Genomic DNA, 72,089 nt, shown 5'->3' with positions numbered 1-72,089 from the left:
TGCAGCAAGGAAAGTACCTTTTCAATTTCCGCAAAGCTTCAGATACACATTTGTACTACATGTACTATACTGTTACAGAAATCTCTTGAATTTTTTAGCATACAAATTTGACGCTGCGTACATAATAAATTTACAGAAGAAGAAGATTGAGTAAACTGCAATTCCATGAACATAAGCCAATCAAAATCTGCTATATTAAAGTAAAGAATAATGAAAAAAAATATATTTTTGGGATACTTTCACATTAATTCATCTTCTCTTGAGAAATTATTGTGGAAAAACCCTGAATTAATCTTTTTTTTTTTTACTGGACAATACCGGTAATTAAACCTAAACTTAATAAGCTCTAAAATGTACCTTCTCCTTCAGTAATTTTTCAGCAGCATATTCCATGGAGGGTATCGTTTTTGTGTGTGAATCAGGAAGCTAGATCATTTGCACCTGAACTTTTAACATTTGTCATTTTTCTTTCTATTTAATTCCTTTTTTATGACAGCCAGTTGTAGCAGCAGCTCCAGTGACAGTTAAGATTGAACCAGTAGAGGAGATAACTCCAACAGCCAGCCGTGAGGACAGCCCTGCACCTTCAGAATGTATGGATAAAATTCCTGTGTTTAAAAATAAAAACTTTGTGGTAAGTTACTCATTTAGAAGAAAATTATTTAAGTTATGGAACTTTCAGTAGAAGAATTATGAAGAATGCCCTGGACTCAGCAATGCAGTTATATTGTTGGTTGGATAAATGAAAAGAAATAGTCAATAGATTGTTAATGTATTCACACATCTAGAGCTATGATTCAAAAATTGTCTTGAAAGGATTGATTTCCAGGTGTCAGCCTCGGCAGTGTCAACCATTGTTAAGTTTTGTTCGATATGGACTTCTTATGATAGATCAATGATATTTTGATGTAGTTGCATTGCTATCAGTACATATAAGTTTGACCACTATTTTTAGGCCATTTAAATTAGTGGGCAATTTTCAATGATAAGTTTTCTACTTAAGTTACATTTTTGTGTAGTTTGATATGAACTACTTGCGATGAATCAATAATATTTTCTATAAAGTTGCTTTCTATCAGTACATATCAGTTTGATAACTATTTCGAAACCCTGCTCCCTTGGTCATGGCCACGAAACATTGTTCAAAGGAGAAAGCAAAACAATTTGTAAGTAAATGCATCACATAAATGCATTTGATATAATATGCCAATTTAAAGTTGAGACAGCAGTGCTTAATAAATTATTATCAAAATCATTATAAACAGTAACACAAACTATTATATTGAAGTCACTATTCAATATACATAGCCATTGTTGGCATACATTCTACTGTCAGAATCGTGAATGGACCATTAAATCAATTCTTTTCAATTGTAAAGAAATATGTTTAACAACTTGTTTCAGCATTCTTGTGTAGGTAATAGTGGAACAAAAAAAACAAGAGTTTGGAAAAATCTGAAGCAAATCATTGCAACAGAGAAAACACAACCATGGAGACCAGATGATGTCACATGTGAGTTATCTCCCATTAATTAATAGAATACAGAATATTTTTCACACAAATAGAATTACTTCCCTTTCATTGCAATTAACAATTTGTTCAGAAGAATTAGTTTTATGGAACTTTAGTTATATCTGTTATTGAGTGATATTGTATACTGGAAAAATATTAAATCAATCATAAATTATTTCTTTTTTATTAGAATAAATTCATCTTTATTCCCAGTCCTAGCAATCCCTGGTATGATAATGACACAGTATCATAAACATCTTATTTATTGAGTTTTTAAGCCACAGAACATCTATTTTCATTGTAACCATCATTTTTATGGACTGAATGATATTAAACAAAAACAAGTTATGTAAAAAGAGTAAGGTCTCATTTAAAAATTGTACATTTTCATTATATCAAAACATTTTTGATTAATGAGGATACTCATAAGAGGTTTGTTAGGATATCATATGATGGTAAGGCAGTCATTAATAAGCTAAGATCTTTGTCATGGTCAAATATTCTTTATAGCCGCTATGAATTGAAAAGTTTATCTGCAACTGAGATCAAAGTCATTGGCTTCATTTGATACATGTTAATTTATAGATAATTAATTTATAGATAATTGTATAGATACTCCCCCATTTTTTTCATGCATACAATTTTACAGATAACTCCATAGATGCCCCGCCATCTTTCAAACCAGCTAAGAAATACTCAGATCTCTCAGGACTAGCTGTAAGTATTAATTAAATACTTGTAATGATATACAAATCAGGAGATGTGATATGATTGCCAATGAGGCAACTATCCACACAAAAATTAAAAAAAATAGGTAGTAGATGATAAAGGCTACAGTAGTATACCAGTGTTCAAAAATCATAAATTGATTGAGAGAAAACAATAATGTCTGCTCTTGTTTTCTGCTTAAGTGATAAGTGACTATCCTTCTTTTTGTCTGCTTAGTGATATATATGCTCTGTATCATTTTCCCCTGCCCCATCAGTGGTTTGTTCATTTTTCATTTGATAAATTTTGTTTGCTTTAGAGTACGGTACCCTTGATATAGCAGTGATCAGTGTGTCCATCCTTCTTGTATCCGATAGATAATATCTTCTCTGTATAATATGTTTAGTATCCTTTTGAGTTGATAAATGATGTTGGTAGAATTATTTTTTCCAACATATATGAATTTTAAATTTGATTTTAAATGTCAAAGTTACAAACTGGATTAAAATTGCTGTGCCTCTATCCATATTGATAAATTATGTTCACTATCCCTCAAAAAAATATTTAAATGTTTAGCTTTTAGTACTGACTGGAATGGGCACACATACAAAAAAAAGGTTTGTTTAATAAGAAAGTATTGATCTAATGTCTTTAGAAAGAATCTGAAATATATTTTAAGCATTGCTCTATGAATTTAATTGATAGAAGTTATGTATATTTGGATGATCAAAGAATGGAATTATCCAAACTTTGAAATATGTCACTGAGGTCTATGGACTGACTAGTTTCTCAAATTGGATAAACAGCAACAACTATGCAAAAATTAAGATCCCTTCAATAATTTGAACTTAATTGAGCTAATTGCTGATAAAATATGTAAACAACATAACAAAATTTACAAAAATAACACAGTTCCTAAATTTGTATTCTTCTTTGGAGAGAAGAAAATTTTGCCAAAACAAATAAATATACACAATAGAAAGAAGGTTCTTCAAAGAAAAGTAGTTAAACTTGAATTTATTTTCTTTAAAATGTAAATCTTTGAATAAGAAATTTCAAAACAAAGTTGATGCATGATTACCTGAACAAAGTTAAGAGAAAATTAAGATATCTTCTAAATATCTGATAAAAATATGCAAATGAATTGTATAAATAGCATGTGACATAATTAGGATAAGCATCAATGACACAGTGCTCCAACAACATACTTTATTTAGACATCTTACCTTTGAGAAACCCCTTTGAACCTCTTTTGACAAATTGTGTAAACAATATAGCCTTAAGGTATAGAAACACTCGTTCAAGCCTGTTCAGAAAGAACATACTAGAAAGTACTACATATTTTAAACAAAAAAGTTGACATAGAGTTAGTGATCCGACTAACCCTGCAGCGGCGGCCATGGTGTCAGTGTTAGCTTACTTCTTAAAAGCTTTATATATTGTAGATGGTGGAAGACCTGGATGCTTCATGCTTTGTATAAAGATGCCTCATGTTACAAAGTTTCCGTCAGTCACATGTCCAATGTCCTTGACCTCATTTTCATGGTTCAGTGACTACTTGAAAAAAAAGTTAAGATTTTTTGTAATCATGGTAATGTTACATTCTCTCTTATAAGTAATAGAATAACTATGTTTGATATGTGCGTACCTTGAAAGGTCCTCATGTCCATCCAACCGTTTTCATTTGACCTCGACCTCATTTCATGGATCAGTGAACAAGGTTAAGTTTTGGTGGTCAAGTCCATATCTCAGATACTATACGTCAGTCATGCAGGTTTTATTTGACCTTGACCTCATTTTCACGGTTCCATGCTCAGTGTTTAGTTTTTGTGTTATGGTCTGTTTTTCTTAAACTAAGCAGTAGGTCAACTGTATTTGTTGTATGGAAGAATTGTTAGCTGTACATGCCTGTCTGGCATGGTTTAGCTGACCTTGACCTCATTTTTATGGTTAATTGGTCATTGTTTAGTTTTCTTGGTTAATGTTAAGATTATGTGATAGTTGTAATAAAGCTTTATATTTAGGACTATCAACATAATATCAATAATTAGTAAAGAAGGCAAGACATTTCAGCGTGTGCACTCTTGTTATGTTTTGGTCTGTTTTTCTTAAACTATAAGCAATAGGTCAACTATATTTGTTGTATCGAAGAATTGTTAGCTGTACATGTCTGCATAGTTCATCTGACCTTGACCTCATTTTCATGTTTCATTGGTCAATGTTTAGTTTTCTATGTTAATGTTAAGTGTATGTGACAGTTGTAATAAAGCTTTATACTTAGGACTATCAACATAATATCAATGATTAGTAAAGAAGTCTAGACATTTCAGTGTGTGCACTCTTGTGTGAGATTCTTTTGATAATAAAAAAGTATACACAATTATAAAAGAACAGCACATTTGTCCTGTTGTTTAGATGAGAAGTACCTGACATTTGTCTGGTGGAATGAGAGTGTAGATAGTTGAGGGTAGTTGACCAAGCTTTAACCTTCTCTTCTTATGATGGATAATTCTTTCCACAAAGCTTTTACCTTTTAGATTCTTATGATGCATTTTTCACACCACAAAGCTTTAACCTTCTCGTCTTTGGAAGGATAGTTTATACCACATGTTTTTGGCTCATTGATTAATACTTCTTCATACCACATTTTCTTTATTTTGTGATTTTCTGTTTTTATACCACCCCCTGAAACATATCCTTTCTTTGACAGCAGTTTATTAGTCAATTTTATATTTATTTTGTCTTATGTTTTCAGGCAAGCTACACAGATCCACAAACAAAACTGAGATATGCTACTGCTGAAGAATATTCTAGAATAAGCATGATGCCCAGTGATCTAGTTAGTGGTTGCCTTGCTTTAAGGAAAGCTAATGCCCCTGTGCCTTGAATTATAAACTTCGTATGGTACAATGTGGAAAAACAAATCGGATATTGTGGTGAACAGCTGTAGTACGTTATTGTGAAGACCAACCATGACAATGTATAAAAAGTAATAAAATGTGTACTGCTGTAAACATTCTGTGCAAAAACTAAATATGAATGTATCTTCATAGTTCAGTAAATGGCCAAACAAATATTGATCTTGTTTATTTACTGCATCATACTTTTTTTGTAATTTTCCTACATTTGTTTACCATTGATGTATTTGTTGTTACCATCAGAAACACATTTTCCTTAATTTAACTCAAAGGATACCTTTATATTTCTGTTGCAGTGACTATTTTACTTCTCCAGTTCATTGATCATGGATTCCTCTTGTCATTTTAAAGTTTTATGACCTAATTTTTTAGCACTGTTTGAATTGTTAAGTTGACCTCAATTTTTTGGCTCAATGGTCATTGCTATGCTTCAAGAACCTTCTTTACTGGCTCAATGACCATAGGTAAGTCAGAAGACCTTTCTTTTTTATTTTGCTCAATGCTCTTTAAAGGACATCACTTTCCTTGCATCAAAAACGTTGTCATGACTTCATGAAATAAAAACTATGACAGTAGTTTTTTTTTTCTTCTCATCAAAGTCCAGGATCCAAATGTTTTTCGTAACACGTTGCAAACCATTGGATATTTAATAGGGTATTTTAAGGCTCAAAATTTCGAATTCTTCAGTCAATCTTGAAAAAGATATTATACCCCAACATGTACAGCATTCACGAAAGAGAGGATCGTATTTCTGCTATGTACCTTCCTGTACAAAGTTAATAAGGCAGCAACCATTTGATTTTCTGGGGGGGCTATGGTTTTTTTTTCTGTACAAACTTTTTTTTTCGCCTGTGGCGAAAAACAATCTATTTTTTTCGCGACAAGTCGAAAACAATTTTTTTCTTTCAATTTTAGCATTACATATAGTGGCAGCTGAGAGTGAAACAAACAATTTTTTTTTTCTCAGAATCAAAAACAAATTATTTTTTCTCCAAAAACTGGAAACAAACTTTTTTTTCCAAAAAAAACCATAGCCCCCCCAGAAAATCAAATGGTTGCTGCCTAATATGACAGGTTATTTTCATTTGTTTGATGTGTTTAAACTTTTGATTTTGCCATCTGAAAAGGGACTTTCCGATTTAAATTTGGCTTGGAGTTCAGTATTTTTGTTATTTTACTTATTTTCGTATCAACAAAGGAAGACTTATGTAAATCTCCAATTGTTTTATTGAATACTAAACCACAGATACATCCTTATAAAGGACTATGTACATATAACGACGAGTAGTCAAGACACTTGACCATGCAGAATTATCGTATCTAAAGTTTTAGCCACCATTCTTTCTACGGTAAAGAATTACTTTCAGAAATATTGTTATTTTAATGGCTTTGAACTCACTGTCAGTGACATATAAATAAGATTTGGTATGAGTGCCATTGATAATAAAAAATAAAAAGATGTTGATGGGTGCCATTGAGACAATTCTCCATCAAAGTCACTTTGTGACGGTATGTATAAAATTAAACAATTATAGGCCAAACTACGGCTTTCAACACGGAGCCTTGTCTCACATCAAACATCAAGCTGTAAAAGGCTCCACAATGACTATCACTTGTAAAACAATTCATACAGGAAAAGCTACATATTCACCCTAAGCTGAGCAGGGACTTTCTTTACTAAGTATAGTATAGAAAGTCCCTGACCTAAGACAGTGGTGCACCATTACGCTATTAGAAGAGGGTGGTAAAGGGTTATTTTCGTGCAACGTGATCGCCGCTTTTTATTTCGCGTTCAACATGTTTTTATTTTTTTATTTGACGTTCAGTCGTGCAAGACGGGTGCCTCGTTCAACGTGTTCTGCTTATTTAATTTTACGTGCATCGTGATTTTCAGTCTTATTTTGTGTGCTGGGTATTTTTCAAATAAAATTCAAACACTAGACAGGGATCGTCAAGAAATACTTTTTTAAAAGCCGTAAACCAATTATATCATAAATGTGTATACTAAATCGGGAATATCAAGTAAAACAAAATACAAGAAGGGCAGTACCTCAGTCACAAAAGGTTCAAATTAAAGTATTTATTTTTCGTGCAACGTTCATTACAGAAATTATTTCACGTTCAACGTGAAATTATATCTTATTTCACGTTTATTTCGTGCAAGCACCCCCCCCCCCCCCCCCCCCCCCCCTTTACCACCCTCTTAGAAGATACACTATAAAATATCAAATATTGAAATGATTCAAATCGATCAAAAAGACATTTAAACAAAAACGACTGAATGAATAAGTCTACTTAGTGTTTTGGGGATACGATTGCTTACAAGCAATCTTTAGACTGATACCATTGGCTCAGGGCCATGCCCTCACGTCAACCGTTTTATTCTAAACATTAAGGAACATCTCAGATTCTTATGATTGTCTTGCTTTAAAAGGTAAAAACAAACAAAGGGATTGAACTTAAAGAACTTTCCTATAGTGTTCGTTTCATAATCTTCATGTTTGATATTTCCCTTGACTTATACGAGTGTTTTCTTTCTCTCTTAGTGTTTTTATAAATTTAGAAACACGTCAGAGGGAATTCCACAGTTTTAATAAAAATGCGAGAGTTGTTTGAATTCCGATAAATCGATTTCTGTCATATAAGAACTGAAGTGGAGTTTTTCTTATATGTCACCGTTATGAAACTGATATTTTATATTGTACTTTCATAAAGAAATAGAGAACCATCTAGGTCGTTTAATTATCATTTAATATACGTTCTTGCTCCAGGGTTTGTTTAGGTAATTATGCGCATGCGTATAGTTTTCTTGACTTCAAGGGGTATTAGATTGAAATGTTGCCCTGGATTCCCCTCTCAATTGATTAATTTAAAACGCATGGGATCCTTTCTATGTATGTCTGCTATTGAGGGTTATTGTTGTTGCATAATTTTAAATCATATGCATCATTTAAATTAAAATAAATGTAGTTCACATCGTAAAAATGTAACTACAACACCCCTTCAGGCGAAATGGAGTCTTCCATATTATCGTCTCGAGTTGTCGCCCTTCTGGAAGTAACTTTCGTCAATAGTCTGAATCTAAATACGATACAACACGTCGAGAGAAGTTTACTCGTTCTGTCGATAAACGTCGTATTATATTAAAAACGATCGCAATTTCAACCGAGGAATGTGTGCGGAAAGGAGTCATGACCACTGACCCAAAGGAAATTAGATATCCTTTAAAGTCGGGAATGGGGTTCCTCTTAGAGTTAACGTAGGAAAATAGGTGATAAGATACGAAGTGAAATACATGTAACTGATCTCACTCTGAGTCTCAGTGACTTCTGTGGAAAGTAAACTTGGAATTGATAGTACAAAAATGAAACACAATAAGTACGTTGTTCATACACTTGTACTCGGAATTGCCTATTTTGTAACTATTCAGATTACGTAAATTACATTTTACATGTGCAGTTGAATTAGTTTTGAAAATAATATTATCCAGCTACATGTATACATGTGTCAATGAAAACAATGGCAATCGTATCCCTCAGAGCAATCTGCTCTTTCATTATGTTGTAGGGATGTATAAGTACCACGCCACTTCCATTCTGCGTTTGTGTTACTTGTTATTTTGCTTTCACGGTATTTATCTGATGCGTAAAGATCTATTCGTCTGATTTTTATAGTTTGTTCATATGTTGTACTGCTACACCACCGTCCCACATTATTGATTCAGATAGACGACTTCAAAATGTCAACTCTCCAATTCACATCCGTTTTATGCGGTGCAATGTCGTCTACCCAATCTTATGGCATTAACGTATGTCAATTGATGTGTTGTGCTAGTCCATTTTCACACAAAACGGACTTCTTTAAAAGGTAATGCTCCTGACACAAAAATTGCCTCAGGAGCGAAACTAACAATTGATAAAACACATGCACTTTCAAGTAAGTACAGCCGGAAAATATGGTAAAGTAAGTTGTCCTGGATACCATTAGTAACAGAGAAGCACTTAAATGCAAAATAAGCACAGTGAAATAAAATGTAAGCTTTTAATGTTTCTACGCACAGTGAAATAAAATGATAGCTTTTCTTTTTCTATGTACAGTGTACATACAGGACAGTCACATTCCGAGCCATTTTATGACTGTGTAAGACTCTTGAACTGAGAAAACTGTTCTCCGTCCTGACATGGTCCAAGGGACTGTTCCATAATGAGTGTATAGGAGGATCTAGATGAGATTCATATAATAGAGAATAATGGACGAATTATTAATGACTTTTGAGAAAAATTACCAAAGAACTTAAGAATAGAGAATAATAAGGTGCAAAAGTATAAAGAATAACTGTGGATAATAAAAGAATTGCATGGCTAATATTGTATACTGATTACAGAAATAAACGATATACAGAAGCAAGAAAGCATATAATTGCAGAAAAAAACTGAGACAAATCGTATTCATGAAAATTTTACAGAATAAGCATTTTTTTTTTGTTAAGATAAAAAAAAAATGCCTCAATGATTATTAATACTGACATTATATTAATACTGTCTTAAATCATAAAAGCCTGAAGTAAACCATCATGGCACAAATTGAACAAGAAACAAAACTATAAGAATCCCATTGTTGATATTAGCATGGAAGTATTATATTGACAGGAACTACTACGACCCGACTTCAAACGTTTCATCTGCGATTCCGCGCGCAATTTAATGACATGTTTATTAGCTTGAAACATGGCACGTTATTTACACACCAGCGTGTGGTGCCCTACGATATTGTCATTCTCGGTTGCTTTCGGGATTACGGAAATAAACGAAGAAATCGAAAGTTGTGATAAATTCTTAGGAAACAGCAATCGGCAAACCTCGACAGATTCCGTTACCTTACATCTGCATATGTGTGCCGATGGATTGAGTGATTGATGGATTAATGCGAGTCATCATTAATTCTATAGAAAAACACATTGACGATGGAGATTTGACCAAATTTATTGAATAAATGCCCCATTTTTATTGATTTATTTTTCGGTAGAAATTGGACTATATGTAATATATATCGCAAGTTGTGATTATATAATAACTACTGTTTACTCCACTGAGTGGCACACATATCCTGCATTTTTAAGACGATTGTAAATGATCGTTCTGATAAAATCAAAAGATCAAAGAGATTTTAGACAAATGTAGGAATTATTAAGCTTCGCTCTAAATCCAGGGTAAGATCATTGGTTGGTATATACGAATGTTCAGCTGAACCCCGATGTGTTGAATTTTTTTTTAGTACTGTGACTCACGGATTTGTATAGTGACATTATACAAATTCTTGTGCGACTGTTCAATAATATTTACCAGTATCATTTGGTCGGATAGTGATAACATATTTTACAGGACAAAAATATACAGCTATATATATAACGTAGTTAGATCTCTATTTTCTTCTGCTGTATTTTGTTGATTGGTACTTGCTCGATTAATTTTCGTATTATAAACTGGAAATTTCTACTTTCCAGGATTATCCAGTAACTTAACCATATATATCACTCTAAACTTCACAGTTTTAATATTTATCAAATATATTTATTGTTAACCGGCGGTAACCGGAACAGACCTTAATCGCGATTTAAACTTCACCCACAAACTAATAAAATAATGTAACTCACTATTTCAAATCGTTGTAGAATAATTAATTCTGGGCCGATTTTCATTTTTTATGCATCAGTCGATTTGTTTAAATAAGTTGTTCACGAATAAAGGTCTACCGACGCGATTGAAATAAGTAAAGGTGTTTTCCGACAGGTAATATTGTTAAGATGTCTCGATTAAAACCACGTGATTGATAAGAAGTATCTCTGGTCAATTTATGACCGCGGCATCGCAGATAGTCACAAAGGAAATTAACGACAGCGTACTAATTAGACAGTTTCCATATATTTTCTACAGGGCTACCCGGGTTATAAATAAATGCTAATTAATCGTTGTAGTTCCTGTCAATATAATACTTCCATGATATTAGTAAACGTCCTCATTTTCCCGACTTAATGTTGAAAAATATAAAATGCTGTTCTCAAATCTAAAAGCTGTTAAAGTTACGAAAAATGTTCTTCATGGAGTTGTTACAGGTCTGCAAGCCTGCAAAGTATCAAAATGATTGGTCAAATTCCAAAGAATATCTGTCGGTTTGAATATTTATCCTGGATTTATGAAATGAAAAAACAACAGAACTCGGTAAAGCTTTGTGCATGATAGCGATGTCTACAAAACCAAAGAGATGAAACAAACCCAAACAAATGCTACCTGAAAGCAAGCCACTTAACAATAAAGATAAATCTCTAAAAAATGTACTTCAATCGAAAAACATGAACGAGTACAGTATACAGTTATATATGATCATATATTTAATCCCGCCTTTGGATTAACGATTTTTTTTTATTCTTAAAATAACTGAATAAATTCACGGTTTGGACATTTTTGCATGAAAAGTTGTTATCTAGGAAATTTTAAGACTTGCTTTCAATGGGGCAAGTAATTGCATGGTATTCCATGTGCCTTTGATTATTTAAATTTACAATTAATCTCTCCATACTAACATGCAGTATAATTTTTCCAATATTTCATTGTTGATGCCAGAATGTGTGATGAATTTGGAAGGTCTGCAAGCACTTGACTTTAACATTGTTTCTAACACAGGCCACACTTCAGCTGTCTGTTTATATTTAAAGTAGTTTTTAGTGAAAACAAGGGAGGTAGGGATTGTTTTTGTTTGATCTGAAAAGGAACAATCTCGTACAGGTGTGTTGCTGAAGGCTGATGCTTTACAACACACGTTATAAGTTTCATGTTCCGTGTACCAAATAGAAATAATGAAGATTGTTTCGTAAATATATGTGAAAAATTTTCTTAAAAGTGTGTGTATACAAGGGAATGAAGGTTGTTTGTCCAGAAACTACTTCACGAGAAATCTATTCAAAGTATAAATAAGGCTGGGCATATATTAGACAACAGCCTAATTTGGCTACTGAAATTCAAAATTATATTTAACAATTTTGATAAGCTAAACATATTACTATAGCAAAGTAGCAAGACAATATCAACTACACGCACATAAAACCAAATTAAACTCTTGGCTAGTAGTTAAATTATCTTCTGATTTCTTCTAGTATAATGTCTTTATAGCTTGGATGAAAATCTTATTCATGTCTTTGGTTACATTTACAAAAAAAGTTATTAAAAATGTCTGCAACATTTGATTGATCATTTATTTTGCCATTATCATTTTGACACAAGAAATGATCAAGAAAATGTTGCAGAGATCATTTGCACAATACACTGAAAAGTGTTGTCAAAATGACTACCTTTGTTCAACCGCCAGAGCAACGCTCTATAAATTAGTTTCTTATAAGACTGACGTTTAAGTTTGGTTAAAATGTTTCGTTGTTGGCGATATGTCTGCCAGTGTTTCTTTGATCGTATAGGTAATTTTTGTGTGTGGAAATTGTCTCTTGTATTATGGATTGCCTCTTTAAGTGTATATTCATAAATGGTGCTGTTTTGTATACAGTTATTCTATTTTCACTGGTATGTGGTTGTCAACTATATACTCATCAATCAACGGCTTAGTAATTTGCAAAACAATAAACGAAAAATATATATGACTAATTTGACAGAAAACAACTGAAAACCTTAAAACTAAATACAGAAAAAAGGTCTCAGTTGAAAAGAAAGTGATTTATATTAATAGCGTAACTGTCGTGGTAGCCTAGTTGAACTTCGGTGAATCCTTCCAATTAAATTCAGTGGTTTTCAACACAAATACGAATACGTTACTGTGACTGGTGTGTGTTAATTTTAACGGTTCCAATGAATCCCCCCGTTCAACCACAGATTGGTGTTGCTTTCGTGTGGTAACTCTGTAACGGTTCAAATGAATCGAATAGTTTAGTATTTATATAATAATGATTCCCTGCCAAACTTACAATATATGACCTTCATGTACAACATAATGGAATGCTAATCCTTCAATCATTAATTGTATTCATAAATTACTTCATTTCATCGATCTCTGTACGTGATATTCTAAAATAAATTACGACTACAAGAAAATTTAACTTTAAACATGTAACCGTATATCGTCTTTCTGTTTTTCTAGCTGACCGGAAGAATGGTCGTCTGCATACATGCATCAAAACGTCGCATTCAATATTATTTCCAAATGATAAATGAAGTTTATAAGTGAACCATTACCATCTTAAAATTCCGGAGGACGGTAGGGAAACCACAGAATACCAAGGTGACCAGGTCAAATAGAGAAGATGATTGAAGATCTGTCAATGCGGGGTGTTGTTTATGTATTTCAAAGACGCTTGACGTATGTGATATAGATCGGTCATCTTAATCAATTATAAAGAGGTTTACCATAAGTTTGAGAAAAAGATCCACGAAGATATTATCATGCATAAATTAGAAAATCTATTTTAAATCGACTTATTACTATAATTTACTTTGGCTTTATATAAATTAAACCAGAAAACCATTATTCAAGATGCGAATTTTTAATCTATATCGAAATTGAAAAAAATATCATTTTCAATACTTTTAATGTCGAGTCTGCAATCGTTGTCATTGTCGGTGGCGTGAACTTTAAGGCATTAGGATACAAGTTTGGGTTAAAGTTTTTTGAAAGGTTATATGAAAGTTTGACAGAAGCTTATTCTGGGTCTAGAAATAGTATCTAAAGATTTTATCATGTTTATGGAAAAATAGACTAAGCTCTCGGCGGTCAACACCACAATTTTACACTAATAGCATCAATCGGCGGCTAGATACTGGGTTCCGTGGAACCCTTTATGAATGTTTTTATTTTTATTTTCTAGCAAATTAATACCACATCTTCTTTTTTTTTATAATAAACGCAATGCGTTTTCCTTACGTTAGAAAGTTCACCATAAAACAAGAGGAAAACATCAGATGTGAATCTCTGAATTTATATTGACCATTAACTAATTTATAAACGAATTATCGAAGTCTTTAAAGTATATTCAAGAAGTGATATTATTTACCAAAGTTTTACAAAACAAGCTTTTATAATTATGCACGAGACTTGCACGTGTGATGTGAATTCCCGTTTATTAACAGAAGAGATTAGAAACGCCTTCAACGTAAGATCCTTCAAAGACGTTTACAGATCCATCCAAAGACCAATTAACACGTTTCTTTTGAATAAATAATAACATATGATTCAGAAATAAATCGTGTTATTCCACGAGAACACAAAATCAAATATGAACTTCATTTTCAAAGAAATAGATTTACACCTTTTTAATATGACTGATGTTTATTTATGATGTTCATTATTTTAATAATACTGAAAGAATTTACTAAAATGACTTTCACTTTTGATTATTTCAAAGTAATAGAAGTGTTTATACGTAATGGTTCCTAATTAAACACCTGCCGCTGTATGTTTTCATCTTTTATTTGTTTTAGGCAAAATAAATATGGAATCGTTTGTTCGTCTGCACTTGCTGAAATTTTCAATGTTGGCACTTACAAATTCTTAAATGTGAATACTTGTATAATTATTTTGGAACTGTTTTATAAGAAAAGATATTAGTGCTCCTAATTGGTGCTGCCTTTTGTAATTTTCATTTGAGATTTAGACGCAGTGTCCCTTTTTTCTATCATATATTTGTATAAAATAACACCGAATAATTGAATATCTAGCATAGATGGACCTGAGATATGTACGCCCAGGTCAATATTCATGTCTCTGGACCTTTAATATTTGATGCAAATATATGATTTCAGTCAGATGTGCTTATCTAAGAGGATTTTTTTTAATACTTCTAAATTTTCCATTATTTTTCGTAAGTGAAGATTTATTTCTAGGATTCCACATAAAAAATCTCAAATGGCAAATTAATGTAAAGGGTTGCAGGGAAGAGGTGTGGCGCTGTGCTCTAAAATTGACACCCACATCCTGTGAATGTTTGTCTGAAGTTGTCATAATCCTAGGATCATCAATAACCCCTAGGGAGTACTACTGTCAATAAAGGCGGACGTCGGGGTTATAATATATTTGCATTAATTATTTTGATAAAATTGATACCTTCGCGCTAATGATAGCGTGCAGATTTACTTTGATTGAAATTTTATGACATGTTCAAATCAAAGAAACTTTTACCTATGATATTCCGCAGACCCCATGTAAAGAACAGTTTTATTAAGGCTGAGACTACTATGTGTTATAGCAGTCTCAGATAACGGGTAGAATTAGGATTGATCTGCTTATTAAAATTCTTGGAAATATGATAAATTAAAATAACACTAATTAAATTTCGTGATTCCAAAGCGTTTTATATTTATCTTCCGCAGGACGCTCAAAGTCGTTTTTAACATCCGAAGCGTAAAACAAGTGTTTTCTAAGATTTTGGCTTTTTGATAATCGTCCTTCAATGGTCTTATAACTGTGAATGACCAATATGAACTTCAGAAAAAAAATACCCGATTAAAATTGCTTGTCAGTTTGAATCTACCACATAATCTGATGATTAGTAGTATACTAAATTCTTTTCAACAAGGATTTTTGACATTTATAAATTTTGAAAAAGACATTAAAATAACTAAAATTTGAAAAGTTTGATTTAAAGATTTTACTAAATGTTCATAAAAATGATACTTATACTTCAATATTTCTACAAAATAAGGTTGGTTGGTCAATGATTTTTACTTTCTACAAAGTAAGGTTGGTTGGTCAATGATTTTTACTTTCTACAAAATAAGGTTGGTTGGTCAATGATTTTTACTTTCTACAAAATAAGGTTGGTTGGTCGATGATTTTTACTTTCTACAAAATAAGGTTGGTTGGTCAATGATTTTTACTTTCTACAAAATAAGGTTGGTTGGTCAATGATTTTTACTTTCTACAAAATAAGGTTGGTTGGTCAATGATTTTTACTTTCTACAAAGTAAGGTTGGTTGGTCAATGATTTTTACTTTCTACAAAATAAGGTTGGTTGGTCAATGATTTTTACTTTCTACAAAGTAAGGTTGGTTGGTCAATGATTTTTACTTTCTACAAAATAAGGTTGGTTGGTCAATGATTTTTACTTTCTACAAAATAAGGTTGGTTGGTCGATGATTTTTACTTTCTACAAAATAAGGTTGGTTGGTCAATGATTTTTACTTTCTACAAAATAAGGTTGGTTGGTCAATGATTTTTACTTTCTACAAAATAAGGTTGGTTGATCAATGATTTTTACTTTCTACAAAGTAAGGTTGGTTGGTCAATGATTTTTACTTTCTACAAAATAAGGTTGGTTGGTCAATGATTTTTACTTTCTACAAAGTAAGGTTGGTTGGTCAATGATTTTTACTTTCTACAAAATAAGGTTGGTTGGTCAATGATTTTTACTTTCTACAAAATAAGGTTGGTTGGTCGATGATTTTTACTTTCTACAAAATAAGGTTGGTTGGTCAATGATTTTTACTTTCTACAAAATAAGGTTGGTTGGTCAATGATTTTTACTTTCTACAAAGTAAGGTTGGTTGGTCAATGATTTTTACTTTCTACAAAGTAAGGTTGGTTGGTCGATGATTTTTACTTTCTACAAAATAAGGTTGGTTGGTCAATGATTTTTACAACTAATAGTTGATAAGAAAATAATCAGTAAATATGAAAACAGTAAGACATTCACATTAAACTTAAAATATAAATTTATGGAATATTCCTTGTTAAGCTATTTCATTATAAAATTTCGTTAGATGGGTCAACTTTATTAAAATATCTTAATACAAAAAATCAATTCGTTTAATAAATCTTTGGTTTCACGCATAATGTTTATAATGTTTTCATCAAATCAAACATTTTAGTTTTTAGTTTGATGCTTTCTGACAATTTTACTATTTTTATAAATTTTTTTAACTATAATTACTGAAATAATAGTTAAAAAGTTTAATAAAAATAAAAGCACAAAATTGCGAGATGCCCTCTCCTCATTCGTAGGTTGTTGAATTAAGATTGGAATAAAAAATATGTATTGCAGAGGTATAAGGTTGCCTCCATTATTAATTTTAGTATCATTGTCAATATAAGGTTAACAATATTAATTTGTTCATTTTGACACTTTAAATTTACTAAAGTCACTAATTGCTTTCATTAACGAAAAGCGTTTAAAACAAATATAAATTTATAAGAACTCCATCATAAATAAGCAACTACTGAGATGTCCACCGGGTCAAGTATCAATTACTGTCAACCAGCGCAGCATCATAGATATCATACCGCCCCGTGACCGATGACACGTTTGGTGTGAAATTGGAAATGTCAGACCAGATTAACTATGAAATATTTCCGGATTAACACATTTATTAAGCGACGATTGTAATATTCAATTAATATTTACAAAAATTAGCAGGTTCTTTGATTGATTTACGAATCTTTATGTTAATCCATGCAGGTTTTAAAGTTTATTGGTTTAAGGATTGTTTATTAACATCACAAAACATGGGTCATTTAAACTGACAATGCAATTTGAAGAAGTTTATAAAAAATATTGGAGAGAACAAACTTTCTTACAATTTCAGTGTATTATTTAGATTTAAATAAATAATAAAAAAGAGATGTTGGATAAACGTCTTTGAGGCAACATCCCAGCACAAGTAACAAACAGACACTAACAGAGCGACATATTGTATGCAACAATAGATTTAAAAAATGGCTTTATCCTATATGCAACATTAGACTAAAAAAAGTCCATATATTGTATGCAACAATAGACTAAAAAAAGGTCCATATATTGTATGCAACAATAGACTTAAAAAAGGTCCATATATTGTATGCAACAATAGACTAAAAAAAGGTCCATATATTGTATGCAACAATAGACTTAAAAAAGGTCCATATATTGTATGCAACAATAGACTTAAAAAAGGTCCATATATTGTATGCAACAATAGACTAAAAAAAGGTCCATATATTGTATGCAACAATAGACTTAAAAAATGTCCATATATTGTATGCAACAATAGACTAAAAAAAGGTCCATATATTGTATGCAACAATAGACTAAAAAAAGGTCCATATATTGTATGCAACAATAGACTAAAAAAAGGTCCATATATTGTATGCAACAATAGACTTAAAAAAGGTCCATATATTGTATGCAACAATAGACTAAAAAAAGGTCCATATATTGTATGCAACAATAGACTAAAAAATGTCCATATATTGTATGCAACAATAGACTAAAAAAGGTCCATATATTGTATGCAACAATAGACTAAAAAAAGGTCCATATATTGTATGCAACAATAGACTTAAAAAAGGTCCATATATTGTATGCAACAATAGACTAAAAAAAGGTCCATATATTGTATGCAACAATAGACTTAAAAAATGTCCATATATTGTATGCAACAATAGACTTAAAAAAGGTCCATATATTGTATGCAACAATAGACTAAAAAAAGGTCCATATATTGTAAAATGTCCATATATTGTATGCAACAATAGACTTAAAAAAGGTCCATATATTGTATGCAACAATAGACTAAAAAAAGGTCCATATATTGTATGCAACAATAGACTTAAAAAATGTCCATATATTGTATGCAACAATAGACTTAAAAAATGTCCATATATTGTATGCAACAATAGACTAAAAAATGGTCCATATATTGTATGCAACAATAGAATTAAAAAGGGGCCATATACTGTATGCAATAATAGACTACGAAATATGTCTTCAATAATACTGTCAAAATATTTGAAAGGATTTTCTAGAGTTAATGGATTATTTCTAATTTATCTTGATATATTTTAATCAGTAAGAGAAATGATGAAAACTTTGGTTCAATTAATTTGTTCCCTACAAATAAGCATGAGCTTAATTAACAAAAGGTACAACTTGCTACGTGGATAATCATATTATTTAAACTAACGCCGTCAGTTTGTACGATATTAAAATGCTAGTGCTTATACTAATTTTGACATGGAAGCCCACTGCCTGAAGGAGATAAAACATGAATTTCATTTATTTTGTAATAAAATTCTTCTTAAGTTTTCAATCTAATGTCACACTGCATAATAACCGTGTTATATATGTGTAAGTATAGAAAGATATAGATATCTGCAAACAAAACTTCTTAAAGCTTTATATAAAGTTGACGCTTTGAATAGTGCAAAATTAATATAAATATATTTATATATGTATGCGTGTTTTTTGGGGTTTTTTTTGTTGCGTAAAAAGCGAACTGTACATGTATACTTGTTGCCGCATTTCTAGACAAAAAATGCAATATCATACATTATTTAGAGGCAGTTTCAGTATTTCCGTTTTTAGCAGTACACGAACTTCTTTTTTGTGACATACAACTAATACATATATATCGGATAGAATCAAGAAACAACATTCGCAAATTGTTCATGTAATAAACATTTCTGTTTGAGGTGTTTACTCACTTACTTTATTAATTCATAAAAATTCTATCAACAGTTTTTATAAAAATGTTAACTGATTTAGGTCCTTTATGAATTTGTCGATTTGACCATCACACTCGACATTTCTCCTTGAAAGTTAGAGAACATTTGAAACCATTAAGCTGTGTGGTCTACCACTGGACATATTTTTGTTTGGTTTTAGATATTGTTGATATTGATAAAAATGCATACAAATACAAATACCTGTCAAAATTGATTAAGTTTTATAAACATTACCAATGAAAGTAGAATTTCATACCATTTCACCAAGTGGATGGCTGCATTCAATCTGTGTGAAAAGCGCAATACTCAGTAAATGAAACCGATTAATGCAGTCAATAATTACATCGTATTCTTTACACTGTTAGATCCCCGTGGTCTTTCCAGTGCATTTTACATAAATACCTCTTATTTTTTGTAAATCTTTTAATTAAAAAAAAAAAGCTTTTAAAATATTGAATTCTGTCGTAAGAAAAATGAAGTAGTACTTCCCGTCATGTATATATACTTTTCCCAGAGAATTTATATATAACACTCGACTACGATCAAATGGTACTCTTGAAAAAAATTTATTTAGAGTTTTTTGCTTTTTAATTTTACAGAACGGAAGTCGTTTAAACTTCCATCTCGTTAATCCTGGTGTTTACAAGGAAAACAGATGTCATTGAAATTGTGAATATTTTTATGAATGAAGGAATGTTTTCTTACTTATCAAGAGCGTGGGAACTTTCTTTCCACGTGCAATCTTCACGCCAAAGTGTGACTCAATGCAGCATTGTAAATTACGAAATCTCCAGCAAATCTTATTAACTGACTGGTAAAACTATCTGCTTAAAAAATCAAATGTTTCCTTGGGTATACATTCTGTATAAATAAAATCTGAAGGATTCATCAGAATTGCAGATATTTACGATGACGTTTTAAATGTTCTGCTTTGTCGCCGCAATACCGGACAGGAACGTTGGTGCAGACGGGAAAATGATTAACGTCAAATAACTAAAATACAAAGTCGTAATCGGAAACGACATGTCATCACGAGAATGTTACGGAATTAAAAAAGCGTCAAGTCAAGGGCAGTGATATAGATATAGTTATTGTTCCCAAACCATAGACCATAAAACTGACTATGTTTTCAACTAACTTTCTCTTTATACCATTACAGCCTAAACATACTTTTTTTTAACCTCTAATTTTTTTTTATTAAATTATGTGTTAATCGATTTAAAAATACTGTCTGATATTATAGGTATTTTTTTGCGCATTATTAAAATTTTGCAATGTACAACGGTTAATAGTTTTCCATATTAATTGCAGAATTTTTGCGAATAATATTTAAACCGCCAAAAATAGGACACCTGCTATATCGCATTATCACATAACTTATTTATTACAATTAAGAAATATGTTGACAAAACAAAACTTGTTTATCTTTACTAATTTCACCCCTTTACGTGAAATCTTTATCTTGTGAATATTTGTTTTTCTTTCTGGGATCAATGGGGCGATTATCGGAACAAAAACTTTCTCAGGTTTTATTTATTCAATAAAATCTTATTCAAAGGTATATCAATCAGAAATGGAATATTGAAAAATTTGCAAAGATTGACTAAACATGCTGAAGTTTCTGACAAATATCTTTTCTTTCTCGTCTTGCGTTCCATGTTGTCAGTCAAACGCCATGGGAATTTTCGCGCGAGACGAATATCACAATTCCACACTTTTGCGATATGGGTAATATAATTTTTGATTGGCAGAATGGATTCGGGGATTTATTACCTATTTACATGTACACCAACCTCAGCTTCTGCTGGAGGAGGCGGGGCGTAATACTGTAAACAAACATTGGCATTACCATCTGGTATAAATGGACGTGCCTCACAAATAATTAACCGAATGCACGTGTATAAGTAATAAGTTTATTTCTGAACAGAAAAAAAAAGTGAAAGTTTAAAATTTTTTGGTGGTATCCTGTTGACAAACTGCACGAGATACATTTATGCAGAATTATTGTTTAAACTAATTTTTTACAAATAACTCCATGGTATTAACAGACTTAACTATGATACCACAGCAGTGTAGCAATATGACGGATACAATGTATGTTCAGGGACAAATTGGAATACCCATGATCAAACAGGAATATGCCGAGGATATGACGGACCATTTAGAAATGGACTTATCCAAAATGAAAAAGAAATCTCGAAAAAGAACCTTCAGCAAGACATTTGATTCTGTATCGGAGGCATCGTCACACGAAAACTCGAATGACAGTTCGTCTTCATGTAGTGGAGAAAACAGCAAGAAAAAGAAAAAAGGACAATCAATGGAAGAAATTAATACTCAAAGATGTTTAGCAAATGTTCGTGAACGACAGAGGACACAAAGTTTAAATGAAGCCTTTTCAACTCTCCGAACCATTATTCCGACGTTACCCTCAGATAAACTTAGTAAAATCCAGACTCTGAAGTTAGCTTCCCGTTATATTGACTTTCTGTACCAAGTATTAAGAACTGATGACAATTGTGATAAGAATAAGTCTACCAGTTGTAGTTATGTAGAAGATGAGAGACTAAGTTATGCCTTTTCTGTGTGGAGGATGGAGGGAGCATGGGCATTGCCGGGACACTGATTTATATTACATTCTTAGGTTAGTATTAAATATATAATATAGAATAACTATAGCTTACACAGTTATTGTATTATAAAATAATAATGATAATATACATAGTATTTACTATTCATTATATCATTTGCCTTAAAATCACAAATATCTTTTACCCTTCCTTAAACAAATGACTTTTAACAATAACAACAAACATTTATTTGACAATAAAACAATATTTTCTATTGTTATTTTGAATTTTTCAACAGCAAACAAATAGATGTGTGTGTGTGTATAGTCAATGAAAAATAAATACACACGTCCACGGAAATCACTTAACAGATTGTATGAAACATAGTTGAATAAAAAATTAACATAAAGAGTATTTTATATTAGCTTTGATAAATTTAACCTCTATTTGACCAGCGCAATATCTAAACTTGCCAGGATTTATCTAGAAAATGGTTACCCATATCAACAGATGCTGGGGTGAAAGATTTAAGATTTTATCAAAAATATGATTGATATCATAAATATGATAAATAAATAATAAAACTGAAAGGATAACACTTCAGATATAAAATAACAATATAAAATATATCGAATTATGTTTCATTTCTCAAAATTAAGTGATTTAAAATTAATTGGTAAGTACCCTGGTACTGAACATATCTTGCTGACAGTCGTAAATTATATTGGTAGATTGTGCATGAACAAATAAATGTGCACGAACAAATAAAGGATTTGTCTTCTGTGTAAATATCATATTATTGCATTAAAGCAAATAAAGTTAAATGAATATAGACTATATGGTATCAGTAATGTTTCCATGTTTCGGTAAAAAATATGTATATTCTTTGAAAAGATTACTTTCACATTAAACTGAATTTTAAAAATTACAGTTTAATGTTAATCTGATTAAGAGCAAATTGTTTTAAATATTACATGAAAAGGTCACAAGTTCTATTTTTTTTTATCACGATTGAAAGAAAACGGCTAAACAGAAATTTATCCCAAAAAAATAATTTTGGAGCATCAAAAATCAACACTTTTAAACCCTAAATTTATAATGTCCTGGAAGTGTTACAAACGTGTTATCCTGGAATAATTAATGCTGTCTTTTATTCTTAGTAATTTTTTGGTACGGACAATCATTTTAGAGGCATTTTCTATGAGATGGAGACTTTTTTCCCCAAAAAGAATACGTATATCTGGCCTTGCTTATGGAGAAAGTGTTATTTTAAATAGACAACTTTCGAGTTCGATGCATATCCGTCAAAAATTCTGGTTTTAGTGAACATCATTCGTGCGTTTAGGGGCATCGTCACTTCCATTCCAACGTTGAGCGAGTGGTTGGAAAATTATAATACTATATTGCACGATTTATTCGGCAAACTAATTTCACATAATTGACAATCAGCACTGCTGTCATTAGGGAATTGTGCTTAAGTACCTACGAAACAAAAATTATTTCTAGTTTATCCTGCACAATGACGATCACTCAGTTGATAGTATTTAGGGATACAGGCGACCCCCTCTATCTGGTAATTGACGTCACAAAGGCGAGCCTAATTGACAAGTTTTTTTTCCGGTGACGGATGAACTCGAAAGTGGTCTATTTCATTATTATTGATTAAAATGTATGTGTTTTTGTTTTTGTAAAGTTGTTTAGATAAACAATTTTTTCAATTTATGGAACCCTGCATTTTGTCCACAGATAACCTCTTCAAGAGGAATCCTTTGTTCCTTTTATACATCAAAGTTTGCAATGCTTATACTCTATCTGTGTGATTCACAGAGCAACGAAGGCCGTGTTTCAGAATTTTACATTTTATAATATAATCTTTTACCACGAAATTCTTTTGATCTTTGAGCTCAGTGACAAAGTTAACATTAGTTCTGTACAACATCAATACAACAGAACAAAACTAGAAATAATCCAACATGACACATGTATCTGTGCCGGTAGATATACAGACGTGATACACAATCACTTATCATAATCCCAGAGCCAGATTTATATACAGATAAACATTGCATCTCGTCCAATAGAACTTTTAAAGTCAATAATATTTCATTTTTTTTCAAGGTTATACAAATGTCTTTCCATATTTCCGTCTCCCTTTAAATATTTTGCAAACCCACTAATAAAAAGCTTGTGCTTAATGTTTAGTTGAACCAAAACTAAAAAGGGACTAAAAGCCTGTGTGCGACTACTGTAGTGACAGAGACAAATACATCCACCTAAACCAGAGACATGTTACATGTGTTATTCATTAAATTAAATGCATCTGCCTCAACTAGTCTAAATCAGTTGATGAATTTTAGTCGACGAGCGGATTTTGATTCCGCACCTCATATTTTGACTAGTGTACTGCAGGAAAAAACCGAATCTGAAATCTGCCAATAAAAAAATGTTGTATACTTCCTTTTTAAAGTGCGCACAAAAACTATTGCTGTTATAAAAGTCAAAGTCATCAGTTAATGACTTAAACAATTGACCCATGGTGGCATCCAAGTAAAAGAAACTTCAGGTGTAGTAAACATTTGATTTCATTGTTTTGTACGTGGTTGTGTTCCATAACTCGGCTGTTGTTACCGGCGTAAAGCAAGCACCCGACTGTTTCACCCTTGGTTTTCTATCCCCTTTGTATTGATGTTCACTGATACGTAACTTACTGCTTTCTTTATGGAATATTGTGTAATATATGCTCTGGTTATTATATGAGATGCACATCTGGTAACTTTTGAAGTAATATTACTTCATGTATGTACATACTGTGTAGTGAATGAACACCAGACAAGAAATTAGAGATTCTACAATATTGTATTGATTGTTCTTCGTTTAATGTTGTCTGCAGAGTAAGAATAAATGCAAGAAGATTTGGGGTACATGTCATTGCGACCATCCCTTGAAATACACAGACATCTTTTAAAAGATCAGCATCAACACGTATTGTATTATCCTATCTTAAACTCGTAGTAGCCTTAATTCGAGGTTTGCATCATAACGAAGAAAGCAACCAAAGCATTATTCGACCTTTCATATACTCACAGTGCTTTGATAAATCACCCCTAGAATTTTACAAAAGGTACAATGACGAATGTATATCGAATACAATCAAACCATTGCAAAACCAAAGACTGTGAACAGATTTTGATCTTCTACATTGTAATATGAACCACCGTACAAATGTAATAAGACTATTTATTGCATAGCAATATAATATTTCCCACAGAAAGTAATCAAAAGTTAGCTTGCAATAAATTCCAATATTGCACTAGTGCAATAAATCTTTAAAATTAATGACGTCATCAACGACAAAATCTTAGTTTAAACCAATTTTTACTTTCAAATATTATATTGCTATACAATAAAAGGGTTATTGCATGAATATTGGGGAATATTGTCCCTCGTAGAACATATATTGCACTCGCAAGCTCGTACAATATAAAATTCTACTCGGGACAATATTCCCCAATATTTATGCAATAACCCTATAATATCAACGTCTTGACCGATCTCGTGCAATTTGAAAAGGCATTTTTTTAAAAATGTATACAAAATGTAGTAGTGTAACTACCCATACTATAAACAAGGAAGGTATATATCATATAACATCCTTGCTATAAATATGTGGATTTATGTATAATAACACAAATGCACTTCGTTAAAATTAACAGTTAAATATCTATAAAGCCAGAAGGCTCGCCCTAAAAAAATGACGGACAATTCCCACATTAATTGTTTTTAAATAGTATTGCCTAAAAAGCTGGGGTTAATACGACTCCTTTTTTTTTTTACCAAATTACTGTATCCGCCGGTCTCATCATAAGTAACAGAAAAGGGAATGACAAACCCACTTATGCATTTTGTAAAGGGACAAATTAGTAAAGACAATAGAAATTATTTAGATCCTCATAAAACGTATAATGTTTTATGGAATACCCACCACTTACAAGCTTAATGCCACTTTATAAACTTTGTGCATGGAAGCTTTTTCTGGATTAACCTATATCAGAAATACTCAAATCAAATGACATCTTAGTGTCAGTAACAAGGACAATAGCATTTTTTGCTAGTAATAATTAAAGAATATAATATTCGTCCAAATCAATTATTCCACCATTACAACGTATATGTGTTTTCCTCCAACGATGTTTTCTTAGTAATCATGTATGCTGTACTATTTTCTTTGTAACAATATAAGTGTTTGTTGTTAGAGCAGTACTCTTTTATTACAATTTAATATAAAATTGAAGGGATGTATTACCAAAGAAACAAGTATGTTAAACGAGAGCCGATTTCCTTAACATCATTAACTATGTATTTCTAAGACATGAAAGAAAATTACTTTTACATTTTTCAAGCATTTTCTTTGGCATTTTCTTCTCAGTTCTCAAGTGTCGTGACGCTCTTTTGCAAAGAAGACCCTCAGCCATCTGCCAAAAACATCAAATCGAGGACGCACATTTGTTACTAGAATGATTATTACTCTGACAAAACGCATCACTCTCTGTTTTTATCATTAAGATGATGCATTTCAAATTCTCCCATCATCTAGTAATGGCACAAGTCTTATTTCCATCAATTAACATTCAACAAAACGAACTGTAGGTGAACACCGTGCTACAGCTACAGCGCTTTTAAGAAACAATATAATTAATGTGTTCATGTAGTAAAATACATTTCTAGAACTAAGTAAAAATATTCATTTCTCTTGGGAAGAAACACATTTGTTTGATTTATGACCTTCATTAATTCATTTCATGTATACATCAGAAAAATTTATGGAATAATTAATAAAATGTCTTCTGGCAGTGACGCAATACATACCAAAGTTTATGACAGTCAGCTGATAGTTAAAAGTTTTTGTCCAGATACATTAAGAACTTTGATTTAAACACGTTGTTTTTTTTAATCAGAATATTTGGATTTGAAAAAGGTATACAGTTTTTTGGTTGCTTTTTTTCAATTAACATAACTGAAAAAAAATGTCGGATGAATCGTATTGACACAGAAAAATAATTCCATAAACCAATCCAGAGTCCAGGAAGGGCATGTATAGCATGACACAAACAATAAGGTTTGAAACATACAATTTTTGGTAACACCATGCAATAATTCAAGATTAAACAATTTCAATTGAAGCTTTAATATGCATTTCATGAAAATATATAGATCGCGGTTAACAACGCGATTAACTGCTGTACATATGACGCACCTTTTGTGGTTTGTGATTCACAAATAAATCACGCCAACAAGAACTTGATACAAATCAGTAGCTTTCATGTATTTACCGCTATCTCTTTGATATTTCAGATTTTGACGAGGACATGGTTTTTGTCTCCAGTGTTTTATGAAATGGCGACCAGTTGTCATGACTACGGACCAATAGTTGAAAAGATGAACAGCCTTCTGATGACTTGTGATAACGATTGTGAGATCTGTCATATTCAGTTAGGACGAATGATAGACACAACTTTCAGTTTATACATCAGTGAAATAGTCCACTTCCGTTAAAGTATAGTAGTCTTCCACCGTACATGTCATGTAATAAATACTTTGTATAGAAATTACATGCTACCGTGTTGCCAATAATGCAGGTGTGTAGGCTGGACAAGCTTGTCGTCCCAACTATTGAACTTCTGACCAAACCTTCCCAATGACCAAACCATGACAAAAGAGTCTCCCATGTGTGATCACGTGTTCATTTTTTGTCACTTATCATCATAATTTAACGTTGTTAAACTTTTAATATTTTTATTTATGAGGAGCAGTATTGACAATCCTTTTATTGTTTTTTTATGAGATTGAATGTTTTGTATAATTTATTTTTAATACAGATGATATGAACAATTGCTGTCTTCTTTTTTTTCTGTTATTATTTGTGATGCGAAAAACAGGTTGTGAACATGTTCGGCTACACAAAATAAATGCAAGTTACAAGTGATACTATGTTTGTGGTGTCTCCAATTTACCTACTTGGCCAATTCAGAAATTGCGGACAACGTATTTAAAAATACTGTTTATTGTTACTCAAACAAAAACAAAACAAAATAAAATATTTCCGTACTCCATGTATACCTTACAACAAAATTATTGTTATTTACCTATATACGTTATTTTATTTGTGGAATTTTCTCCAAGGTTATCATGGTTGTCTCTCTGAAATTGTTTTACATCTAAACCCCTTGTTTGATTAATTTTGTATTTAATTCGTGTCATAGATCAAAACTAAACGTTCAGTGTATGTTCACTTGATTTTTGATAATTTGTCTTTCGATTGAGTTAAAACATTTCAATAGATATTTTAAAGTGTGTCTTTCTATGCTGTGATGTTACACTATTGTTTCAGGGTAAGGTGAAGATTGGCGCCTATTAAAACATTTTAACCCGCTGCATTTGCTTGCAACTGTCCTTAGTCAGGAACCTGATGTTTAGTGGTTGCCGTTTGTTGATGCGGTTCAAAGGTGTTTCTCGTTCTTTTTTTATGTTGAATAGACCGTTCGTTTCCCTGTTTGAATGGTTTAAAACCAGTCATTTTTTTTCAGGTCATTTTCTGCTTGCTGTTCGATGTGAGCCAATGCTCCATGTTGAAGACCGTACTTTGACCTATACTGGTTTACTTTTATAAATTATGACTTGTATGCAGGTTTGTCTCATTGGCACTCGTACCCCATCTTCTTATATCTATATATAAAAAACCACACACACAATACCCACATGAACAACAACAATAAAATCAAAGGACAATGTGTAAAAAAAAAACCACCAGAAATAACAATGCGACATCGAGACAAATCAATATTACAAATATACACCAATGAGTTTATATGCTCTCTTTTTCAAATATAGCTTTCTTGATTATCATGGACAGATAACTCATAAATGATATTTGATATAGTACCATTCAAAAACTTGATATCAAGTGCTCTTAAGGGCTTAGAATGTATCACGCTTGTTATGGTGTTCTGTTCTGTCTCTTTGTTTTATCACGGGAAGCAACCTTTAAAGCATTCACAAATTTTGTACCGTAAAGAGGATATCTGGAATAAATGAACATTTTAGAGTTGTATTTTTTTTCCGCCTTCTTATTTCAGGTCAAGAATCGATCGCAAGACTATGGTCATCTAAGGTTCGAGGTCTAGCAGTTATTGTTAATTATTGAAAATCAAAAAAAAAAAAAAAAAAGTAATGGGACGACTGACAATGAGACAACTTTCCATAATAGAATGTAGAACGTTATCGGCCTTCAACAATGAGTAAACTATAAAAGGGTTGTTTTAACATGATCCGTATGGTATTCTGACCTCAGTTCCATTGGTTGATTAAATTGGAGCCGAATCTAATAAATATGAATAAAACTGCCATTATTTGTGTTTTATTTACATTTTTAATAATAATTTTGTAATAAATGAAGAACAAACCTTTCAAAATACTTTCAAAGGCTTAAACAAATTCAGTTTCTACACAAGGTATGTATTTATGCCTACACGTGATGTACCAACTTTGGTGACCGTTACTACGGAAACGAGTCTGGTGACATACTAATTTTTAATTCAAATTTTTATAGAGGCCATTGCATAGTATATGTATGCAAATTTTAAGAAAAATTCAATGGTGAAAAAAAATTGCTATATCTGTAGGGATCCACCTTAAACATGCAGAGACATATATATACACAATTATAAAAATTTAAACCAGAGACATACTTTTAAAATAGTATATTGTTACAGTACCAAAATTGCACATATTCAACAAAAATAGCTAAGGAAATCTAACAAATTTGCTTTGAGACTTAAATATTTGTTTTTTATTTATTTATGATTTGACAAGTTATGATGAAGCATTCATAGGATAAAGGTGTCAGACCACCAATTAAAAATCCCTATCTGTTCAACTAAATTTTACAATTTTCACAGCTTTCTAAATATTTTACCTTAAGTTTAACTTCATAGAAACCAGGTATATCCTTAATTGTACATGTATCAGCTTTCTACATGCCAATTTTCACCATACCTTTAAAGCCTTCTAACAAAATAACTGACCATCAAACAGAGGTACTCCAAAACAAAAACCTGGTTTTCTGGAAATCTAAAATTAGTATACTATGGAGCGCATTAATCCTTAATTTTTAATGCAAACTCATAGACAAGTAAATTTTGGCTCAAAATGATCTAGATAAATTTCTCTTTCACCAAAAGTTTCATTTCTGCAAATTTGTTGGTTAGTTTAAGTAAACAAGGACATCAAAAGCACTATTTTGTGTCAGAGTAGGGCTACTTTTACGTTCTAAATTGGAGGGAGTAATTGGTGGTCTGACACCTAAAAGACATCTACGGCAACGTTACACATCTTATACTACTTCTTTACAAAGAATGCATTTGTTTAGGGGCCAGCTGAAGGACGCCTCTGGGTGCGAGAATTTCTCGTTGCATTGAAGACCTGTTGGTGACCTTCTGCTGTTGTCTGCTCTATGGTCGGGTTGTTGTCTCTTTGACACATCCCCCATTTCCATTCTCAATTTTATTTGCTTTCTTTTCTGATTCAAAATATCAATGTCTGCAGTATTTGATCATTAAACTGCCATTGCTTAGAAGTTTGAAATATCGTAAATGATTGTATTTCCATGGAAATATTTAAATACTTATCAGTACCTCTACTAGGCTGGTATTCTTAAAGAGACTGACCAAGGAGGTTATATAAGCTCCTTGGACTGACCATGGAAGTATTATATTGACTCACGTGACATAATAAAGTGATAATTAGTTGACGGGATGCTTTGTTAGTTCTGTCTTATTTGATTGGTATCTTACCAGCAATGTGAAGGTCATATTTGATTGATCTGTCAAGAGTAAATTGATTTCTCGACTGACTGGATTTAAGCATTGCGTCTGATAAAATTTTGGAAGTGATAATTTACGGAGATTAAATTTGCATATTAAATATTTGACATTTTGATGCCAAACTGTTATTTCTAAAATTTACCGATTTCCTAAAAGATTCGATAAAACGACGATAAATCTATCATAACAACCTAGTAAAACGAAAATTGACATTTGACATTCAAGATCATTATTATAATTATTATTATGTATAAATACAGTACAAGTTCTTGATACCTTTGACCTTAAAATGTTATCTTTAGATATATTTTTTTTTCAGTTTGGAGTTTAGTAATTTTTTTGGTAGTCAACTTCATTTCTTTAATCCAATGGTAAAAAATGAACCGTTTACCTCTTGTGGTACTGGGTGGTACTCTATCATTCATCGCATCAAAATGGGAATTAAGTAAATTAAAACGTAATGAGATGCTTTCTACTTCTACCACTAAGTGACCACCGTTATCATATTGACTATTCTGTCACTCAGGAGGCGGTATGAACATGTGCATCAAACGTCTTTTATTCAAATAAAAAAATATGTGCACGTTCTTATGTTGAGCAGCCGTTTTGAAGACATTGACAGTTATGTAACAGAACTAAAATAGTATGGGTCGTGAAACGTTACAATCAGATCTGAAACCCATACTATTAAATATAATTTGTTTGCAACAACAAAAAAGTCACAAATGTAAAAAAGAAAAGCATTGTGAAGATAAGATAAGATAATGTTTTAAGTATTTGCACTCTTCTTTTTCTCGTTCGCTTTGTGTACCGTTTCTTGTCTTAAATAATTAAAACAGTTTGCGCTTCATTACCGCCTACCGGAGGAAGAATTTTTTCTTTGAACACATCGAGCAAAAGATATGTTTAGTATGCGACAAGAAACAGAGGTTTTAGTTTCACAAATAAAATTCTACGACGGAACTACGTGAGATGTGAGTTCAAAAGAAATAAAAAGCAATGGAATTGTAGTGCAGATGGTAGATGGAATTCATTGTGAATATTTTATGTTTAGGGGTTTTACATCTATGGTATAATCCTTACAATCCTCTGATTGTAAAGCTTTTACATTTCATATATATTATACATATACTAATTGATGTCGGTAAATTAATTGATGCATTGCGTGATCCAAACAAAATTGTAAAATTTCTAAAATAATGCTTTCAAAAGCCATATCGATCTTATGGATATGTTTGTTCAAAAACAGTTTTAAAGCATATAGATATTGCTACCAGAACATTTATTAATCGCTGTTTCTTTAGTACTTGAACATGCCATAGAGTTTAACATGTTTTAGTACAACTTTGTTAAAAATCTATGTATATTAATAAGTTTTGAACTGGATATTTATAAAGGAACGATTAACGAAAAAAAAACTTCCACTGTCACCTGCTACCGTAATTGTAGGGGACTTGAATTTATTGTTTTTCTCACGGATATAATCGTGTACAATCAGATAGTTTAACATAGAATAAGTATTTGTGTGGTTAGAACTCGACTGGAAGTCTCCATAAATCTTGAAATCATAGGTGGATAAACAAATATGAAGATAGATAAAATTCAATTTTGATGTTACTACTGAATAAAGGGATAATTTTGTATTTTTATAACATTGTAAAAATAAGAAGATGTTGTTTGATTGCAATTGCGACAACTGTCGCATGTATTTGCTTTTATTTCAGAATATATTTTATAAACATATATATACCTTATGAATATATGCTTCAGATTATATCTATAATTGTACCATTATTTTTTATGAGAAGTATCCATCTTTCATCAGGTTAATAGAAGGCTGATAACAGGTGTAACTTATGTTGAGTTTATCTCCTTTATTACGTATCATTATCTAATACTAGATATGCAAAGTTCGCGCAGTCGGAATTTCAAGATATTTAGAATATGAGAACACCGATTTTTACGGTAATTTTGGCGGGAGTTCGCAGTTCCCTGATTGAGTTGTAAGGACATTTTAACTAAAGTTTGGTATTTTAAACATGCACGTTGTACAAAAAACGTTTCAGATTATGCTATTTACATTGTAATTCATGCACGAAGTATGACTCTGTATAGTAAAAGAATTTATCCAAAGAATAATTATATTTTCTTATTCCGGATTATCGATAGTCCTTGGTTTCTTTATGATGATCCATTTTAGTACTTGCAGAAAGTGTCACAATAAATAATTTTAATTTTAATCTTAAATATTATATAACAAAACTGAAATGTCTTTTAATTCGATGTTCATTCAGTTATATAAAAAACGAAATTTATAAAACAATGTGCTAACCAGTTCATTTTGGGGTCCTTACCTTTTACCCTTGCCTATCCTGTATTTGCCACCTCTGTAAAATGAACCACTGGCACTGTTGTCTTTTGTCAGTGTGAATTAAAGTTTTTTTTTAAATCCTATGAATTGTCACTATATACATACACGGTCACAATAACAAAACAACGGTGCACTAATAAAATCGGTTGGATAAAGATATCTTTCGCGGTCCGCCTTTCAACTATGTCGATTTCTCAGAGAAATTAGAGACAATGATTTTGATTTTTACAGTAACAGAACTTGGGACGGACACATAAAGAAGGTGACAAGGTGATACATAATTGTAAGCGTTCAACCCTCAACCAACATACGTGTAGGTCAGTACAGTAACAGTACAACATCAGAACAAACTGAAAAAAATTTAGCCGGAATTGGCTTCCCGGCGAGGGAAGAACAAGAAAAATGGGGAAAGCAAATTTAAAGATCTAACATTATTGGGCTGATGTTTAGACGAATAGCCTATATAAGTATCGTCAGGTTTTCATGAGTGCAAGATCAAATATTACTAATCAAATGGTTATAATGGTTTTTTTTAGACATATACATGTTAAATGTAGCCAATTTTTATGTTTGATGTTTAAATATTAAGATACCACAGTGTATTTCTTAAGAGTTTTAGTATCATAGGAGCCTCTGATTTTATTCCAAACAAATTCAAATCCAATCTTGTATGTTAACATGATAAATGTACGCTACACATACTTGTAGCTGGGTCGCTTCCGAAAGATATTTTAGAAAAAGGCAGACACGATTTATTTTGTCATTTTCTTTTGAAGCACATACATTAAAACTTGTCAAGTGCCCGTTATATAAAAAACTTCAACTTAGAATTGTAAAAAAAAATGAGTGTTCATTGGTTATATAATTTCAATTTACAACGTGTTGAATTTTAAGTGGTGTCTTCCTGTGAAGCACAATGCTATAAACTTTATGATAAACTGATACATTTCAAGTTTTTCACATTAATAATTCCCAGGACAGAAAAATGCTGGTGCAATCGTAGAAAGACAAACAGTAAAGTTCATTTTACCTTAACACGATTTTCTTTATAATGGAGCAAAATTTAAAATACAGAAGAATATAGAAATTGAAAGATCTTTTTTATTCACTCATTAATACTATAATAATGCATTCTGCGTTGTTAGGCCATAGTCAACATTATTTTCGTGTGTGTATACACCTGAACTACATGTATACTGATACATGTATATAAAATTGTAATTATAGGATTCCCTATTCATTTAATATCACTATAATTGTGAATAATACACATTTTACAATTGCGAGTTAATTTTTTTACATGTACTCCAACTTAAATTAAGGATGTACTTAGGTGATCTAAGGTAAAATTAAATAAATAAAAAATTCAAAATTGAAACTTTGAACTGGAGGAGTATTTAATTAAGTTAAGGATCAAAATAAACTATAAAAATATTGATAGATCATGGAGCTCCTTTTCGAGATATTTGATTTATAACATATGGCGGGAAAAGGCTGACTCGGACTTTTACCTTATATTTGCACTGGTATTATTTGGTTATGCGGCAAAATATTTTACCTTGTATTGTATGGGAAAAAAAACCAAGGAGTCCGAACATTTGACACTTATTCCAAAACCTCACCTTAGTACATCCTTTAGTGATGAATTATTTTACAATTGAAGGTTGATAGTTGCCCTATTTTCACTGACAATCCACTTTGACGATATATAAATAACACATAATTGTACAGATATATACTTTCTTCAAATACATAAAGGTTTTCATTCCATATCTCTAGGCCTCTAATAATTTTTATATATTCCCGAGATGTTCTACATTCTGCAGTTTTTATTGATTTCGTAAATTGTATATAATTCGAACAAACTAAAAAATTTCAGAATTTCTATTATAAAACAGTATCAGTAACCTAGTGTGATATATATTTCATATTTTGCAAATCATCAATTTCCAATTATATCTATTAAATATAAAATGTAAAATGTTAACATTTAATGAAGGATAATGAGCATTGTTGTCATCTTTAATATAGCAATGCCATATGTTTAGTGTATTCAAAAAGTGTTTTGCTTACAATGCAGTATCCAACTTGCATGTACAACCCACTTTCAAAAGTCTCAACTGTAATGCATTGGTATATTTTACAGGAAATTCAAAGCATTAAAGTACGCATTGAAACACATTTAGATATAGACGTATAAAAGTCGTTTAATGTGGTCTCCTGAATTAGGTCGTTTTCTGATCCGGTCTTAGTTTAACTTTCTGCTGACTATTTTGAAGTAAATTTCTTTTCAGAAGCTTTATATATATATATATATATTTTACACTAATATAAAATTTCTCATTTTATTGGTTGTCTTATCTTGTTGTTTTTAATTACTGTAGAGCGTTATGTAACTCCCACTCTGTGTGGTTGTTGACTTTCCCATACTAATCATTAAAAATAAATCAGATTTAGGATTATTCAGCATTGATTCATAATAAGCATTTGTTCAGGTGCTTGATTCAAAATGATTGTATGCGTCATTTCTTGTTTGTCCGAGCACTTGTTTATGTCGTTTGTCTGTGTTCATGTCACGAAAGTTCTTGTTATAGTCTGTGCGATTGTCTAGTTCGTGTTTTTATGTCCCCGCATTTTTCTAGTTGGTGTTTTTCTGAACAATTTTCTCGTTGGTAAATGTTTTATTTTACTTGTGGTTGGCTTTTTTGTTTGTTTTCTTTGGTTTGTCTTGAAGCTTTTAGTTATACCTTGTATGTATGGGTTGGTGTGTCACGATTTTTTCTTTGACAGTCTGGTAAATTTATCCACAACTTTCTAGATTATTAGTGATTTGGAGCTTGACATGTATAAAAACAAAGTGATTTGTTGTTGGAGATGCACTATGTTGTCTTTTGTTTTTGCACTAACTCGTTTGTGTGTGTGTCTTTATGAGGTTTCCTTGTAATTGGTGTTTGGACTATATGCACTCGCCTTGTTCGTCAATCGCCCCCTGATTCTCAATTATTGACCCCCATTTAACAGGGATCATCCACATACTGTAATCGTATAATGCAGAAGGACTATATCGTGAGTATTATATCGGAAACAAAACATGGCGGAATGCGAGAGGATTCAAACTCAAAGTAATTTTTTATTAAATATTCAGTCAAGTTGTTAACTTTCAATCGATACAACTCACTTCGAATTATTCATAAATTATTCAATCTTGTTAATATTGTTTGGTGTTAAATAAATCAAATAATATAATTGAGACTATAGTAAATGGTATAATGTGTATTGATATTCGCTGACTTCTTCTACCATACCTGTCACCGTTCGATACATTACAATGATAAATACAATGAAGAGCATATGTTTTATTTGTTATAATTTAATAATCGTACAACATTTGACTTGATCATTTTGTAGAAAATATATTATTGTTTCTTGTTGCTGATTGTGCTTATCTGATAATAATCACATTTTATTTTACACGTTGTATTTGTCTTTTAAACGACATGACAAGATTACGTAACAGTTAAAGTAGACGGTAATCCACTATGCTGTTTGATATACTGCCAAATGATGAAATTATAAAAAAATAAATAAAAAAATGAAGGCACGACGGGGAAAATCAGGACAAAATTCATTTATATTATGGACACATCTTAATTTTTGAAACAAAGAAAAAAACAAACAAAAAACAAAAAAAAATCGAAAATAAAAATTTGCTCGTTATTCAGTCCTCTAAATTCCCTCTGTTTGTCCGAGGGCGACTGGGAGTAGTATCAAATTGGATCGATATCTAATCCTCGTAATTCATCTGCGTGTTCGACCCAGTAATATTATTTAGTCCCTTAAACTCCTCAGTGTGTTCAATTAAGTAGTATTAAATTGGCTCGTTATTTAGTCCTCTAACTTCCTCGGTGTATTCGGGCCAGAAGTAATAAATTGGCTCGTTATTTTGTCTTCGAGATTCCACATGGTTATGGAACTCATAGTATGATGTTGTCCTCTACATATTCCACCGTGTTCCAGACCAGTGTGATCTAAGTAAAATGTACTATTTGTTTGTTCAATTGTCTTTTGAGTTAAACCTTCCCCAGGAATCTAGACGGTATGGATGAACGCTCAGAATGCATGCTGAAATCAATCAAAGAAGTCATATGATGATAATTGTTCGTTTTATGTATAAACATGACTGTACCTGTTTACTCTTAGATTTTATAGTAGGTTATCAATAATTGAAATTTAAAGAAAAAAAAACCATTTTTTTGAGATTTCGAATTTATTTTGTAATGCTAAAATTGTACAACAATGTAAAAAGATGTTCTTTACATGTGTTTTTAAATTTTTATTTACGCATTTTTCAATTTAAAAGCGCAGATCCAATAACTAAATCAAAATGAATGTTTTCATTCATAACTTCTCAGCAAAAACTGAAATGACAAAATATTGCATTTACTGGCAATAAAATAACGTTAATTAAATCCAGATGAGCCAAAACTCATTCTATATTATGCACGTGTAAACAATTAATACGCACAACATTAAACATTCTGGCACGAGAATTAGGTAAACATATTGGAATCATTATCTCGTTCGCGTGTCCACGAAAAATGATACCGTTAAATATTCGAACACATTGAAGTACTCTATTAAAGTTTAATACTAACCAATAAGAATATTGGATGTTTAAAAGCAGTCTCTGATCTGTTGTTATATATTGGACTTCATTTTGAATTTCTATTCATCTTAAACATTGATAACTTGGCTTTTTGGCTCAATATACTTAGGAGAAAATTGTATGGCGCAATATAACCTTCATCAGTGTAAAGGGTTTTATAATATGGTAATGATGTTTATACAAAATACAGCATTGTTGAAAGATTTATCTGTTAAGAAGTAAAGAAGCTATATATCACAGTAAAGCATAATCTGAAGTGTGAAAAGTTAGCTTGTGTAATGTTTATGTTTTTGTATTATTGTTATTTATTTGTTTATATGTGATGAGTCTTAATTATGTCAAGATAGGGATTTAATGGGGACAAAAATAAGGCAAATATATTTAGAATTCCATACAAGAGAAAAGAAAGGATATGGGGTATCCATCAATGACACAAGATAAGAGTTTTCACAGCAAAATATACAAAAAAAAGCAAAGGAAAAGTGTTTTCATTGCTCTCCTTTCACTCGGATTTTTATTATATTTGTTATTATGGATTATGTTAGATCATGAAATAATGTCCCTTGAGCTAACTGTTATACGCCTCTCACTTTTTTCGCCATAGTTGTCATTAAAAACTCATTAATGCAAAAAAAATGCTTACGTTGCAATGGTTTTTACTTATACATGTATTTATCCATTCAAATGGAGATTTAACTGTAATCGATGACTATCAAAGAGTGCCAAATATAAGATAAGGAGATGTGGTATAATATAAGGTAAAGAGATGTGGTATAATATAAGGTAAAGAGATGTGGTATATAATATAAGGTAAAGAGATGTGGTATAATATAAGGTAAAGAGATGTGGTATAATATAAGGTAAAGAGATGTGGTATGATATAAGGTAAAGAGATGTGGTATGATATAAGGTAAAGAGATGTGGTATAATATAAGGTAAAGAGATGTGGTATAATATAAGGTAAAGAGATGTGGTATGATATGAGGTAAAGAGATGTGGTATGATATAAGGTAAAGAGATGTGGTATGATATGAGGTAAAGAGATGTGGTATAATATAAGGTAAAGAGATGTGGTATAATATAAGGTAAAGAGATGTGGTATAATATAAGGTAAAGAGATGTGGTATAATATAAGGTAAAGAGATGTGGTATAATATAAGGTAAAGAGATGTGGTATAATATAAGGTAAAGAGATGGTATGATATAAGGTAAAGAGATGTGGTATAATATGAGGTAAAGAGATGTGGTATGATATGAGGTAAAGAGATGTGGTAAAATATAAGGTAAAGAGATGTGGTATGATATGAGGTAAAGAGATGTGGTATAATATGAGGTAAAGAGATGTGGTATGATATGAGGTAAAGAGATGTGGTATGATATGAGGTAAAGAGATGTGGTATGATATGAGGTAAATATGAGGTAAAGAGATTAGGTAAATATGAGGTAAAGAGATGTGGTATGATATAAGGTAAAGAGATGTGGTATGATATAAGGTAAAGAGATGTGGTATAATATGAGGTAAAGAGATGTGGTATGATATAAGGTAAAGAGATGTGGTATAATATAAGGTAAAGAGATGTGGTATAATATAAGGTAAAGAGATGTGGTATAATATAAGGTAAAGAGATGTGGTATAATATAAGGTAAAGAGATGGTATGATATAAGGTAAAGAGATGTGGTATAATATGAGGTAAAGAGATGTGGTATGATATGAGGTAAAGAGATGTGGTATGATATAAGGTAAAGAGATGTGGTATGATATGAGGTAAAGAGATGTGGTATAATATAAGGTAAAGAGATGTGGTATAATATAAGGTAAAGAGATGTGGTATAATATAAGGTAAAGAGATGTGGTATAATATAAGGTAAAGAGATGTGGTATAATATAAGGTAAAGAGATGGTATGATATAAGGTAAAGAGATGTGGTATAATATGAGGTAAAGAGATGTGGTATGATATGAGGTAAAGAGATGTGGTAAAATATAAGGTAAAGAGATGTGGTATGATATGAGGTAAAGAGATGTGGTATAATATGAGGTAAAGAGATGTGGTATGATATAAGGTAAAGAGATGTGGTATGAGGTAAAGAGATGTGGTATGATATGAGGTAAAGAGATGTGGTATGATATGAGGTAAAGAGATGTGGTATGATATGAGGTAAATATGAGGTAAAGAGATGAGGTAAATATGAGGTAAAGAGATGTGGTATGATATAAGGTAAAGAGATGTGGTATGATATAAGGTAAAGAGATGTGGTATAATATGAGGTAAAGAGATGTGGTATGATATGAGGTAAAGAGATGTGGTATGATATAAGGTAAAGAGATGTGGTATGATATAAGGTAAAGAGGTGTGGTATGATATAAGGTAAAGAGATGTGGTGTAATATGAGGTAAAGAGATGTGGTATGATATGAGGTAAAGAGATGTGGTATAATATAAGGTAAAGAGATGGTATGATATAAGGTAAAGAGATGTGATGTGATATAATATAAGGTAAAGAGATGTGGTATGATATAAGGTAAAGAGATGTGGTATGATATAAGGTAAAGAGATGTGGTATAATATGAGATAAAGAGATGTGGTATGATATGAGGTAAAGAGATGTGGTATAATATAAGGTAAAGAGATGGTATGATATAAGGTAAAGAGATGTGATGTGATATAATATAAGGTAAAGAGATGTGGTATGATATAAGGTAAAGAGATGTGGTATGATATAAGGTAAAGAGATGTGGTATGATATGAGGTAAAGAGATGTGGTATAATATGAGGTAAAGAGATGTGGTATGATATGAGGTAAAGAGATGTGGTATAATATAAGGTAAAGAGATGGTATGATATAAGGTAAAGAGATGTGATGTGATATAATATAAGGTAAAGAGATGTGGTATGATATAAGGTAAAGAGATGTGGTATGATATGAGGTAAAGAGATGTGGTATGATATGAGGTAAAGAGATGTGGTATGAGGTAAAGAGATGTGGTATGATATGAGGTAAAGAGATGTGGTATGATATGAGGTAAATATGAGGTAAAGAGATGTGGTATGATATAAGGTAAAGAGATGTGGTATGATATAAGGTAAAGAGATGTGGTATAATATGAGGTAAAGAGATGTGGTATAATATGAGGTAAAGAGATGTGGTATAATATGAGGTAAAGAGATGTGGTATAATATGAGGTAAAGAGATGTGGTATGATATAAGGTAAAGAGATGTGGTATGATATGAGGTAAAGAGATGTGGTATAATATGAGGTAAAGAGATGTGGTATAATATGAGGTAAAGAGATGTGGGTAAAGAGATGTGGTATAATATAAGGTAAAGAGATGTGGTATAATATATAACAAAGGATATGGGCATCCACCAATAACACAAAATCAGTTCATACACAGCAAAGCCACAAAGAGAAAAGAAATACCCTTCTATTACTGTTCGTCCTCTCAAAAATCTTCATGCGGCCTTCAACATGGAGAGGAAAATCTCTTACATGAGAAGTTACCTCACTGCAAGTTTGCGACTACAAGCACCGTCTTACCAATGAGACACTACCCAACAGACCAAAGTTTAAAGTTACTATTAGTCATGGTATGGCCTTCAAAAAGGAGAAAACCCGTACCTTATATTCAGAGAGAAGAGGCTCCGATGTGACAAAAAAGATAGTTTTGTTGTTCGTGAAAGTCAGTGCTGTGTACTCCCAAAACGTAGAATAGCGATTTGACATTTTGAGTATTTTCTATATACCTATAGATGTTTAATCCTATGTATATATATACCCATGTCCTTCGTTTCAAGTTAGACAATTTTACTTTCGTTCGTTTTTGAGATTCTGTTATTCTGCTTTAAACTTTTTTTATAACTTAACAAAGGTTATTGTAGTAAATTAATGTTCATTTCATTAATATTATAAAAATCAACTTCATTGGATAACGACCATATGTGGAAATCCAAAGCAGATTTATGTTTTCTCAGTGGGAATTATTGAAAAAAAACCGTTAATTTAACTGACCAGAATTAAGTTTATTATCTACCAGCGGTGTATTTTAAAATAAAAATACTTTTATAATCTAACTCACCAGTAACCATGGCTTCTAATTAAGTCTCTTCAATTTATTTGCAATCAAACTTATTTGACATTTACAGAAATAATCTTGAGTTAGGTCTGTATAGGCCAATCAAAAAAGTATTATTCTGACCGTTCGCTTCAGTACTTTATCATATTTCAGGAATTGGTGCGAGCTTTACCAAAAACATTTTATTTGCATTTTGGTGGTTTTGTTTCACTGCAGGTTTTTTTATTCAAGTTACCAAGGAATTGTATATTTAAATATACAATTCCTTGGAGTTACTAACTTACTTTAATATTTTGGCGAGGAATATAAATCCATCTTTTTAAATGTAGATATCAAAATTATATGCATCGATTCAGAATTTTTTAAGTGAATTTTATATAATCAATGTGGTTAACCTATAGGTCATTGGTCCAATGAATCCAATGGTATATATCTTTATTTCTCACGAACCAAATAACAAAGGTATAGAGATAATTATACATATTTCAATACAATTACATAAATAAATAATGTACGAAAGTAGATAGAGGCGTTCACAATTGTTCACTCAGAAAAGTTCAATTTGTTATTGATCTCCTTAATAAGTTTACAAAGTTCGTTCAGTCAGTCTGTACATTTTTGAGAATTCATTAATTCATAAAACTTCAATTAGTTTGGTCTATTTTTTATAGTAAAATGCAATACATTGTTTTCTACAATTATCAAAAGCTGAAAATTAAAAATGTAATGGTATTCATCACCAATGTCATCTGAATTACACAATACACATGTTCTGTTTTCTCTTTCCATGTTTTGCCATCTTCCAGTTTCTATTGGAAATTTCATGTTCATAGTTCGAAATTTAAGAAATAAGGATATCTGCCTGTCATCCAAAATATTAAAATATTTCTCAAACTCCAAAGTATCTTTAAATAAACGATAATTTAATCCTTTTGGTGATTCCTGTATCGCTTGCGGTCCCAACTGGCAAAACGTGATGTAACAGCTTTGTGAATAAATGTAAACTGTTGGCTAGCATTATGTCAAATAATTGTCCGCGTCAGTGTTCCCATTGAAATATAAAGAACATTTTATTTGCTTTGCCTCATATTAATTTTCGAGCAGAGCATTTAAAGAGAACATTGACCATATTGCTCTCCTTCAATCATAATCTCTTGAAATCTACAGGGGATTGTAATCTACAGGGGATTGTAATCTACAGGGGATTGTAATGGAGACATAATTTAAACTGACCAAAATTGAAATAAGACTCCAAACTAAGAATTATGCCTTACTCTCAAACTGACAATGTCTGGGAAAGTAAACAGAGAGGCGTCATGATCCGCTGCACTAATAACAAATAGTAATCTGCATAAATACATATTGTGTTTATAACGGTCAATACGGTTTATTTTGTAAACATTACCCTCCTGACAGCAGAATACTTGGCTGTCTTGGTGAGGTAAACATAACTGTAGATTATTGTCCAGACATCCATTTACTGTAATCCCAATGGTATTGTTAATTACGTGGTATAGACTATGGAATTAAGAAACATGCCAATCCCCTTGATACACTTGTTATCAGCATGAGGTATCAATGGCTTAAAAGGAAGTTAACCAATTATTACTATGACGGTTCCTTTATTTTTTGTAATCTTATTTGTGACGTTTTCCATTCAAAATGTTGTTTATACAAATGTATAATATTATAAACATTTATTACTGTTTTGGAATTAAAGAATTATTCCGAAGCCAAGCAGATATTAATAGGTGTAATTTTCCTAACTAGCCACCTATCAACTATAAAAGTAAGCTGATGATCAATTTAACTTTAAAGAACAGCGTTTGTGATATCACTGTAGAAAAAGTCAGTTTATGTCAAATGTTTTCACTTCCTAATATTATAATGGTCAGTAACATTGCAATCCTTTAGGCCACTGGCCCACCCAGTCAAGTATTTCAGATAGAAAACAAGAATGTGTCCCTAGTACACGGATTCCCCATCTGCACTATCATTTTCTATGTTCAGTGTACCGTGAAAATGGGGTAAAAACTCTAATTTGGCATTAAAATTAAAATTATCATATTAAAAGGAACATATGTACTTAGTTTCAATTTTATTGGACTTCAACGTCATCAAAAACTACCTCGACCATAAATTTTAACCTGAATCGGGACAGACGAACGGACGACCAGATCAGAAAACATAATGTCCATACATGGGTCATAAAAACGTTGAGGGTGCATCTTAAATTTGTCAGAATCAAAATCCTAATATTGTACCGTTTTCGTTGGTTGGTTCCTGTATTAACTGTTTTAGTATTTATTGCTTTAGTATAAATCAGGCCGTTGGGTTTCTCTTTTTAATTGATTGGTATTTTGTCCCCAGAAGACCTTAAATATACTACATGGGTCTTGCTCATGTATTGTTGTTAGTGATACAGCTCCTTATTCAAATATATATATTTATATATATATTATAAATATCATACACATTTAAACTCATGAAAAATGTCTTGTGTTCTTGCTTAGAAAAAATACCTGCCTTTCATGGGGTTCTTGTTTGTCTACATCGGTTATCGGGTATCAAAAGGCTTTAAAGGAGACATTTGCACAGGCAAACTTTATTATTAAACAAGTGATGATAATTAATTTCGTTAACACTTATAGAATTAAGAGTGGGTGTCGGACTGTATTTTTCCCTCGTGCATTAAGATTGCAATTAAATTACAACCGAAAAGAAAATCAAACGAGGATATTTATTTGCACGTGGGGCAAGTTATTATATATTCTACATTAACACGTGCATGAGTTTTAGAGTGAGAACTTAAAGATTTTATTTTTCCGAAGGTAATATACGTCACCATTAATTCAATTTCACTTAAAACGTGGCTTCTCATTTCGACCCATGACCAAGATCCCATGTATTAAAGTTATCATGTTTCAAACGAAAATAGAAATTAAAGTGCCCCATCAAAGAACGTTACGAGGTTCTTGATTGCGGTTACATTTCGCTTGAATGTACTATGTCAAAATTGAGATGAAAACATACCCAACTAAGTTAAATAAACTAGGACATAAAGAAATTCCATCGTTCTTTTCCGGTTTTTATTTTTTTTGCAGGTGCAAAAATTTGTCTCATAATAAGCTAACGAAAATCAACCTAACTGCAATGAAGATTCACTATATTTTGACTGGTACTTTTTTTAGTTTATATTTCTGGTGCTCAATGAGAGTAACTTATTTTACTTTTAACATATATGCTATAGTAAATTATTTGGACAATTATTTCATTTCTACCACGATAAAGTAGAGTTCGGTATTTTTGGTTATAGTATTTTTTGTACTTTTGTGATGTGGCAGTTGCAACACATTGCCGTATGAATCTTCTTTATTGAATGGAACATAGATATATGGTTATCCGAGACTTCTCTCTTTTAGCAGTTAGACCTGACTAAAGTGGTCAGTGCCGTGTGGGATGTGCAGATATGCATCCACGTATTTTCAATTTTTTGCTGATAAACACTTATTATCCGCGAAAATTTGAAAGAAATCGAAAAACATCCTTTACAATCCAAGATCTTTCCAGTGCCACCCGTATTGGCTTTCAGTTGGCTAAAAAGCCTTAAAAACTTGCTGGTAAGAGCTGTGGGCTATTTATGCTGGACCCCATAGTGTACAAAATATTCGTAATTTTATTGTTCGGTTTATGTTGTATTCATGTTATTTGTTGGCAATCTGAACTTAATTGTATGCACTATTTGGTATTCCAATCATGTCATATATATTAACTTTAATAGTTACTCCACAGAATATTTGATACGGCGGAGTCCTAAAAAAAGTATGCATATTGTTAAAACAATATAATAGATATGCACTGCCTATTAAACATTCTTAAATTAGTTGTAATTAAACGATAACCACTTTAACTTGAAATTTAGCCTCAATTCACAATTCACCATTGATGAGACTGTCGATGGGATGCCATTGAATTTAAAAAGCAAAGAAAAAATTCTTGTGATAAATCTTTTTTTTCTGAATTAGTAATGTATGCTGTATTTTGGCTTTCATTAGGTCGAACAGAATCATGTAGAGAGAAAAGTAACACCAAAGTGTTAAATATAAGCGATAATACACCGTGAGCCAACGGTGTCAAACATTATATGATTATTATTTGTAATACGTTCCATGTGGATATAGCATTAATTAACTTAATGATTATTGCCCAAGTTATTACAGTCTATTAGTATGTGTTATTATTCTATAAGACCCACGGGATACCATTAACCCCTACTTTTGCACTGCATATATATTTTTATATTCTACCTTACTTCGATATATTAATGACTTTGTAATATTTACTTGATTACTCTCTGCATCCAAAGTGTTATTTTGTTTACTCTTGTTTTATACTGGAGTCCAGGTTTCTGTGTGCGTTTTTTGTTTTTTGTTAGTTTGTTTTGGGTTGTATTTTGATCACGGTAATATACTTAGGATTTAGACGACTTTATTTGTCTTTTTAATAGTGTCTTATTTCTTTTATGTTTGTTTAAAGGTAGCTTTTAAACATTCCAACTGGTAAAATACGGTTATACTGTTTCGTTTATCATTCTGTTATCACATTTTATAATCGTTCTTCATTCAGTAATCACCAATCAGTTTGTTCGGTTACCATTCGGTTGTCACATTTTGCTGGTTCTTCATTCAGTTAACACGATGTGTTCGTTCGTCATTCGTTTGCAAATGTTTTTTTTTTTTTCTTTATTCAGTTATCACGGTTATTTCGTCATTCAGTTATCACGGTTCGTTCGTTTTTCATTTAGTTATCACGGTTTGTTCGTTCTTAATTCAGTTATAAGGGTTTGTTTGTTCTTCATTCAGTCATCGTAGGTTGTTCGTTCATGATGCAGTTATCACGGTTTGTTATCATTTTTCATTCAGTTATCACCGTTTTTGTGTTCACCAATCAGATTGATCGGTTACCGTTCGGTTGTCATATTTGCCGGTTCTTCATTCAGTCATCACGATGTGTTCGTTCGTCAGTCGTTTGCAACGGTTTTTTTTTGTCTTTATTCAGTTATCCCGGTTTGTTATTTCTTCATTTAGTTATCACGGTTCGTTCGTTCTTCATTCAGTTATCACGGTTTGTTCTTTCCTATTTCAGTTATCACGGTTCGTTCGTTCTTCATTCAGTTATCACGGTTTGTTCTTTCCTATTTCAGTTATCACGGTTCGTTCGTTCTTCATTCAGTTATCACGGTTTGTTCGTTCTTAATTCAGTTATCACGGTTCGTTCGTTCTTCATTCAGTTATCACGGTTCGTTTGGTCTTCATTCAGTTATCACGGTTTGTTTGATCTTCGTCCAGTTATCACGGTTCGTTCGTTCTTTATTCAGTTATCACTGTTGTTCACCAATCGGTCACCATTTTGTTGTCACATTTTACACGTTCTTCTTTCAGTAATCATGATGTGTTCGTTCAACATTCGTTTGCAACGGTTTGTTCGTTCTTCATTCAGTTATGACGATTGTTTGTTCACCACTCGATTATCACGATTTGTTGCTAACCATTCAGTTATTAGTAATTACGGTTTGTTCTGTCTTCATTCAGTTATCACGTTTATGGTTCGTGCTTTATTTAGTTATTACGTTTGTTCGTGCTTTATTCAGTTATTACGTTTGTGTGTGCTTCATTCAGTTGTAACAAATTCCTGATACGCTCGGCTGTCGTAGTTTGGTTCAGTATAGATATATTTGAAAACTATACTTAAAAGACTGTCACTTTCCTTAGTTGTTAAGTTGTGTAGAAGTTAAAATGAAGCACAATATTGACGTGATATTTAATTAGAAAAAAAGAATAACATGGCGACACTTTGTCTACAGGTTAAAATTTTCCTTGTTAAAATGTTTAACACTTGTCAAAACATAAAAATGAGAAAATATTTTGTTTGTAATATTTGTAATTCCAGTAGTTGTAAATATTCTTCTGAGCGATGGTAAAAATTAACTCCATGTCATCAATAAAATCAAGTATGCAGTTTGTTCAGTCTTGTGAAAACGACTAAGTGTAGAAAGGAGTTAATTACAATCAGTAATAATGATAATTTAGTATTGTATGCCGACTTTGAGAGAGAAATAAAGGTCTTGCAAACGGCATGATGACAGCATTATTTTTGGAGAATATGAGAAAAATTGAAGCTAACATTGCATGTTAACGACTACTCGTTGATTTATCATACAATATATCACTACAATTTGGTAGATACTAGCACTTCTAATCATTTTACAAGATAACCCCCTTAAAACATACGGTTAACGAGTGTGCCTATCTTTATAATTCATTTATTGCTCAAATTTGATATTAAAATAAATTTTGAAAACGATACATTTTCTCACGGGTTATTAGCGCTATGATTGTGTTTGCATAGTGGTATTACCCCTGACTGATTATTTGCTATCAAATTTGAAAGCTTTTTCTGAAAACATATCACTGATAAGGAAATGCTTCTTGATAAAATGAGATGTTTATGTCAAAAAACTAAAATAGCAAAATCATATCTGATTTATTCAATATCCATGGGAAAAATCATGGTCAATGTAGTAATCGTGGGAAATTCATCCGATAGATGTCACTTTTGAGGACCGAACCACTTATATAAATACGTTTAGTATTTTCATACATATTATTAATTATCAAATACTCTACGAAATTTCAAATGAAATATAGTAAGCGAAATGGATAAGCAATTTTGCTTGTTTAGGGACAAGCGTTTTACAGAACAAGACGTGCGTTTAGGAAATAATTATTCGAATAAAAAAGATAAAGGATAAAAGTTATTCCAACAATAAAAACAAAAAACTCATATATCGTTCTGCTTTCAACAATACACAAGCACAACATGTCAACCTCTTTACTGTTCCGAGTAAAAATGAACCATTTAAGATAGACTAATGAGTATAAACCTACTAGTGTTATAATCAATATTAGGATGTATTATCACTTTATATATATATATATATATATATATATATATATTTATATATTTTTGATTTCCAAAGCCAAAAAAGATGTTTAAAACATATATATCTAGTATTGTTGATAATAACAGAAATATAAGCAGTATAACTTCAAACTCATTAAAAATTATCTTAGCCATTTAAACATTAAAACATTATTTTTAAAATAGCAAAACTACAATTGATATTATTTTTATCATTTACAGTTGTTTTCCGTTCATTGGTTGAGTAAATTTAACGTTTGATTTTGTAACGTTTTAAATTATAATTTTAAATTATGGAACTCTACCTTTTTGAATTTATCATGAAATTCAGTATTTTTATCAATACATTTTAACCCTTTCGACTATTTATCAAAACGACTGGGTAAGTAACACCTGTCTATAAAGGACCACGATGTTAGAATATAATTGTGATGAAAGAAGACAACCTGTGTTCGAACTTACTACCCATCTATAAAGAATAGCTCTGGTATCATTCACGATCATTTGAAAACATATAAAAAATAATCGCAACTATTCAACTTTCCCCAACCCCCTTTGAATACTTTCCGACAACTTAATAGTCTGAGGAATCTGCTGATAAGGACTGACGTACCTTTATTCATAAAATGCTAACAGACAAAAATAAATATCTTTTCGAGAAGTCTTTCAATTTTATCAAATATTGATGATGTCCTGTAACATAATTAGCCACATTTCAATGAGTTTTTGTATCTCATTCTCTGAATCGATTTATGACTTTTGAACAGCGGTATACTACTGTTGCCTTCATATATACTAGTGAACTTAATTGAGATAATTGATACTGCCAAAACTCGAAGGTCTACTTATATATTAATATTTTTGCTAGATATTAACACTATTGAATGATTTCAAACTATAATCTATGACAAACATGATTGTTTTAGCTTTCCAATTGTCTATTTCCCATTTCATAGCAGTAACTTAAACTGATGGTCTCAATCAATTTTGTTCAGTTATTCCATGCTCATATTATGCGGTCGTTTTTTTCAGAAGTGTATTCTCTTAAGAAAGAAAAAATGCTCCAGGAAGGAAAACGACTGAAATCGACCCGACGTAATGTTTACGGTTACTAACTCATTACACATTTACAACAAATATAAGTGTTTTCTTCGTCTTGGATCTTTTAATTACAAGGGGTACAATCAAAATCACGTGATGGATATACACACACCGGAAGTAACAGTCGAGCAGACCGCTTGAAAGGTAAGTAGTCGTATTTACTTGTTTATATCAATAAAATTTAATAAATAACGTAGTGCACCGAATGTAGGATACTATCTAGTTTTGAAATACACAATTATCCTTGCTGGAAAGCGTGCAGTTAATGCTAACACTTCGACACAGTTCCAAAATTTCACCGTCGAAGTGTTTGCAATAACTGCACGCTTTCTAGCAAAAACAATTGTGTATTTTAAAACTACATACTATCCGACATTCGGTGTGCCAACTTATTAATCAAAATTTAATTGATATAAACAAGAAAATGCAACTACTAACCTTTCAAGCGGCGAGTTCGACTGTAACTTCCGGTGTGTGTATATCCATCACGTGATTTTGATTGTACCCCTTGAATTATACAGGAACAATCGTCTGATCTGTTAATTTATCGATTGTTTCATATTTTTGATTGTGACAAATTGAGTAAGCATTTGTAGGCTGGGGAAGTTAGCGCACCCGATCTAAATAATGGCAACAGTAGTATACCGCTGTTCGAAAGTCATAAATGGATTGTGAGAAAACAAATCCCGGTTACAAACTAAAACCGAGGTAAACACATCAACTATAAGAGGAAAACAACGAAACAACAGAAACACTAAAGTGCAACAAAACGTTTTGTAGTTTCCGCAGTTTATTCTTATAACCTTGATTTAAATCTTCATTATGGATTTCTGAGGTTTGAACTTCGGTTAACTACGGTACTATTTCCCAAAATTTAAACGAGTTTTCTTTCTATAACGACGTTCGTGTGGTTGCAAACGCTATACAATCTCATTCAAGATATCAGGCTTATAATTTAATAATAACGTGTTATACTATTCATTTATTTGTTTTTATGAATATTACTTTTACTGTTTAGTTTGTTTTTGTTGATGCAAAATTGACGTGGCTCGGTACTTGTACATCCCGTCATTATGTGATTGTTCTATGATAATTCTCGTATTTTTGCTAATGTGCTTTGTCTATATATTTTGTTGTTTCTTTGACACATATGACGTGGCTCTGTACTTATACGTCCTATCACTTTGGTATTGTACTATGGTAAATTTGGGTATTCTTGTCTTTAGTTTTGCTAATATGCTTGGTCTATTTGTTTTTGTTTTTATAGTGATTAAGATTATAACTCAATGTTGACTGCTGTACACCTATTTTTGACATTTATACCTATTAATTTCTGTTTGTTTTGTTCACACATTGAAAACCGCTTACCAAAGTGGGACGTCCGTTTGGCTGTGCAGGATATATTAAGTTTGCAGCCACGTCCGGTCAGAATTGGGACGTTAATTCCGATGCCTCGTGTAATGAGATTGCCACGCTCTTTGCACTTTAAGAACCCTCGCAACAACTCTTTGAGGGGTCCGTAGATGGCCTGTTGCAAGGAAAAATCTCTGTCCCAATCCAATATACCCTCATTTTGAGTTGGCCTTCCAAATTTCCCCGACCAACATTCCGGATAGCATCTATTACAAAACATACCTATTGTATTTATTGTCAACTTGTTCTCGTCCTGAACATGGATACAATATTTGCCACTGGACGTTAAGCAACCAACAAGCAATCGATCTTTATAAATGAATGTCTTCTGTGTTCCGATTTCTTTGGGCAATCCTTTTACGTGCCGTCATTAAGAACGCTCAGAAACATTTGATCTATCACAGGACATTTTAGCTAACTACAAGATATGAGTTTTGTTCCATGGTACGGTAAATTGTAGTTAACGATACGATGTTTATATATGAACGACTGATGAACGACTTCAAACTAGAATCTTGGAAAAATGTGACAATTTCAACATATAAATAGTCAACGTCCCATTTGTTAGCAGTAATATACCATCGGACCTATTGTGCTTTGATGTCTCATTAAATACCGTCAGCTCGTGCATGTTGACTGACACTGTTAACAGGGCTTTGCTGACAAAAAATGTTAAGATCGATGAAGAACGACTGAAAGCGATACAACATCAGTTTTACGGTCACCATCACGAATTAGTTGACCGATAAAATGTGTTTGCGTACCAACTCACAATCAACGTGTTTCCGCGCTATAATATGTTTTGATACAAGAATGGTTGTCTGATCTGTAAGTTTACCAACTGGGTCATACTTCCGACTTTTGAACAGCGGTTAACTACTGTTGCCGTTATACTTTCGAATTCGATATTTTTACTTAGTATGAATTCACATGGCGAGTGAAAAATGGAAAACAACACGTTTAATAATTTATTGCGTCCGAGGCGCTTTTCTAGATTTACATTCATCAGGAACGCTCAAAGCCAAACATTTGAAATCCGAAGATGTATAAGTACCGAAAATCGTTGAAGGGCTATATGCCAAAATTACCTAAAATAAATAGCCACATTCATCTAAAGCCAACTTTGCCTGAGGGAGGTGAAACCTTAGTTTTATAATAATTTCAAAATTTATAAACGGACAATTTTAGTAAAGTTTGTTAAATCATGTCAGTACTGAAGCACTGACTACTGAGCTGATGATACCCTCGGGGACTGATAGTCCACCAGCAGAGGTATCGACCAGTGATGTGAAAAATGGAAAACAGCACGTTCAATAATTTATTGTGTCCGAAGCGCTTTTCTGGATTTATCTTCATCAGAAACGCTCAAAGCCAAACATTTGAAATCCGAAGATGTATAAGTACCGAAAATCGTTGAAGAGCTATATGCCAAAAATACCTAAAATAAATAGCCAAATTCATCTAAAGCCAACTTTGCCTGAGGGAGTTGAAACCTAAGTTTCATAATAATTTCAAAATTTATAATGAAACATGCATGCGATTCCCTCAGTTTTGTTTATTAGCTTAATATGCGTTTCCTAATGTATTTACGAAATTCGAATATTGGTTAACTTAAACTTATTATAACCTGATTTGCAATTGTGATTACATAGACATTAATATAAGATAGTTCGTTATACTTCGATTGAGCAAATGTGACACCATTTCGTTGGTCACAATGTTAATGCATTTATCTGACACAATCAACTTTATTATATGATGAACTGTCTAGTTGTATAGAGAGTCACCACGTAGATAGACAGGAGCTAGATGTTAAATGCTGATATAAGTTGTAATTAACAAGTATACTGATTAATCACTATAGACAAATTATGAAAATTATCATATATATTTATCTTTTCAGATATCTGTGTCTGCTATTAATATTTCTGTTTACAAGGTCACCTTACTTAAATATATACCCACAAGTTCATACAGGTCGTATAGAAACAAACAAATCCAGCATAGATAATAAGTCTTAAAAGTTTACTGTTACTGTGAACCCAAATGTTCTACGATATTGCATAATCTGGAGGCAATCGGCTATTTTATTTACGCAGCACAAATGTCAGATAAAACATATACATAGATACAACAACGTTTGCGAGCTTAGTATAAAAATTCGCTAGTTTCATATTTGACCTTTAGAAATTAAGATTGATTTTTTTTTCAAATTGAATGTCATAGAAACATTTGACATGACGTTTTTTGTATTGCCCGTTTGTGCAGCTTTTCCCGCTGTTATCTTCATCAGGAACGCCCAAAGCCAAACATTTGAAATCCGAACCGAAAATCGTTGAAGAGTTGAAAATCGTTGAACAGCGGCATATTACTGTTGCCTTTATTTATCACCACCGGACCGGAATCTCTGCTGGTGGACAATCTGTCCCCGAGGAAGCTACCCCCGCTTTGGCGGCCACCAGGTTTATAACTTTATTGCTTTCTTATTTTAAGAAAGCAAAAAATAACAATTCATTACTGTGAATCTCATTTAACTACTAATATACCGACAGGTAAAAATAAGATATATTTTTATTATCCTTGATGATCACACCCAGATGTGTTGTTACGTTTAAAGGTTGAAAATAAATAAACAATTTCATTTCACACTTTCAATAATTATGAAGAATTAAGAGTCAGGTGTTTAAGATTTAGTGACCTACAGCGGTGTGTATAAGCTTACGGAAATCCATTCATGTAATTATGTTCTTTTGTTTATTGATACTAGCATTAAAGAATTATAATAGTCAATGCATTGGTGATGACGGCTGAACATTTCCTCGTGTCTCGTGTTAGTTCTTGTGTTATGTGGTGCGTCCTGCTATGTCAAAAAAATTATGAAAATAAAATAAACTCTATGTGGAAACGTCATAAGGCAATTATAGCGTGATTTTCGAACAATAATTTTTGATTTGGTTTATAAAACAGTAAAACATTAAAACGCGTCACAACAGACGGATAGTTTGTTCCCTGTGGTTAATATTCCTTTCGAAAACAACTCATTCAGTGGTCAAGAGCTCACCATACACGTGAGAGGTTTAGACCTATAAAAATCAGGTTCAATCCACCATTTTCTACATTTGAAAATGTCTGTATCAAGTCAGGAATATAACCTTGTTGATAATATTCCGTATCAACTTAAAAATTATACATGATAGTAATGAAATATAGTTTCTAGGTACTGACGTTGGTAATCATCGACTTAACGTGTTATAGTGTTCTTTTATTTGTCTTTGTAAATTATTAGCTTTTACTTTCTAGTCCATTTTTTGTAATATCCTATTTGTGTGGTATTGTACTTATGCACCCTGCGAATGTGATGTTGTGCTGTGGTCAATATTTGTATTCTAAACTTTCATTTTGCTTGTGTGCTTTTAAACTCCAAATATTTACGTTTTTTTCTGTAAGTTGTTTTAGTTTATATTTTGACAACTATTTAGAAACTGCGTACCACCTGTATGCTGATTTTCGTGAACAATAAATAAATGGGCATTCACTCGTCTTGTACACTAGATAGCAAACCAAATGAGGTGACTTCAATTTTTCATTTCCATATTTTCTTTTTATGTACAAACATTACTACAGCACTTGCATATTGTGTAGTTTCCTCCCAGTAGACATGGTGAGTTTCCTATCAATAATTTCTTGCTTAACAGTTGTGAATTGTTACTTAAAGGCAAAAAACAAAGATTTTTTACTTGCGAATGTCTTATGCACGTCATCACTAATTGGATGACAATTGTTGTAGCGAAATTCCTTTTTTCACGACTTATTATGTTAACATCCACATATCATTTCCCAAGGACAACACTTTCTGTGTAATTGTTTGCGGCGGACCAGCTTTATTCTCTGGAGGGCACTTGTATTTCTGGTTGATGGAGAAATTTTTGTTCCTCAATGTGTCTTTCTTTCACATTTTTCACTTTCTTATAATTTGTTATGGTATTGTCCGTTCTTGCTGTTGAATTATGATTTTGATTTGCCATATGTCATTTGCTTTTTACATCACACTTCATTATTGACATCAACAGTGAATGTATTATTCACCAATTTTACAATAATTCTGACACTACAAACTATTGCTGCCGAAATATTTTTTGGGAGAAAGTACAATATCTACATTTTACAGTCTCCTTTCTTTTTTTTTTTTTTAAATATAAGCAAGAGTGTAATTTAATAAACATTAATTCACCATAAAGCCATAAACAATAGGAAAAAAAAAGTCGTAAAAATAGTTGAGGTTACTAATTTTTTAATTAATAACATTTGATGGTTCTTGTGATTCATTAAACAGGTTGTAGCATAAAGTTTTGTATACTGTTATTTTGCTTGAATAATTGTATTCCTTTTTTTCACAGTACATATTTTGCCACATTTTGTTGTTGTTTGTCTTATTGTATAACTCTAGTAACATTGGTTCATCGCAAATGTTTTGGAGTACAGTAAAAAAACCGGTGCAACTGGCAAATGCTTAGGGGTTGGCAGGGTCTAGTATATGAATTAAATGATTTTTCTGCACCATGCAGAACATTAATAAATCTGTTTTATTGATGCAAACACAGCCAAATTTTGCCTAAAGATTATGTTAAACTCTTATAAAAGTTTGAAGTAAATTGTTAAAAGCGTTGTTATGTGCACGTCTGCCGCTTGTTTTTCTAATACGGATATCTTTTATTTTATGAATAAGTCCGTAAAAATCCAGTCCACCAAATATTAATTATAAAAGAAGAAAAAAAAACCACTGAATTGTGAAATTGCAGATTTGTGAAAAATGCAAAACAAATACTTTATTTACTATCACAGAATCTATGATCAGTGGGTCGCCTACCTTATACAAAAAAAGTTTCGTCTTGTTTTATAATACAACTCCATTAGAAAATATCAAGACCTTATTGATTAATATTCCGTATTAACTTCACAAATAATACGTTATGGTATTGAATTATAGATTCTAGGTACTGACGTTGTAATGTTTATCATCTTAATTTAGTGTTAAAGTTCCCTTTTTTGTACTTGTGTATTTTCATCATCATTGTTTTTAATTAAACGTATGCCGTGTACCGGTACTTATCTAGCCATTGTGTTATTATGCTAATAATCAAATTGAGTTTTTGTCTTTTATTTTGCTTATGTACTTTGTCTATATATTTATGCCATTAAGTGTTTCTTTGTTGAAACAGTCATTTTCTTTAATAGTGATTTTATTAAAAGTTGACTGTTGTACCCATATTTTTACGTTTCTTCCTATTAACTATAATGTTTTGCTCACCCACTGCTGTCAATATAATAGAACTTTAAGCGATTCTCACAAAGTGGGAGGTTAAGCTAGCTATAAAACCAGATTTAATTCACCATTTTCACATAAGAAAATGTCTTTTGTTTGAGCTTTTGATTTTGCCATTTAATAAAAGTCTTTCCGTTTCGGTTTTTCCTTGGAGTTGGTTTTTTATTTTTTACTTTTTACTGGTAGCTAAATTTTCATCACATTTTATTCGCATCATTGGTTTTGCTTTGTAGAAAATAAAGGTTAGAAGGGATTTATTGGTCAACTAAACCATGAGAGAAAACCTCATGAACAAAAAAAGACGAATTGAAAAAAAAACAACATAAAAATTAAATAACGCCAACATAATCAAGTGGATAAAGAAAGATAACTCTAAGTTAAAAGGTAATGTATACAACTATCGTATTACAAATAAATCAAAACAATAAACATCGACACGCGTTTGTTTGAAGGAGTCAAGAGTCAAGAGGTGTAAATGTAAGTTCCTATTTATTTATTTTTTAATATAAGGTTTTTGTGTTCACCTAAAGGCTAAAGGTGTTTGATGTTGGGTTGATCTTAGTATCGCATGTTTTAAAAACAGTCCTGGTCCTGATGTATTGGTGTCTACATTTCTATTTTTGGCATGTTATGTTACCCTTCTTTTATAGATTACTAGCCAAATTATTTATTTAAGGAATGACTGTAATATTTTTTCTGTCTATGAAGAAATAACATAAACAATTTGGTGCACACTGAATAACGCACGTAGCGGGTAATTTAACAGTGTGCACCACATTTTTTATATTATTTCGAATAGACAGAAAAAATATTACAGTCATTTCTTATAATTAAATTCTAAATTCCGTTTTAAACCGTAGAAAACCATGAAAAAACGTTGATGACGTCACGGTCACATGGCTAAATTATGTCTATGGGCTGATAACAAAGTAACGTCAGCCAATCAGAAGACACGTTACATCCAAAATTAAAAATTATTTTTGATTGTTTTCATAAACGTTTTTGTTGTAGTTCAGTGTTGTTCTGTTCTCTATTCTTACAATTGATGTGTTACCCTCGGTTATAATTGTGACCCCGGGACTCATTTCATGAACATTCAACAGCGGTATATACTACTGTTGCCTTTATAGCACAACCTTGGTCATTTTCCATTATCCATGGAAAAATAAAATATGCTTTATGGATTCACACTAACTACAATCTCATTAAAATCCGATGTTCTGATACGCTACCCTCCACTGGATTTTAATGAGATTGCACTAACTATATTCAAATGCATTGTAATATTACGAACATGCGCATGGAGTACATATACTTGCCTCCCCGTGCCGAGGAACAAAAACACATCTTTTTCCATAGCACGTTTATTTCAAAAAGACGGATAAGATAACATCACATGACAAATATAAATCGTCATCATACAAAGGGACACAACTCTCACGACTTAACTACAAAACACATACGACCATACAATACATATACATAACAGTCAAGCTGTTCATTAGCCTTGCAAAAGTTTTTGAAGGTTGGTCTTTGATTTAGACAAGTATTGATACACAATGCGTCACACACTCTGGAGTAATGGCTTAATTAAGTTTATGCCGTTTCTTCATTTAGTACCCGTTTTAGAAAGTGTATTTATATATCATTTTAACTGCCATAGCTTCGAATCTGTTCAGTTGCCCATTGCGTGAGGCGCAAGAGTAAACCTTATTATTTAATAAATATATCAGATATATTTGCCGTAATGAATTTCTATTCTTTCTTATTTATAAAAGAATTTGAACAAAAATCTCTAACGCCATTAATGCATAAGTATCTAAATCATAAAGACAACCGGTATTACTTTTATCTACAGGAATTAAACAGAATAAAAAACATACTAGTAACAAATGATTTATACCATACAAGAACCGAAATATCATTATAAACAATGTTTGTCGACATTATCATTAAATTTGGCGGAAGTGCAGTAACCGTGAAAGACAAGTTGGAAACCCTGAAAGATGACGAACTGACAAATGCATGCTGTATTGTCAGGAACTTTCTACAACATAACAAACGAATAGTTATTGTACATGGGGCTGGGTATGTATTTTGTCTGATGTAAGATTGCTTATAAACCAATAAAAGCCTGTATTCTTAATCTACATAAATGATAATATTAACGGTACCAATTGTATTGCACTAGATGTGCAATTTGATAATAAGAGTCCCTTCAGTGATGTTCATGTTCAAAATATCTGATAATCAAAAACTTATTAAAAAATAATTGCAGAGCAGGAACAAAAATTATAACCAATGCCGTCAAGGAACTACAGCTTTACATGATGCAATTATATTCCTTAATTTTGAAAAATGTACAGAGAATTTTAATAACACAATATCCGTATGTTCATGCCAGTATCAAAGTACTGGACACTTAGCTGGTGATACCCTCGGGGATACATAAAATTGAAAATGGAAATGGGGAATGTGCCAAAGAGACAACAACCCGACCATAGAGCAGACAATAGCAGAAGGTCACCAACAGGTCTTCAATGCAACAAGAAATTCTCGCACCCGGAGGCGTCCTTCAGATGGCCCCTAAACAAATATATACTGGTTCAGTGATAATGAACACCATACTAAACTCCAAATTGTACACAAGAAACTAAAAGTTAAAATAATACATGACTAACAAAGGCCAGAGGCTCCTGACTTGGGGCAGGCGCAAAAATACGGCGGGGTTAAACTTGTTTGTGAGATCTCAACCCTAAAGTCCACACGCAGAAATGTCAACCCACTGATAGTAAATACAGTTAAGTATATTATAAGCTGGAAATCAATGTTTTGGTAGTGTTGTGATTTTATTATTTATAAACTGCTAATAGTAAATCAGTTACAGAAAATTAACAATTAATGAACAACAGTTTTGTTTCTATAGAATATAATTTTTGTAAGCTATATCGATAATTTTATGCAAACAGGAAACGATTTATTGTAGGTCGTTCGGTCACCATCAGGCCAAACAGTTCAACGTAAATGCAGGTTTTACAAGTGAAGACACTAAACTCGGATTTTGTATGACTAGAGTGTCTGTAACAAAGGTATGGGAAATACTTCTTTTTGAATCCCTCATATTTGTATTTTTAACATAGAATTGCCATTACGCTAGCTTAATTAGATTGTATTCGTTATATAGAAATATCTAGAAAAGATTGAGGCGTCAGGTGCTAAAGGATATTGTGTTTGTCAAATGAGTTATAATTAAAAGAGGAACAACATTATTTTTTCAAATTGTTATCATTGAACTTATTTTTTCAGAAAATAATCATTTTAAAATTCTTAAATTTATTTATTGTTTTTAATGTATTGTATATGGACAATATTTTTTTCTTTATTTCTATTTCAGCTAAATAATATAATAGTTAACCGTCTGTGTCAACATGGAGTAAACGCTGTTGGTATACCGGTAAGTAACTGTTGATAAATGTCTCAACTGCTGTGTTGTTGTCATGACAAATGGTGGAGATATCTAGTCAGATGTTGGTGTTGATGAAAGAAGTACAATTCAAACATATGACAACTGTGTAGTATTTTGGTATCTACTCTCTGTTTTTTTAGCAATAACATATTCTACAAAGAATATACTTCAAGAAAAGATTAAAATATTTTTGTAACATTTTTTTTTTTAGAGAAACTCACCTTTATGTATATGACCACAGCTATACTATTCAAATACTCGAAGCTAAATACTTTTTATCAAACTTTTTCACTTGATGTTTTATTATGGAGCTCAGGTACTGATGACAACTTAACTTCGAAAACTTCATATATTTGTTTGCCTTCGATATTCACTCGGTTTCAAAGTGTTGGCATTTTTCTCCATTGCCAATGGTTAAATGTGACTTTTGACAGTATCATTGACCTAACGATTAGCAAATATAAATGTGTTAATTTCGTAACATATTGCAGAAAAAGCCAACTAAATGGTCAAATTTTTCGTATCACTTATACTACATTCCGTTCATTATGCTATGAGAAATAGATAACAGGCCACAATAATAATGGTAACTTTCAGAATATTACCATATTTAACTCATTTTTAATGTTATAAAGCTTCAATCCTTGTTTAAAAAGTAAAATAACAAACAAAACAAAAACTCCAATGAATATTCACAACGGAATGTCCTTTATCAAATGGCAAAATCAAAACTAAACCATACCAAACGAATGGAAAACAATTGTCATATTCATGACTTGGTATAGGATAGCTAGCTAAACTTCTCACTTGTACGAGTCGCATATAATTCCATTACATTGACAACAACGTGTGCGCCAAACAAACAGACATAATACTGTAGATTCATTCATTTTCGTGGATTGGGAAAATATTGCATTTTCGTGGATATTTCATTTCGTGGTTTTGCCAAATTTTGCATAAAATAATATATCATTCGTGTTTCGATGACCATTTTATCTCGTGGTTCATTTTTACCCACGAAATTAACGAAAATATATATCCTAGGAATGAAAATGAATCCACAGTAGGAAATACAAAATGGTGGTTTGGCAGTCAAAATTGTGTTAATATAATCTTAATAATTATAAAAATAAACAACTATTTAAACAAAGTATAACAAAATGACATATAGAAGAGTAGATAAGCAAAACTGAAAGACAAGAATGCAAAAAACTCCATAGCACATTAATGTTTGTTGTTTTTCCTTTAGGCTTTTGGATGTTGGAAAACCGACAACAGAAAAGTAATCCAACATAACATCGAAATTGTCAACGATGTTTTGGCGAATGGGTTTGTACCTGTGTTGCACGGTGACTGTGTGTTTGATACGACGTCAGGATGTATTATCTTGAGTGGGGATACCATCATTAAGGTAAACATGTGTATGACGTATCCATTGGTACCAATTATTAATGTATTAATTAACGAATCATTGATTTTAATAAATCTAATTTATTTTCTGTTTGATTAGGATTTCTTAGTCAATACAATAAAATATCAAATGACAGGTGACTAAAGTAGCTTAGGACACTGGCCATCATCTCTATTAACAAATGAGATTCGTATTATTTATAATACATTCATATGTATCATTCAGATCATCATTAATTTCTTCCGATGCTATGTATCAAGGTGTCAAATCATTGAACATGAGGTAGGAAAATTGGAAAAACTTGTAACGTGTGTTAACGGGGATCTACAGATATGTATATATTTTAAATGCAAGAGCAGATTGATTAAAACTAGTCAAGATATCATAGTTTAAAAATTAAAACTTTTTAAAGGCTATTTATAGATCTTAGTCCATCAACAACGATTTCAATAAAAAAAAAGGTGTAGATAAAAGAATTGTATTATAATTCGTACTCCGGAATTCAAGTTCTCTTGTATAAGATATAACAAACTTAACCTTGTATCAGTCACTATTGAATTAAGAACCGATGAAATCATTCTCAATGATGTAACTATCAACCATCAATACTAAAGACAATGATTTAAACAACTGTTTAGGGGGGAAATGACTAAAGAGAAAGAAAGTACAAAGTTTTTGACATTGTTGCAAAATAACAGACGGTGATTGAACCAAGTCTTTGATATTTTATAACGTGAAAATATTCATCCAATAGGGAACACATCATTTTATAAATATATTATGATTTCACATGATTTATTTCAGACGATATCAAAGCAAAATGATGTCAGAAACGTTATATTCTTCACTGATGTCGATGGTATTTACGACAAATCACCACAAAACAAAGGTATTCAGCAATTTCTTATAACAATGTCTTTGAAAAAATGATTTAATATTGTGTTTGTAGTGCTCTGTATCTGAACTAAGTAGACCGTTGTAAAATAACTTCGTTTTTAAAATTCTTATAAAAAGTTTTGTCATTTGCATTCATACAACATCTCCTAGTGTTTATATTAAGTCAACGTCAGTTTCTATTTTGATTAAGCTGTGATGAAGGATTCGTTGAAATCATTGACGAATAAAGGCAACAGTAATATACCGCTGTTCGAAATTCATAAATCGATTGAGAAAAACAAATCCGGGTTACAAACTTAAACTAAGGAGAAATTCTAGCAATTCTTCAATATACACTCATTACATCATAGCAAACATATCTTTATTGACACGACTTTACATTTGATATTTTGACATGATTTTGACATGATAATTTACGAGTGGCAAAATATGATTTATTGAAAATTTTTTGTAGATGCAAAACTGATTTCTGATATTGCAGTAGAAGAGAATAGAAGCATCTCTGAAGATATATCAACAAAGCGTTCGAATATTGATGTGACAGGTGGTATGGAACTAAAAATAGAAACAGCGAAAGACATTGTGATTGATTCCCAAGGTAGAAGTACAGTGTTTGTTTGTAATGTTTTATCAGATCCTTCTACCATTTTCAATACAGATTCAGTATTTAATGGAACTATTATAAGATTTAAAAAATAACAGAAGTAGTGTTGTCTAAATTCACTTCAGCCTACAGACGATTAGATTGCACCATGAGAGGTATATCCTGTGAAGAAATACATAACATTCCAACATTCTGGACCATGAACATGCGCTCCCTTAAATACTTGAAACATCTATCGAGTAACCATGCACATATTGTAATAAAAGTAGTACTTCTAATGGTAATTCTGTCGCTGTGTCGATACCTCTACTTGTGGATTGTTAGTCTCCAAGGATATCACCAACCCAGTTGACAGTTGTTCGGTAGTGGCATGACAATACGAACATTGTGTTCTTAAATTTGCTTTTACAAAATTTTTAAAATTATCTTAAATTAAGGAATACATATATCTCCCTCATGCACAGCTCTGATTCCGTACCTGGCTCGAAATAACTAACCTTTTCGGTTTATTATCTCTTATTTCTTTTTAAAATAAATTTGGATTTTCATATATCGGTATTCATTAGATATAGACGATGAAGTTAGCTTTTCAATCGTAAGTTCTCCAAATATCAGCAACAAAAAATCCTTTAAACCATCTTCAGGCTAATAAATATTTTTATTTATACGTTAACCTAGTGCATGTTCACATGAGACGGACCTCACAAACATGGTTATGAATAAACTCATCATAGATACCAGGACTAAATTTAGTATATACGTCAGACGCGCGTTTCGTCTACAAAAGACTCATCAGTGACTTTCGAATCCCAAAAAGTTCAAAAGGCCAAATAAAGTACGAAGTTGAAGAGCATTGAGAACCAAAATTCCTAAAAGTTTTGCCAAAAACAGCTAAGGTGATGTATGCCTGAGGTAGAAAGCCTTAGTAATTCAAAAAATTCAAAAATTTGATACGATCTATCTGTGTCTGGTCAATAGGAATTTGTTTTTAGGAGTTTTAGATCAGAAAAGTCTTCTTTCAGTAAATTTACTGGTGGTTTCCAATTCACGATTGTACGATTGATTGATTCCTGGTTTCTCAATGTCTTATGGCAAATATTTCATGTATGTTCAGGAGGAAAGCAAATGACCAATAGATATGTCTTGTAAAAGAAGCAGTCCTGAATTAAGGTCGGGTAATTTAGACTGCCAATTGAAATGAGCGTATATTGAGAATGAACAGAAATTTAAAATTTAAAAAACGGGTCAGTTACGAACCCCCCAGAGATGTTGCAAGTGTTTTAAACGTAGATAGCTTTTTTTTTAATTTTGTATAAAGAAATACAATTTAGCTCTTGGTCTTCGTGTGGCTATTATTACCAGTTATCCTATTATGTAAGTTCTCTGGAGGTGTCGATGGGGGTATTCCGTTGAGACATACTCCAGCGTTGACTTTGTGGTGTGTTCATATATTTGTCTATATATTATTTTTATCTGTCATCATTGTTTGAATTTGTCCCTTTCACACTTGCCTTTCCCTTTCCTAATTTTGTAGGATGATTTGGTCTATTTGCATTGTGTTTGGAAAGTTACAGATTGAATTTAAATTTTGTTCCAGTCTGATGGTTTTGTGCAGAGGTATGGTGCTTTGGCTTAAAAAAATCACCACAATAAATGGATTTACGTACTTTTTTTAGCATCCTTGAAGATATTGATTTGATAATTGGTATATAACCATGTCAAGTTATAGATCAAGACTGATATTTTTTTAGGTCAGATAATTTTGTGCATAGTCTTCTTGGACTTGTTTTTTCCTTCTTGGAATGCAGTTTGAAAATCAATCATCTTGTGGACTAATTAATTTGGATGTTTTGCACATCCAATCATTTGGACAACAGGAAAATAAAGGCAACAGTAGTATACCGCTGTTCAAAACTCATAAATCTATGGACAAAAAACAAAATCGGAGTAACAAACTAAAACTGAGGGAAACGCATTAAATATTAGAGGAGAACAATGACACAACATTAAAATGTAACACACACAACAACGGACTAAGCATTAGACAACATCCGATGAGAATAACCAATATAACATCAAAACCAAATACATGAATTTGGGATAGAAAAGTACCGTGACACGTCTTATAGTAATGTGAATTCACACTCAAAAATAGGAGAAAACAAACGACACAACGTAAAAATGTTACACACACAGAAACGAACTATGATATAACAATGGCCATTTTCCAAACTTGGTACAGGACATTTTTAAAGAAAAAAATGGTGGGTTGAACCTGGTTTTGTGGCATGCTAAACCTCGCACTTTGATGACATTGTTAAATATAACAATAAAATGACAACATAATAATACAGGACTACAATACAAATAAATAGCAGAACGTATTAGGCATAGAAACACATGAATAATAGATAACAAAAGGCATCAGGTTTAAAATTCATTACGTCAAAAACGCGCCTCGTCCAAACAAGACTTACCAGTGACACCCAGATATAAAAGTTCGAAAGTAAAAAAAAAGGGGGGGGACAAAGTTGTACAGCTCTGAGGATCAAAAGTTGAAAAAGGTTGTGGCAAATACGGCTAGGGTTTTTTGCTTGTGATAAGAACATCCTTATTATATAGAACAATTTATGCTATTGCAAATAGTAAATTTTATCAAATGAATATAAAAGATTTACATGATAAAACTGACGTTAACTAATTACAGAAAACAAAACCATAATACATAATACATTGAAGACCAACACAGAAAATAGACACACCCGACTCAGTGACAAACCAGGCCTGAACGCAAAAAGTCATAACCATGACGTCACATACGAAGTATTGAAAAGGTACAATATTACGTCATGCAGACATTTGAATTTCTGAAACAGCACAAATATGACGTCATATTTGAAAAATTATTTCTAAAAAATAAGATAAAAATAGGATTGAATTAAGATTATAATAGAACTAAATACTGATATTACATTTAAACACAATGCACATTGCAACACTAATCAATAGCAATTAACTATATTATATATATGTCCGGTTTGTTTTGAATCTAACTTCAAACATAAAAATCGTACAGATTACGTTGAACAAAATCAAAACTAATAAATGAAGGCGATGATTAATTTTCTTTACCATAACACATGAATTTAATAAAAAAGACTTCAACCAATTTGACAAAATCCGATGAAAATTACAAATAAATACATGAATTTGGGATAGATAAGTACCGTAACACGTCTTATAGTAATGCGAATTCACACTCAGCAAAACAGTCACAATCGGGAATAAGTCACGTTCGGTAATTAAAAGATTAGACGACGTAATGACAAACCACAATCTACCATGTGGTAAAAATGTCCTTAGCTAGTTTGGTCAAAGACACATTATATGGATCAACAAATTCGTGATGGTGTCCATAAAATTTACGGAGTGTCAAGTTTAATCTGTCCTCCTCATAACTTTGTTGAAGCAGTTTCTGTGTAAGGAGCACACTTCTGTATATGAAGTCCGTATAGTGTGAACATGCACGAGAATAACGTATCAATTGTGATATGTAAACACCATACGAAGGGGCAGAGGGTATGTTACTGCTGAGAAATGGGAAATTGATAATTGGGAAGTTGAAATCGTCCCGTTTATCATAGATTTCCGTGTGGAGTCGTCCATCTGCGTCAATATTGAGGAACATGTATAGCAAGGTTTAACATTACCATCACTGCTTGTGTAAAATAACTATATTTTTTGTCACGTATTTTTTCACATATTATAAGTTAAATCCTAAATATATTCGGCATATGAGACCTTTCCAAGGTCTTTATGTCCGACATACAGAGTATATCTGACCTTAATTTCATTTTCATTTTCATTGATCAGAGATCAAGTTAAAGTTTTCTGATGAGTGTTTTCTATAATACGAATAAGCAGTAAGTCAACTTGTTGGATTCATCTGACCCTGATCTCATTGTCATGATTGATATGTCATTTTTAAGTTTTTGTGGTTAGGTATGTTTCTCAGATTCTATATAAGCAATTTTATTTTCAGTATAAAAGGTGTACACATTTGTCATGCAGGTTTAATTTAACATTGACCTCATTTTCATGGTTGTGATTTGTCGATGTGGCAGGGTTCATCTGGACTTCATTTTCAATGTTCTTTGATCAATGTGCAGTTTGTATTGGTCATTCTGATTCTCAGATACTGTAAGTAACTATATTTGATATGTGAAATTAATTCATAGTGTACACGTATCTGTCAGTGTTCATCTACCCTTAAACTTATTTGATGGATTATTTATGTCAAGATAAGTTGTAGTAATAAAATGTGTCTCGCTTAATGTTATTTGCAATAGCTATTTAACTATATTCGTTGTATGATGAAAACATTCTTGTAGCCGGATTCATTTGACCATGACTTGATTTTCATGGTCAACGCTACGATTATTTTGTTTATTAGATTATATATGCAAATGGTTGGTTATATTTTGTGTATGGGATGATTGTACTGTGTACATGTCCGTTTTGTTTATGTTTATTATACTTTGACTTCATTTACATGGATCTTTGTTAATGTTACGTTTAGAGATACTTTTGGTAAAACCTTTATTTTAAAGACAATAACAAATGAGGTAAACGAACATTTCATCGTGTACATTTGTCTATATATATATCATGTATACTCATCAACGCATATATGGCGAGAGTTTGTATTCTCTGTGTTAAAGGTTCTATTGTGAGACAAAGAACAGCAACAAAAGCGCTGTACCTTTGTTTATAGTGTTTTTTCCTCTGCATTTATATATTTTGTGCAATGCATGGATACTCCATATCATTTCTTTTCTTTTATACATGTATTTGTTTTAAGGTTCATGTGAACCCTTTGGCTAAAATGGCCGTATTTTTACCTCAAAATTACAGACAAACCTGCGCATCTGTAAAAAAAATTAAGGCATAGCGTGCCCTAGATAAATAAATTTCAAATATGTTTCATGCTTTAGAAAAATAAAAACTTGCCAGGATTTTGCAGTTCACTTTTTTTCATTCCTCCAGAAGGTGCCAAAATAAACTAAGTTGTGAAACAGGTTTGAGAACTTTCCTACAGGTAATAATTGAAATGAGCTGTTTTGATTGACATGGACAATAGATGAACAATAGATACCTGACAATAATTGGTGATTTAAACTGTGTACTTGAGTGGACCATTTCAAGGGAAACTCAGCTGTTTTTTAATTTTATCATCTTCTTCAGGGACGAACAAAAGTGCACAGCATTTTTCAATCGATAGTGTCCAACATATTTTTAATTATGTTCTAATTCATAACTTCAAGCGAAGATTTACAAAATAAACTCAACACCTTTGTATGGGATCAGCTCGCCTGACAGTGTGCAGCAAAGCTTTAATTTTATTAAAGACAAATGCAATGTAAAAAATGTTCATCAGTGTTACTGTCTGCCTAGGCCGCTGCAGGTAACAAACACAAAAAACCAATCTACAAAAATAAAAACAAATTTCATTATGTACGCAAATACATATTAGGAATCAAATAAAGATTCTGTTCTTACACACATTATTCACATTAATAAAAAATAACACAAATAAAATACATTAAGTCGGGTGGGAGGTTGCAAAACTTTACTGCATCAAAAGCGAACCTCGAATGACAATATCTTTAATTTACAAAACCGCCAAAAGTATAGCACGAAATATTTGAAATGACCTTTTTCAAATATTAAGGTCATTTCTAACTCGACTAATGAAAAACATTTAACCTATTATATACTTTCAAACACGTGTAAATTTATAAACAAATACACGTGGTAATGTTTACATACCGGTGTACATAACTTTAATAAATATATTGAGTAGGATGAGCTATAAGTATAATTTTTAATTAATACAACTTTTTCATCGTCCGTTTTTAATATAGAAAAAAATATCTCGGTTATTTTAGTCGCGACTACAAAAGATCACAATTTAATATAATTTTCAGGACAAAAAATGAAATATAACCGACTAAACACAGTTTAATTTTAAATTGTTAAATTATCAAAGTAAGTGGTATTCTGGACATTTATGTTTAATTTCATCAATCACTCATATCCGTTTAGTTAACTCTCATAATCACTCATTATATAGTAATAACCTATTTCACAAATAGACAAATTATGTAAAATTGTTGTCAAGGACAGATTTAACAACATCAAAATAGGTCTTTAATACTAGAATTATAAAAATAAATTAAAAAAAAATAAACAAGTAATGACATTTCTTACATGGGAGTGTGCCAAAGAATAGATGTACTAATAATGTAGGGAACGGTCATGATAGCACCGACCGTATTGTACAAAATGCAATATAAATTAATATGCTTTGCTTTAGTTGTGTAAAAGAAATTATTTGGAGAAAAAAATCTATTAAAAAAATAGGGAGATGCAAAGATTTAAACTTTCCTTATTAAGGAGGCTCGAGGGTATAAAAATTTCAGAAAAAAATTAAACATTTGTTTTTCATTACAAATTTTATTTATTACCTTTTGTAGTTGTTACTTCAGTGGCGGATCCAGAAATTTTCATAAGTGGGGGCCCACTGAGTGACCTAAGAGGGGGCCCGCTCCAGTCACGCTTCAGTGATTCCCTATATAAGCAACCAAATTTTTTCCCAAAAAGGGGGGGCCCGGGCTCCCTGGGACCCCCCCCTAAATCCGCCTCTGTACTTTATCATATGGTACAAAAAACATTCAAAACAATTAATTCGTGTTGGCCCAAGATGACTTTTAAAATGTAAACATCATTGAAAAAGTTCCAAAATATCTCCCTTTGGTGGAAAAATGCTATTTTTTGGCTTTAAAATTGAAATATCTCTTTTAACTCATCGGTGACCTATATTTTTTAATATAATTTCGATATATGCTGTACTTAAACTAAATTATTGTAAAATTTGAGCGATTTCTGTAATAAATTTCTTTTTTTATTTCGATATTACCTTTATTTCTCCTATTAGTTCAACAGAAAAAAAACTCTTTTACAAAGATGTATGCTTCTTTCGAAGGCAGATTGTGAGCGAAAATGAACGGTGACCACATTTTTTTATTTTATTGTTCTATTAACTATAAGATAAAGTTCATTTATAGAAAAATATAGAGAAATCCTATATAAATGATTTAGACCCGCGAACCCCCTTAAAAGACCTGATTGAAGAATTGCTAATTCTGACAGTTTAATAACATAAACAATGAAAACAGGATAGAAAACGCTAGTCCTTGACCAATCTTGAAATAATAACAAATGCTGGTGCTGCAGGAATACCGCTAAATGAAAGGATGGACCATTAGAAAATTAAAGTCATCTCTTTTATCTGAAAGTTTTATTCTCAATCTGATTTCGTCTGCACAGATCTGAAAACACATTGTTCTACTTTCTGGTCTTGTAATTATGAAGGATAAACAGATAGCAGCATGGAACTATTTGATGCTTTATAAGGGATTTTCGTATTCACGGTTTTTGTGACTCTTGATCAAAATCTCATTACAATTTAAATTAAAAGAGCCATAATCAGATTCATAAATATGTTTTACTAGTAGAAGTTAATTTCAGGATATGTAATTTCTGCGTTAAGAGTTTTGACAGTGTGCATTATTACAACAAAACAGTTGGATCCAGAAAGGCCTTTCTAATGGAAAGAGGAATGGACTAATGCCAGATCCTTGCTGGTGACGCACTGTTTATAGCTACTAGAAGATTTAGTCGGTTGTTTTGTTAATAAAGCTTCTTTAGTCGAGTAATGCCTTTCGTCGTTGTCGTTATCTAGAGTTGTAACACAGTATATGATGTATATAGCTAAGTAGATAGTATATCTTTCAGATCAGCTGTTTATATATATAAGTCGAAAGATTTGCATAAAGGCACTAATATAAGATGGTATAATAGGAAGATGTTTTTATTAAATCGTGTTGACAAATAATTCGACTTAACAAATAGCTTTCGTCAGTGTCAATTATTTTAACAATACTGATTGTATGAGTAAAAAAGCTTTTTTAATTGAGTAGGTTTTGGTCTACTGATTTAATCCCAAATCTTGAACATTATAATACAAACAAAACTCGATACTCGTGACTGTGTTTATTGACATTCCAAAGTGAATAAATATTAAAACGGTTAGCAATTCTTATTGATGCCGTTTGGATGATGTATGATTTAGCTTTCCAGAACCTGTTGCTCGGCAACACTCCAGTGAATGTTCTATTATCTTGTGGTAAAAGTCACCAAGTTTGTGACCCGATTGTCTTAAATGCTGAAACTGGGAGAAGAGGCTTCTTAAAGATATCACTCATATGGCCATTGAGGCGTTAGTGGAAAGGTTGCTTTAACTCACGAACATATTTGTGGACACAAACCCAACATTATAGAATGTAAATACATTTATACTTATGCAGGTAACATTGCAAAATGTCCTTTAGTTATTTTCGGTTGCCTTACTGTGAAAATTTGATGGGTGATGCACCTGTAGGCAGAATTTGCAGTATTTTTCCTCACACGAACAATATCCTCCAGTAGTACTTCTATTATCAGACAATAATGGTAAGTGGAGATAAATCAAACATGTTTACGTAGATCCGTTTAATATAGGCTGAAAGACCTTTATAAAGTGTGCTTCTCTTGCCAGTCTTTTATATTTATTAGATTCGTTCATTTTTTTAGAACGGATATACGGTATTTTTCTACTAC

At 31.7% G+C, this 72,089-nt stretch overlaps 3 protein-coding genes across 3 annotated transcripts in view; all 3 read left to right on the top strand.

Annotated features, from left to right (window-relative positions):
- Positions 1-5,295, top strand: part of LOC143065321 (INO80 complex subunit C-like) — a 6,348-nt gene extending 1,053 nt beyond the window's left edge. The window contains exons 2-5 of the mRNA XM_076238828.1: positions 497-634; positions 1,405-1,513; positions 2,163-2,230; positions 4,977-5,295. Of these exons, the coding sequence (XP_076094943.1) occupies positions 497-634; positions 1,405-1,513; positions 2,163-2,230; positions 4,977-5,108 (447 nt within the window). The 3' untranslated portion in view covers positions 5,109-5,295. The remainder of the gene's footprint in view (positions 1-496; positions 635-1,404; positions 1,514-2,162; positions 2,231-4,976) is intronic.
- A 16,220-nt stretch (positions 5,296-21,515) lies between these two features.
- On the top strand, positions 21,516-28,070 carry LOC143065320 (twist-related protein 2-like). The gene is made up of 2 exons (XM_076238827.1): positions 21,516-22,255; positions 27,534-28,070. The coding sequence occupies exon 1, from the start codon at positions 21,647-21,649 to the stop codon at positions 22,235-22,237; it is 591 nt and encodes a 196-aa protein (XP_076094942.1). The 5' UTR covers positions 21,516-21,646; the 3' UTR covers positions 22,238-22,255; positions 27,534-28,070.
- A 29,311-nt stretch (positions 28,071-57,381) lies between these two features.
- Positions 57,382-63,652, top strand: LOC143065319 (uncharacterized). Its single transcript, XM_076238826.1, has 7 exons — positions 57,382-57,467; positions 58,849-59,078; positions 59,977-60,079; positions 60,385-60,444; positions 61,706-61,867; positions 62,672-62,756; positions 63,219-63,652. The coding sequence occupies exons 2-7, from the start codon at positions 58,924-58,926 to the stop codon at positions 63,461-63,463; spliced, it is 810 nt and encodes a 269-aa protein (XP_076094941.1). The 5' UTR covers positions 57,382-57,467; positions 58,849-58,923; the 3' UTR covers positions 63,464-63,652.
- The last annotated feature ends 8,437 nt before the right edge of the window (positions 63,653-72,089 follow it).

Source organism: Mytilus galloprovincialis, chromosome 2, assembly GCF_965363235.1.
Source record: "Mytilus galloprovincialis chromosome 2, xbMytGall1.hap1.1, whole genome shotgun sequence".
NCBI classification, from domain to species: Eukaryota; Metazoa; Mollusca; class Bivalvia; order Mytilida; family Mytilidae; genus Mytilus; species Mytilus galloprovincialis.
This window is presented reverse-complemented; position numbering and strand designations above follow the sequence as displayed.

Coding starts and splice junctions, on each gene's coding strand:
- LOC143065319 (XM_076238826.1), top strand. CDS start 58,924: ATGTTTGTCGACATTATCATTAAATTTGGCGGAAGTGCAGTAACCGTG. Junction 61,868..62,671: donor GTGGGGATACCATCATTAAG/GTAAACATGTGT, acceptor GATTTATTTCAG/ACGATATCAAAGCAAAATGA. Junction 62,757..63,218: donor CAAATCACCACAAAACAAAG/GTATTCAGCAAT, acceptor AATTTTTTGTAG/ATGCAAAACTGATTTCTGAT.
- LOC143065320 (XM_076238827.1), top strand. CDS start 21,647: ATGGTATTAACAGACTTAACTATGATACCACAGCAGTGTAGCAATATG.